Source organism: Delphinapterus leucas, chromosome 3 (assembly GCF_059928025.1).
Source record: "Delphinapterus leucas isolate spDelLeu-1000000601 "Yukka" chromosome 3, BTC_Dleu_Yukka2, whole genome shotgun sequence".
Taxonomy (NCBI): Eukaryota; Metazoa; Chordata; class Mammalia; order Artiodactyla; family Monodontidae; genus Delphinapterus; species Delphinapterus leucas.
This window is the reverse complement of record NC_143131.1, coordinates 22,353,285-22,425,373: the sequence shown is the minus strand read 5'-3', so window position 1 is coordinate 22,425,373 and position 72,089 is coordinate 22,353,285. Positions and strand designations below refer to the sequence as shown.

General features: G+C 35.5%; 1 pseudogene; it reads left to right on the top strand.

Annotated features, from left to right (window-relative positions):
- The first annotated feature begins 25,340 nt into the window (after positions 1 to 25,340).
- Positions 25,341 to 59,779, top strand: LOC111178593 (protein lin-28 homolog A pseudogene; annotated as a pseudogene).
- Positions 59,780 to 72,089: the final 12,310 nt, after the last annotated feature.

Below are 72,089 nucleotides of genomic sequence, written 5' to 3'. Positions count from 1 at the left end.
CAAGTTATTCTGATAATATTATCAGAATAAATCAAAAGCATGCATCCCCTGAGAGCATGCTATGAGAGCATAGCAACTTTGTAATATTTCCACAAAAGATGTATACTTTGAATCTAACCATGAGAAGACAAAAGCAAATTAAGGGATATCCCACAAAGTAACTGATTTGTAGTTATCAAAGTTTCAAGATCATGTAAGTAAAAGCAAAAGGGAGAGACTGTTCAATACTGAAAGAACATAAAGAGACATATAAACTTCATTTAGAACTGGATCATTTTGCTAAAAAGCACTATATCAGGACAGTGGTGAAACTTAAATAGGGCCCAAGTATTAGGTAGTAGTAATGAATCAGTGTTAATTTTCTGATATAGATGCTTGTATTGTGGTTATATAGGATAATATCCTTGTTTGTAGAAAATATAAACTAAAGTGTTTTGGGTGATGTGTCCTCATGTTGGTGAGACATTCTTAAGTGTCTCAGGGGAAAATGGTCTTTGTACTGTGCTTATATATTCCCTAAGTTAATGATTGTTTCAAATTTAAATAAAGATTTAAAATATTTTAAAAAGCCAAAAGATAACAAAAATCGATGAATTTGGTAAAAATTCTATGGTATGATTTCTTTACACTGGCTTCATTTCAAAGTGACTTCTGAAGGTCATTCAGAACAGAATGACCTCCATCTGTGAGGAGACAAAATGATGGACAGTTTCCCTCAGATGTTTGATACAGGGCAGTTGCGAATTGGGATGAGGGAATTTCTACTAATCTATAAAGAAGGACAAATGCCAGAGTTTGTTTTTTCCATCAAGAAACATAGAATCTGGAGAAGCAAGAAGAACTACAATCCTGCAGCCTGTGGAACAAAAACCACATTCACAGAAATATAGACAAGATGAAAAAGGCAAAGGGCTATATACCAGATGAAGGAACAAGATAAAACCCCAGAAAAGCAATTAAATGAAGTGGAGATAGGCAACATTCCAGAAAAAGAATTCAGAATAATGACAGTAAAGATGATCCAGGACCTCGGAAAAAGAAAGGAGGCAAAGATCGAGAAGATGCAAGAAATGTTTAACAAAGAACTAGAAGAATTAAAGAACAAACAGACACAGATGAACAATACAATAACTGAAATGAAAACTACACTAGAAGGAATCAATAGCAGAATAACTGAGGCAGAAGAACGGATAAGTGACCTGGAAGACAGAATGGTGGAATTCACTGCTGTGGAACAGACTAAAGAGAAAAGAATGCAAAGAAGTGAAGACAGCCTAAGAGACCTCTGGGACAACATTAAATGCAACAACATTCGCATAATAGGGGTCCCAGAAGGAGAAGAGAGAGAGAAAGGACCAGAGAAAATATTTGAAGAGATTATAGTTGAAAACTTCCCTAACATGGGAAAGGAAATAGCCACCCAAGTCTAGGAAGTGCAGCGACTCCCATACAGGATAAACCCAAGGAGAAACACACTGAGACACATAGTAATCAAATTGGCAAAAATTAAAGACAAAGAAAAATTATTGAAAGGAGCAAGGGAAAAACGACAAATAACATACAAGGGAACTCCCATAAGGTTAACAGCTGATTTCTCAGCAGAAACTCTACAAGCCAGAAGGGAGTGGCGTGGTATACTTAAAGTGATGAAAGGGAAGAACCTACAACCAATATTACTCTACCCAGCAAGGATCTCATTCAGATTCGATGGAGAAATCAAAAGCTTTACAGACAAGCAAAAGGTAAGAGAATTCAGCACCACCAAACCAGCTCTACAACAAATGCTAAAGGAACTTCTCTAAGTGGGAAACACAAGAGAAGAAAAGGACCTACAAAAACAAACCCAAAACAATTAAGAAAATGGTCATAGATACATACATATCTATAATTACCTTAAACGTCAATGGATTAAATGCTCCAACCAAAGACACAGGCTCACTGATTGGATACAAAAACAAGACCCATATATATGCTGTCTACAAGAGACCCACTTCAGACCTAGGGACACATACACAATGAAAGTGAGGGGATGGAAAAATATATTCCATGCAAATGGAAATCAAAAGAAAGCTGGAGTAGCAATACTCATATCAGATAAAATAGACTTTAAAATAAAGAATTTTACAAGAGACAAGGAAGGACACTACATAATGATCAAGGGATCAATCCAAGAAGAAGAGATAACAATTATAAATATATATGCACCCAATATAGGAGCACCTCAATACATAAGGCAACTGCTAACAGCTATAAAAGAGGAAATCGACAGTAACACAATAATAGTGGGGGATTTTAACACTTCACTTACACAAATGGACAGATCATCCAAAATGAAAATAAATAAGGAAACAGAAGCTTTAAATGACACAATAGACCAGATAGATTTAATAGATATTTATAGGACATTCCATCCAAAGACAGCAGATTACACTTTCTTCTCAAGTGCGCACAGAACATTCTCCAGGATAGATCACACCTTGGATCACAAATCAAGCCTCAGTAAATTTAAGAAAATTGAAATCATATCAAGCATCTTTTCTTACCACAGCACTATGAGATTAGAAATGAATTACAGGGAAAAAAACGTAAAAAACACAAACACATGGAGGCTAAACAATACGTTACTAAAGAACCAAGAGATCACTGAAGAAATCAAAGAGGAAATCAAAAAATACCTAGAGACAAATGACAATGAAAACACGACAGTCCAAAACCGATGGGATGCAGTAAAACCAGTTCTAAGAGGGAAGTTTGTAGCAATACAAGCCTACCTCAAGGAACAAGAAAAGTCTCAAATAAACAATCTAACCTTACACCTAAAGGAACTAGAGAAAGAAGAGCAAACAAAACCCAAGTTAGCAGAAGGAAAGAAATCATAAAGATCAGAGCAGAAATAACTGAAATAGAAACAAAGAAAACAATAGCAAAGATCAATAAAACTAAAACGTGGTTCTTTGAGAAGATAAACAAAATTGATAAACCATTAGCCAGAGTTATCAAGAAAAAGAGGGAGAGGACTCAAATTAATACAATTAGAAATGAAAAAGGAGAAGTTACAACACACACTGCAGAAATACACAGTATCCTAAAAGACTACTACAAACAACTCTATGCCAGTAAAATGGGCAACCTGGAAGAAATGGACAAATTCTTAGAAAGGTATAACCTTCCAAGACTGAACCAGGAAGAAATAGAAAATATGAAGAGACCAATTACAAGTAATGAAATTGAAACTGTGATTAAAAATCTTCCAACAAACAAAAGTCTAGGACCAGATGGCTTCACAGGTGAATTCTATCAAACATTTAGAGAACAGCTAACACCCATCCTTCTCAAACTCTTCCAAAAAATTGCAGAGGAAGGACCACCCCCAAACTCATTCTATGAGGCTACCATCAGCCTGATACCAAAACCAGACAAAGATACTACAAAAAAAGAAAATTACAGACCAATATCACTGATGAATATAGATGCAAAAATCCTCAACAAAATACTAGCAAACAGAATCCAACAACACATTAAAAGGGTCATACACCATGATCAAGTGGGAGTTTCCCCAGGATGCAAGGATTCTTCAATATATGCAAATCAATCAATGTGATACACCATATTAACGAATTGAAGAATAAAAACCAAATGATCATCTCAATAGATGCAGAAAAAGCTTTTGACAAAATTCAACACCCATTTATGATAAAAACTCTCCAGAAAGTGGGCATAGAGGGAACCTACCTGAACATAATAATGGCCATATATGGCAAACCCACAGCAAACATCATTCTCAATGGTGAAAAACTGAAACTATTTCCTCTAAGATCAGGAATAAGACAAGGATGTCAACTCTTACCACTATTATTCAACATAGTTTTGGAAGTCCTAGCCTCAGCAATTAGAGAAGAAAAAGAAATAAAAGCAATACAAATTGGAAAAAAAGAAGTAAAACTGTCACTGTTTGCCAATGACAAGATCCTATGCATAGAGAATCCTGAAGATGCCACCAGAAATCTATTAGAGCTAATCAATGAATCTGGTAAAGTTGCAGGATACAAAATTAAGGCACAGAAATCGCTTGCATTCCTATACACTAATGATGAAAAATCTGAAAGAGAAATTAAGGAAACACTCTTATTTACCATTGCAACAAAAAGAATAAAAAACCTAGGAATAAACCTACCTAGGGAGAAAAAAGACCTGTATGCAGAAAACTATAAGACACTGATGAAAGAAATTAAAGATGATACCAACAGATGGAGACATATACCATGTTCTTGGATTGGAAGAATCATTATTGTGAAAATGACTATACTACCCAAAGCAATCTACAGATTCAATGCAATCCCTATCAAATTACCACTGGCATTTTTTACAGAACTAGAACAAAAAATCTTAAAATTTGTATGGAGACAAAAAAGAACCCGGCTAGTCAAAGCAGTCTTGAGGGAAAAAAACAGAGGTGAAGGAATCAGACTCCCTGACTTCAGACTATGCTACAAAGCTGCAGTAATCAAGACAATATGGTACTGGCACAAAAACAGAAACATAGATCAATGGAACAAGATAGAAAGCCCAGAGGTAAACCCATGCACCTGTGGTCAACTAATCTTTGACAAAGGAGGCAAGGATATACAATGGAGAAAAGACAGCCTCTTCAATAAGTGGTGCTGGGAAAACTGGATAGCTACATGTAAAAGAATGAAATTAGAACACTCCTTAACACCATACACAAAAATAAACTCAAAATGGGTTAGAGACCTAAATGTAAGACCGGACACTATAAAACTCTTAGAGGAAAACATAGGAAGAACACACTTTGACATAAATCACAGCAAGATCTTTTTTGATCCACCTCCTAGAGTAATGGAAATAAAAACAAAAATAAACAAATGAGACCTAATGAAACTTCAAAGCTTTTGCACAGCAAAGGAAACCATAAACAAGACGAAAAGAAAACCCTCGGAATGGGAGAAAATATTTGCTAACAAATCAACAGACAAAGGATTAATCTCCAAAATATATAAACAGCTCATGCAGCTCGATATTAAAAAAAACAAACAACCCAATCCAGAAATGGACAGAAGACCCAGATAGACATTTCTCCAAAGAAGACATACTGATGGCCAAGAAACACATGAAAAGCTGCTCATCATCACTAATTATTAGAGAAATGCAAATCAAAACTACAATGAGGTATCACCTCACACCAGTTAGAATGGGCTTCATCAGAAAATCTACAAACAACAAATGCTGGAGAGGGTGTGGAGAAAAGGGAACCCTCTTGCACTGTTGGTGGGAATGTAAACTGATACAGCCACTATGGAGAACGGTATGGAGGTTCCCTAAAAAACTAAAAATAGAATTACCATATGATCCAGCAATGCCACTTCTGGGCATATACCCAGAGAAAACCACAATTCAAAAAGACACATGCACCCCAATATTCATTGAAGCACTATTTACAATAGCCAGGTCATGGAAGCAACCTAAATGCCCATTGACAGACAAATGGATAAAGAAGATGTGGTACATGTATACAATGGAATATTACTCAGCCATAAAAAGGAACGAAACTGGGTCATTTTTTGAGACGTAGATGGATCTAGAGACTGTCATACAGAGTGAAGTAAGTCAGAAAGAGAAAAACAAATATCGTATATTAACACATATACATGGAACCTAGAAAAATGGTATAGATGAACCGGTTTGCAGGGCAGAAATTGAGACACAGATGTAGAGAACAAATGTATGGACACCAAGGGGGTAAAGCCACAGGGGGCTTGGGGTGGTGGTGTGATGAATTGGGCGATTGGGACAACATGTATACACTGATGCGTATAAAATTGATGACTAATAAGAACGTGCTGTATATATAAAAAAAATTTGTGATCAAATGTATTCTATTGGAAAGAAGCAAAAATAGACCATATTGGGCTTCCCTGGTGGCGCAGTGGTTGGGAGTCCGCCTGCCGATGCAGGGGACACGGGTTCGTGCCCCGGTCTGGGAAGATCCCACATGCTGAGGAACGGCTGGGCCCGTGAGCCATGGCTGCTGGGCCTGCGCGTCCGGAGCCTTTGCCCCGCAACAGGAGAGGCCACAGCAGTGAGAGGCCCGCATACCGCAAAAAAAAAAAAAAAAAAAATAGACCATATTTACTGTCTAAATTATATAATAATTTAATGATATTTAGCATCTATTGCCGATGTAAAAAAAAAAAGAGAAACATAGAATCTGGTTTCACCACCCTATACTTTCTACTACTTATAATTTCCCAAATCTTTCAGTATTCTCTGTGATTTTTTTATGCACATCTGAAATCATAAAACTGATATAATGAATTTATACACTGTAATTTTAAGGGAATGTTCTGTGTGCTTGAAACCTTTAAAAAGTGACAGTTTTAAATGCAAGTTTATATTGCTACTGAAAGATGGTCTATAAATTAAAGCTATTATAATTAAGATTAAGTTCTTATATTCATATTTTCATATATCAGTGTGAATAATAGTACTTAACATTTTGACATCTGATTTTATTATTCTCTCGTTCAATATGTAATGATTTCAATGTATTTGAAAGCAATTTTATTATTTTTGAAGAGCAATTTTTTCACTTGAAAATGGAAGTGAAGTGAAAAATATGATCCAAAGTGAAGAAATTTGCTTAACATTTTGTGATTAAAGCAAGCATTTATTCCTTTATAGTATATGTTCTTAAAATTTTGTCATAAAAATCATTTAAAACCTAAATATAAGGAAAAACCAGTGATTAATACCTTTTATTGTATTTAAACTTGTATTTAAAAAATCTTTCTGAAAAAGAATAAGGAGCAGGAAAATAGAGCAAAATTGAATAACTGGATATGCAGCATATAAATGTAACTGGAGTAGGAAAAAACAGTTGTCAATTTTGTCTCTGAAAAAGATTTGGATTTCAGCCCCCTCTTCGTATCCCCACTATCAGCATGGCTTACTTGGACATGGATGACCACAATCTTAGCTAAGCCTTTCGACATTCTAATTTGGGGCATACGTTGCATAAGAGATATGATGCCCTCTCTATATCACCACACGTATACTTGCCAATATAATCATTGCTGAAGTTATTTATGGAGGTTCCCAAAAGAGTCAGACTTCTAGGAGAATTGAGTTAAAGCTATTAGTGTAGTGGTTCTCAACATTCACTGTGCCTCTAAATTACAGGGCAGTGTTTTTAAAATAACAATGTTTGGGGTCCACTTGTACAGATTCAGTTTTATGTGGTCCAAGATAGGACCTGAGCATTAGAATTTTTTTTTTTTTTAAAGAGGCCTCCAGATAATGCTTAAGTTGACAGGCTTGACCAACAGTGATCTAGAAAAAGCAGCAATCTTTCATTAAAGGCCTTCAGAGAAAGATGAAGATCAATGTTTTTTAGAGCATCTTATAGAAATTTGGTTTCAACAGTAGGACTTTGAACATTATATTAGGTAGAAGATCAGGAAAGGAAGAAGCAAGTAAACCCTACACCAATTCAATCCAAGCAGCTATATTTAATTGTGTGCTTTTTTCTTCCTTGAAAATAATTCTACTATTAAATATATTTTTAAAACACTAATTTAATTCTACCCCAAGAGAGTCCCAGAGATGTGAAACATCTTGCCAAGATCACACAGATAATTTAAAGTACTCAGAACAGGTTCTGCTGGGAGTTAGTCATGCAGTTATTTTTTTATACTTTTATTTTTTCCTCTCAAGTAAGTTAATTATAATGATGTTGACTGTTGCTGATTTTTAAAAACTAAGTTTTAATAAAATCAGAAATAAATATTTGAGGAACAATTGTTTTAGGATTCTCTAAAAACCAAAGAACAGGTATCTCTTGCTTTTCGAAAATTCTCTTTATACCATGTCACTTTTATGAAAGACTTAAATTATTACCTGTTTTTGCTAACCAAAAGAAATCCGAAGAGGATTTTTGATTTTATGAAAAAAGAAAAAAAAGTGTTCAATGTTTGTTTTTCAGTGGGCCTCTGTAATAGAGGCAGTGTGCACCCTGGGGAGAATGGCATCGCAAAGCTCCTTCCCCAGGAGTTACACTTAGCATCTCAGCATCAAGCCACCATAGCTTTGAACTCTGTCTGTGATCATGTGTGCTTTATCTCAATTTATTTTGTATATCCATTAATAAGATATGTCCTAATGTAACTGCTTCTTCACTGTAGCCCATTTTGGCTAAAGAAAGGTTTCATAGGACTGCTCTACTTTCAGAAAATGGGGGGAACCTGGTGTTTGAAAAATGCACCTTGCAAGTCAAATGTTATTAATTAAATATAAACTCCGCCTAGTGTCAACTTGCTGAAACTGCTGTCATATGATACATTGATTTTACAAAGACTGATATCACATGCAGTTATCTTTAAAATTTTTAGTTAGACCTTGTCAAAGATATAGATGAAATCACAAAAGTTAGATACTTTATTTCTCCAATCACATAGGTATGCAGAGCTAGAGCCACACACAGATATGTAAAAACTATATTTATACTTGCTAATAGAAAAACAGTATGGTCCATATTATTAATCTCAGAACCTCCATGAATCAACAACCCACAAAATAATTTACTGTAACATAGGCACTAGGTTTATCTGTAGGTAGCCTGTTCAAAATATTGAGTTATTGGGAAAGAGAGATTCATCCAACTTTTCGCTACATAATGCACTGAATTTTTAAACTTAGTATTCTCAGGGCCATACTCCATATGTTGATTTTTAAATACAAAAATAATAATTATTCAAATATGATTAGTGACTCTGTATGAGTCATTTAAATTTATGTATTAAAAGTAATATATTTGAGATATCATTGTAAAAAAGCAATAAGTATATGTAAACACAAAGTGTTACATATATGTGGGTGGTATAGATTGAGAAAATCATGACCTGAAACCTTTCTCCTGTAGTGAGTTATTTGAGGCTTGGTAGCCATGAGAGAAAAAACACTGCTGCATTTGAAGACTGGAAACCTTCCACCTATGCAAAGCTTGAATTTGAAATAGAGCAAAGAATTCTAGTTAATAATACAGATTTTGCAGCCAGATATCTAGATGTACATCCTGGATCAGCAACTTCCTCATTAAGCTACTTAAATACTCTGTCTTATTTCATAGTCTTTAATTATGTTTTAATCTTTAAACCAAGCACAATAATATCTAACTAAGAGACTGGGGAGGATTAAATGACTTACTATGTATAAAGGGATGCAAAACAGTGTCGGGAAAATAGCAGTTTTTTTATATTTTATTAATTAATTTTTATTGAAGTAAAACACATGAAAAGTATAAAAGACATTAGGTGTAGAATTCAGTAAATAGTAAGAGTATTAATATTTAACCATCACCCAGGTCAAGAAATAGATCAATGCCAACAACACTGAAGACTCGCTTTTCTCCCTCCCATTATCTACCTTGTCCTCCCATCCCCAAAGAAACTGTCATCTGACTTCTAATACTGTAGATGTTTTGCCTGTTCTTTTTTAATATATATGTGAAAATATTCAGTATGCATCCCATAGTATCTGATTTCTTTGCCTTAATGTATTTTTGAGAACCATCTGATTCTGTGCAACTTACATTCCCATTTTTACTTTTGTATGGTATTTCTTTATATGAATATAACACATTAACTGTGTAAAACTACAGGTGAAATATACTGTTTTACTCTCTTAATGATGTTTGTTCATGAGCAGAATAAATTAATTTTATGTAATATTATTTACCATCATTTTCTTTATAGTTTCTGCCTTTTTGTCTCACTTAAGTCATATTTCCCTAAGTCAGAATTATGAAATTATTTCCCTGAATTATTTTCTTGAAGCTTTTTGTTTACTTTCACATTCAGATCTACAATTCACTTAAAAATAATTTTATTTGTTAAGCAGGAGATAATTTTTCTGTATTTCTTTATAGATATATAAATATCCAGTTGACAGAACATCATTCTTTGAAAAGATTGTCTTTTCCATACTGTTCTACAATGACACGTGTGATATAAACAAAATGTTCATACATGCATCAATCTATTTCTGGACTTTTATCTCTGTTGCATAGGTGGGTCTATTTGTCTCTTCTTGCACCAATACCTCATAATCTTATTTGCTGTAATTTTGTAGGATATCTTGCAATTTTGTAAAGGAAGTCCTCTGACTTTGTTGGACTTCTATATTGTCTTGGATGATCATATTCTTTTACGTTGCCATGCATATTGTGAAATCACCAAGTCCACTTCTGGAAAAAAAAAAAAAGCTTCTGGGATTTATTTGGGACTTTTTAAATTTCTAGCCTAATCTGGGTAACATTCTCATCATTATAATACTGAGTTCTGATTCATATACTCTGTAAACCCTTTAACATTTTATTTCTTTTTAATATCTCATAACATTTCAAAATGTTCTTTGTAAAGATCCTGCACATCTTCTGTTAGATTGTTTCCATGTCTTTCTTCAAGTTTTATAGAGAAATAATTGATATACTTCACTGTGTAAGTTTAAGGTATACAGCAAAATGGTTTGATTTGCATATATTGTGAATTGATTACCACATTAGGTTCAGCTAACATCCATCTTCTCATACAAATACAATAAAAAAAAGAAGAAAAGGAAAAAAAAATTTCTTCTTGTGATAGAACTCTTAGGATTTACTCTCTTAATTTTCCTACATATCTTATAGCAGTATTAGCTATAGTCACCAAGCTGTATATTACATTCCTAGTACTTACTTATAAGTGGAGACTGTACCTTTTGACTATCTTTCTCCAATTCCCCCTCCCTTCACCTTCTGCCTCTGGTAACCACAAGTCTGACCTCTTTTTCTATGAGTTTTTATTTTATTTTTTTAAATTCTACATATAAGTGAGCTCATACTGTATTTGCCTTTCTCTATCTAACATATTTAACTTAACATGATGCCTTCAAGATGTCCCCCACTTTTATGGCTGAATCATATTCCAGCGTGTGTGTGTGTGTGTGTGTGTGTGTGTGTGTATGTGTATACAACTTCTTTGTCCATTCATCTATTGATGGACACTCAGACTCATGTTGTTTTCAAATCTTGGACATTGTAAGTATTGCTGATATGAACATGGGGTTACAGATATCTTTTCAAATCAGTGTTTGCTTCTTTTGGATATATTCCCAGAAGTGGAATTGTTGGATCATACTGTAGTTCTATTTTTAATTTTTTGAGGATACTCCATATGTTTTACATAGTGGCTGTACAAATTCACAATCCCTCAAACAGTCCACAAGGGTTCCCTTTTCTCCTCATCCATGCCAGCATTTATTTCTTTGATGATGGTCATGCTAATGCGTTTGAGGTAGCATCTCATTGTGGGTTTAATTTGCATTTCCCTAATGACTAGTGATTTTGAGCATCTTTTCATTAACCTATTGACCTTTTATATGTCTTCTTTAGAGAAATGTCTATTCAGATTCTTAGGCCATTTTTTAATTGAGTTATTTGGGGTTTGGAGGTGGGGGTTGTTTGTATGTTTATTATTGAATTACATGAGTTCTTTATATACTTTGGATATTAGCCCCTTATCAGATATATGGTTTGCAAATATTTTCCCCATTTTATAGGGTGTCTCTTCCCTTTGTTGATGGTTTCTTTTGCTGTACAATAGCTTTTTAGTTTGATGTAGTCCTGCTTGTTTACTTTTTATTTTGTTGCTTGTGCTTTAGATGTAATATCCAAAAAATAATTATGAAGACCCATGGCAAGGAGACTATTCCTATGTTTTCTTCTAGGAGTTTCACAGTTTCAAGTCTTACACTTAAATTTTTGATCTATTTTGAGTTAATTTTTGTGAGTGGTGTAAGAAATGGGTCCAGTTTCTTTATATTACATGTGAATATCCAATTATCACAGCACCATTTATCAAACAGACCATCTTTTCTCTAGTGAGTATTCTTGGCTCCCTTGACAAATATTAGTTGACTCTTTATGCTTGTTTACGTCCAGGCTCTCAGTTCTGTTCCATTGGTGTATTTGTCTGTTTTTATGCCAGTGCCATACTCTTTTGATTATTGTAGTTTTATAATATAGCTTGAAATCAGGAATTGTGATGCCCTGTGCTTTGTCCTTCTTTCTCAGGATTTCTTTGGCTATTCAGTGGTCTTTGGTAGTTCCATGTAAACTTTAGAAGTGTTTTTCTATTTCTGTAAAAAAAAAATGCCATTGGAATCTTGATAGGGACTGCATTAAATCTATAGATGGCTTTTGACAGTATTGACATTTTAACAATATTAATTCTTCCTATCCATGAATACAACATAACTTATCTTTATTTGTATCTTCTTTGATTTCTTTTTTCAATGTTTTGTAGTTTTTAAAGTGATCTTTCACCGTCTTAGTCAAACTTATTCCTAAGTATTTTTCACACTACTGTAAATGGGATCAATTTCTTTATTTCTTTTTCAGGAAATCCATTGTTAGTGTATGGAAAGACAGATTTTTATATGTTAGTGTTGAATCCTGGATCTTTACTAAATTCATTTATTAGAGCTAACAGTTCTTTGGTTGAATATTTAGGATTTTCTATATATAAAATCATGTCATCTGCAAATAGAGAAAATTTTACTTCTCCCTTTCCAATTCTGATAGTTTTAATTTCTTTTTCTTGCCTGGTTGCTCTAGCTAGGACTTCCAGTACTATGTTGAATAAGAGTAGTGAGAGTGGGCACTCTTGTCTTATTCCTGATCTTAGAGTAAAAGCTTGCAATTTTTCACCATTTAGTATGATGTTAGCTGTGAACTTGCCATATGTAGCCTATTAATTAAGATATACTTCTTCAATGGCTAATTTGTTAAGAGTTTTTAAAATCTAAGAATGTTGAATTTTGTCAAATGATTTTTCTGCATCTGTTGAGATGATCATGTGATTATTTTTTTCATTTTAGTAATGGGATGTACCAATTTATCGATTTGTGTATTTTAAACCATCTTTGCATCTCAGGAATAAACCTCACTTGTTTGTGGTGAATGAGCCTTTCAATGTTCTGCTGAATTTTGTTTGCTAATATTTTATTGAGAATCTTTGCATCTATATTCATCTGGGATATTGGCCTATAGTTTTTTTTTCTAGTAGTGTCCTTTTTTGGTTTTGATGTCAGGATGATGCTGGCCTCATAAAATGAATTTGGAATTGTTCTTTCCTATTCAATTTTTTGGAAGAGTTTGAAAAGGATTGGTGTTAATTTTTGAAGTGTTTGGTAGAATTCAGCAGTGAACTCATCTAGTCTTGAACTTTTCTTTGTTGGGAGATTTTTGATTACTGATTCAATCTCCTTAGTAGATATTAGTCTATTTAGATTTTTTATTTCTTCTTGATTCAGTCATGGTATGTTGGATGTTTCTGGGAATTTTTTTCATTTCTTTTAGGATGCTCACTTTGTTGACATACAGTTGTACATAGTAGCCTCTTAATATTCCTTGAATTTCTGTGGTATCCATTATAATGTTTCCTTTTTTATTTATAATTTTGTTGGTTTGGGTTCTTTCTCTTTTTTCCTTGGTTGATATAAATAGGGTTTGTCAATTTTGTTTATCTTTTCAAAGAACCAATTCTTAGTTTGGCTAGTGTTTTCTATTATTTTTATGTTCTCTATTTTATTTATTTCTGCTCTGTTTTTTTTTTTTTCTTCTACTAACTTTGGGCTTAGTTTGTTTATCTGGGATCTTTCTTGCTTCTTAATGTGGATGTTTATTGCTATGAACTTCCCTCTTAGAACAGCTTTTGCTATATTCTGTAAGTTCTGGTATGTTTTATTTCCATTTTCATTTGTCTCAAGAAACTTTTTAATTTACCCTTTAGTATCTTCTTTGATCCATTGTTGTTCACTAGAATGTTGTTTAATTTCTATGTGTTCATGAATTTTTCAGTTTTCCTCTTGTTGTTGATTTCTAGTTTCATGTCATTGTCGGCAGAGAAGATAGTTGGGATGATTTCAATCTTCTTGAGTTGGCTAAGTTTGTGGTCTAACTATGGTCTATACTAGAATATGCTCTATGCATGTTCTGCTGTTATTGGATTCTGTATATGTCTGTTAGGCTACTGTACATAGGGCTATTGAATGGCTTACACAGTTTCCTGAGTTCTCTAGCTAGGTCCCCTGTTCAGACAGGCTTAAGGCTACCCAGAAATTAGTGGGGCTACAAATGAGTGCAGCAGAAGCAGCTCCAAAGCCATTAAAGCTCTTTATCATCTTAACTCAAGATGACCCACTCCCCAAGTTCTCTGGCTGAATAAGCCACTGGCTTTGCTTTGCAAACTATCAGCTCTGCCTGCCTTTCCACTTGAGTGCCACTGGGCCACACATGTACCAGGAGTTGTCACCAGTTCTTCTGGTCAGATAGGGCCAGAAGACACTTTTCACAGTGAGTGGAGCTGTGTCTCAGCTCCTAGTGGAGCTATGTCTCAGCTCCCTTGCCTAGGCAGGAGGGTGAAGGTCCACTCCATGTTACTATCAATTTCCCAAAAAATTCTTTCTAGTTGGGAGAGGTCCAGAGCTATCCTTAGCCTTGGCTATGAATTAACTCCCTTGCCTAGGCATAGCACAGGAATACTCCAGTCCTGATACTGAATTTGCTCTGGGGATGATCAACTCTGCCTGCCCTTCTCATGGCTTGAGCACCATTGGGCTGCACAGCTTCCAGGAGTAGTCATCAGCTCCCCTAATTAGATGGGGTGGGAAGACACTCTCTACAGTGAGTGTGGCTGTGACTCAGCTTCTTGCCTGGGTATAGACATCCCAGTCTCTAGGATCAGCAAAGCTCCTTGTTTGAAGATGTGAACAGGCAGATCTTCATCCTGTCAAGTTTCCTGGTCAAAGTGTACCCCTGACTTGGTTCTGCAGATGAACAAAGCCACTGGTTGGGATTACTTACTACTTGGGCACTGCAGGTATGAACTTTGTCAACCAAGGTCTGTGTGCTGGTTGTTGCAAGCCCCTCCCCCCTTTCTCCATCACAGTCAGATTCCCAGTAATTGCAACCCACAGGTTCCCCTGCCATCCTTGTGGTATGAGACCAGAGCAGGGGCTCCCACAAAGCAACCCCAAAGCTAGGAAGTGTTGGTTGTTCCTCCTGGGTTCTCTTTTCCCACTGGAGGTACTGGAGGCTCAGGGGAGGTCAGGCCATGTGATGCTGCTGCACTGGCTTCAGGGAGGGACAGTGTGGTCAGTGTGTAGTTACTTCACTTATCCTTCCACTGCAATCTGTCTTGATCTCTGTAGGGAAGGGGTGGTGCTCCATCCTCACCCCTGTGTTCTAGGATTCTCTCAGTGGTGTCTTGTTTCTTTAACAGTTGTTAGCTGTTCTTCTGAGGAAGAAAGAAGTCAAGCACAACCCATTTCATCATTTTGGTGATGTCACTCGCCCCAATATTATTGACAATAAAGAGTGTTATTTTTGACAGTTTTATTTTCTAATATTTTGTTTCCACTATATGGAAAAACAATGCTGATTTTTGTATATTGACTTGGAATTCAGGAACTTTATTGAAATCATGTATTTACTGTTGATTTTTATAATTTAATTGTAGATTATTTTGATTCTATGGTCACAACTTTTGAAAATAATGATACTTCTATGTAGTTATATGTCTTTGTCAATCCTTTGATTTCTTTTTTTTTCTTATTGCAAAGACTAAGACTGTGTGTACAGTGTTTAATGCTGATAAAATTTGTAGATTGTTGAACCCTTATTTGTGCCTGATCTTAAAGGAAAATTTTCAAACTGCTGATAAAATTATGTAATATAGGTCAGTAACTGATACCTTATTACCAGATTAAAAAATATTTCTTTGGGTCTGAATATCCTAAGATTTTTTTTGAAACACAAACAGATGTTAAAAATTATCAATTTTGTCTGCATATATTGATATAATAACATTTATTTTTAATAATATTAATAGGGTGAATACATTGTTTCTTTGTGGTAAGTGCAACTTGTATTTTGAAATTAAAGTAAAATTGGCCATGACTTAGTCACCATTCTGTGTATCATCTGATTAGGTTTGATAATATTTTCTCAGGGATATTTCATCTATTTATCTTTAAGAATTAAAATGCCCTTCACAGGTTGTTGAATCAAGTTTACATTGGCCTTATAAAATGAGATTAATAATATGATTCAGCTAAAAATATTTTCTATTTATATTTGAGTGCTCTCATCTATGGTTTATCTGGTAGTGCTTTGTTTAATTTCAAACATTTGTAGATTTATTCTTAGTTAACTTTTTGCTATTTATTTCTAGCTTAGTTCCACTATGTATAGAGATCACAACTGTATGTTTTAAAACATTTATAATTAGATAATATCTACTATATGGCTGAAGAAAAGTCAGTTAGAGTAACTATTCTGAGTACATTTGTGTACTTTTTAATTGTGGAGTGCGTTATTCAATATATGTCAATCTAGGTCATTTGAGTCATCCATCTTTTTATAATTTGTTAATATACTTGCTTTGTGAGTTTTTAAGAGAGGCATGGTAAAAAATCTAACTTTTTTATATGCTTAAATATTTATCTTTTAGTTATTTCAAACATATATATAAATATTTACTATATATATATTAGGACCATGAGCATGCAAAGCTGTTGTATTTCCTAGTGGAATAAACTTTTTTTTCTTTTTTGGAATAAACTTTTGATCATTAAGACACAGCCCATTTTTCCCTCTAGTTAAATTTCTCATTAACATCTTCTTGATCAGGTATTTCAAGAGTTAAACCATCTTTGATTAATGTCCATCAGCTATATTTCTCCATTCTATTAATTTCTCATTTTTCTTATCTTTTAGTAAAGTTGGTCTCTTATAAATTACATATGGTTGGGTCATGTTTTATATTCCCTCAGGAAATCTTTGTCAATTTAATTGGAGAATTTATTTCATTGAATAGGATGTAATGACTTATGTATCTGAGTAATACTATCTTTTATTTGCCCCACTTGTACCATATTTCTTTTTAATCTTCTTTCTTTTGGATTTTTAAAAATTGCATTTCAGTTCTATATGATTTTGTAGTTATACATTCTTTTACTTTTCTTAATGAGGTTAATTATAGATTATAACATGCATCTATGAGTTTTTTTAACTTCCTGAAAAATTGAAAGATATTAGAACATCTTAACTGTTTTCCATTCCCTCATTGAATATGCTATTATTGTTTCCTGTTACACCTATCTATATATATGCATATGTTTATATGTGCATGCATCTCTGTATATTTGTGTAATGTTATGTAAGTATAATTAAACTCCATAAAGTTTTGACAGTAGTATTCATTTAGAAGTGCCACATCTTAGAGTTTCTATTCCTCTTTATTCCTTCCTGTGTCTCAAAATTTCAATGTTAAATTATTTTTCTTCTGCCTAAAAGTCAACCTTTAAAAATAGTAGTATGAGGGCTTTCCTGGTGGCGCAGTGGTTGGGGGTCTGCCTGCCAATGCAGGGGGCGCAGGTTCATGCTCTGGTCCGGGAGGATCCCACGTGCCCTGGAGTGGCTGGGCCCGTGAGCCATGGCTGCTGGGCCTGTGCATCCGGAGCCTGTGCTTCGCGGCGAGAGAGGCCATAGCAGTGAGAGGGCCGCATACTGGAAAAAAAAAAATATATATATATATATATATATATATATACATATACATATATATATATATATATATATAGTAGTATGAGACTAAAGATGACAAATGTTCTTTTCTGTCTATTTCTTTATTTAAAAAAATCTTTTTAAATATCTTTATTGGAGTATAATTGCTTTACAGTGTTGTGTTAGTTTCTGCTGTATAACAGAGTGAATCAGCTATATGTATGCATATATCACCATATCCCCTTCCTCTTACATCTCCCTCCCACCCTCCCTAACCCACCCCTCAGGTGGTCACAAAGCACCGAGCTGATCTCCCTGTGCTATGAAGCTGCTTCACACTAGCTATATATTTTACATTTGGCAGCGTATATATGTCCACACTGCTCTCTCACTTCATCTCAGCTTACCCTTCCCCCTCCCCATGTCCTCAAAACCATTCTCTATGTCTGCATCTTTATTCCTGTCCTTCCTCTAGGTTCTTCAGAACTTTTTTTTTTTTTTAGATTCCATATATATGTTTTAGCATACGGTATCTATTTTTCTCTTTCTGACTTACTTCACTCTGTATGACAGAATCTAGGTGCATCCACCTCACTACAAATAACTCAATTTCGTTTCTTTTTATTGCCGAGTAATATTCCATTGTTATATATGTACCATACCTTCTTTATCCATTCATGTGTCAATGGGCACTTAGGTTGCTTCCATGTCCTGGCTATTGTAAATAGTGCTGCAACAGGGAGATCAGCTCGGTGCTTTGTGACCGCCTGGAGGGGTGGGATAGGGAGGGTGGGAGGGAGGGAGATGCAAAAGGGAAGAGATATGGGAACATATGTATATGTGTAACTGATTCACTTTGTTATAAAGCAGAAACTAACACACCATTGTAAAACAATTATACTCTAATAAAGATGTAAAAAAAATAAAATAAAAAAATAAATAGTGCTGCAATGAATACTGTGGTACACGTCTGTTTTTGATTTATGGTGTTCTCAGGGTATATGCCCAGTAGAGGGGTTGCTGGGTCATATGATAGTTCTATTTTTAGTTTTTTAAGGAACCTCCATGCTATTCTCCATAGTGGCTGTATCAATTTACATTCTCCCCAACAGTGCAAGAGGGTTCCCTTTTCTCCACACCCTCTCCAGCATTTATTGTTTGTAGATTTCTTGATGATGGCCATTCTGACTGGTGTGAGGTGATACCTCATTGTGGTTTTGATGTGCATTTCTCTAATGATTAGTGTTGTTGAGCATCCTTTCATGTGTTTGCTGGCAATCTGTATATCTTCTCTGGAGAAATGTCTGTTTAGATCCTTTGCCCATTTTTGGATTGGGTTGTTTGTTTTTTTGATATTGAGCTGCATGAGCTGCTTGTATATTATGGAGATTAATCTTTTGTCATCTGCTTCGTTTGCAAATATTTTCTCCCATTCTGAGGGTTGTCTTTTCGTCTTGTTTATGGTTTCCTTTGCTGTGCAAAAGCTTTTAAGTTTCATTAGGTCCCATTTTTTTATATTTCTTTTTATTTCCAGTTCTCTAGGAAGTGGGTCAAAAAGGATATTGCTGTGATTTCTGTCATAGAGTGTTCTGCCTATGTTTTCCTCTAAGAGTTTGATAGTGTCTGGCCTTCCATTTAGGTCTTTAATCCATTTTGAGTTTATTTTTGTGTATGGTGTTAGGGAGTGTTCTAATTTCATTCTTTTACATGTAGTTGTCCAGTTTTTCCAGCATCACTTATTGAAGAGGCTGTCTTTTCTCCATTCTATATTCTTGCCTCCTTTATCAAAGATAAGGTGTCCATATGTGCGTGTCTTTATCTCTGGGCTTTCTATCCTGTTACATTAATCTCTATTTCTGCTTTTGTGTCACTACCATACTGCCTTGATTACTGTAGCTTTGTAGTATAGTCTGAATTCAGGGAGCCTGATTCCTCCAGCTCTGTTCAGCCAGTCTATGTCTTTTTGTTGGAGCATTTAATCCATTTATATTTAAGGTAATTATAGATATGTATGTTCCTATTGCCATTTTCTTAATTGTTTTTGCAGGTCTTTCCCTTCTCTTGTGTTTCCGCCTAGAGAAGTTACCTTAACGTTTGTTGTAAAGCTGGTTTGGTGGTGCTGAATTCTCTTACCTCTTGCTTGTCTGTAAAAGTTTTAATTTCTCCATTGAAAATGAATGAGATCCTTGCTGGGTAGAGTAATCTTGGTTGTAGGTTTTTCCCTTTCAGCATTTTACATATGTCCTGCCACTCCCTTCTGGCTTGCAGAGTTTCTGCTGAAAGATCAGCTGTTAACCTCATGTGGATTCCTTTGTATGTTATTTGTTGTTTTTCCCTTGCTGCTTTTAATATTTGTTCTTTGTATTTAATTTTTGATAGTTTGTGTCTTGCCACGTTTCTCTTTGGATTTATCCTGTATGTGACTCTCTGAGCTTCCTGTACTTGACTATTTCCTTACCCATGTTAAGGGAAGTTTTCAACTATAATCTCTTCAAACATTTTCTCAGACCCTTTCTTTTTCTTTTCTTCTCCTGGGACACCTATAATTCGAATGTTGGTGCATTTAATATTGTTCCAGAGGACTCTGAGACTATCCTCAGTTCTTTTCATTCTTTTTTCTTTATTCTGCTCTGGGGTAGTTATTTCCACTATTTTATCTTCCAGATCACTTATCCGTTCTTCTGCCTCAGTTATTCTGCTATTGATTCCTTCTAGAGAATTTTTAATTTCATTTATTGTGTTGTTCATCATTGTTTGTTTGCTCTTTAGTTCTTCTAGTCCTTGTTACATGTTTCTTGTATTTTATCCATTCTATTTCCAAGATTTTGGATCATCTTTACTATCATTACTGTGAATTCTTTTTCAGGTAGGTTGCCTATTTCTTCTTCATTTGTTTGGTCTTGTGGGTTTTTACCTTGCTCCTTCATCTGCTGCATATTTCTCTGTCTTCTCATTTTGTTTAACTTACTGTGCTTGGGGTCTCCTTTTCACAGGCTGCAAGTTCGTAGTCCCCATTGTTTTTGGCATCTGTAACCAGTGGGTGAGGTTGGTTTAGTGGCTTGTGTAGGCTTCCTGGTGGAGGCGACTGGTGCCTGTGTTCTGGTGGGTGTGGCCGGATCTTGCCTTTCTGGTGGGGAGGGCCACGTCCTGTGGTGTGTTTTGGTGTGTCTGTGAAGTTAGTATGATTTTAGGCAGCCTCTCTGCTAATGGGTGGTGTTGTGTTCCTGTCTTACTAGTTGTTTGACATGGGGCATGCAGCAGTGGAGCTTGCTGGCTGTTGGGTAGGCCTAGGTCTTAGAGTTGAGGTGAGGATCTCTGGGCGAACTCTCGCTGATTGATATTAAATGGGGCCAGAATGTCTCTGGTGGTGGTCCAATGTCCTGAACTTCACTCTCCCACCTCAGAGGCTTAGGGCTAACACCAGGCCAGAGCACCAAGACCCTGTCAGCCACATGGCTCAGGGTCGTGAAATAAAAGATTCATTTTTTAAAAATTTAATGCTATGTGAGTCTGGAATTTTGGAGAAGTTTGTTTTGAAATATGTTTTCTTTGGGAGGATAAAATTATATGGTTATATACAGTTTTCAATTTATGTTATTCATTCATAAGTCATTAATATTTTTTAAAACAAAAGCAAAATCAATCCTGCATTATTATTCACTATTTGATATTTTAAAGATAAAAAGTTTTATTTATGAAAGAGTTTTGCAAACTGTTATGAAAGTTGGAATGATTGGGCATTTGAAACCAAGAATATTTAAGAATTAAGTTAAAATAAGCCCAAGAGAATGCCATCAAAAGTCCAATATTATTACAATAGTTGTAAAGGTAATACAGGTCTGCTATTAATTTTACTGGTATTCGTTATGTAGCATCTGAAAAAGTAATTTTTCTGTAAAATTTTACTCTTTTTACATTAAATTAACTTGAAGCTAAAAATATATTTCTACATTTAAATATGGGATTTTACACTTCATTTTTTAAGTAATCATATAAAAGTCCTGAAAAAAACACTTATTCTAATTTTAAAAGGTGTACACCTACATATATTCCTGAACATTCTTTTTTTTTTTTTTTTTTTTTGCGGTACGTGGACCTCTCACTGTTGTGGCCTCTCCCTTTGTGGAGCACAGGCTCCGGATGTGCAGGCTCAGTGGCCATGGCTCACGGACCCAGCCGCTCCGCGGCATGTGGGATCTTCCCAGACTGGGGCAGGAACCCATGTCCCCTGCATTGGTAGGCGGACTCTCAGCCACTGTGCCACCAGGGAAGCCCCCTGAACATTCTTATAATGATAAAATCTTGATTGTCATAGGAAAGTCTAAGCATATTTTAATAGTCCATGGAAGTTATCAGATGTGTAAGTACATGTTATCAAGTAATATTTGATATGTAGGATACAAAAAATGTTGCTGGAAACTTTTTCACTCTGATTTTTAAAAAATCCTATTTTAGCCTAGCTAGTACAACAGTGACATTTCACTTTACACCTTTCCCCTTAATACAAGGTATGTCTTGCCTTCTCTGTTTATAATATTTATAAATATTTTCTTTCTAGCACTATTTTAGAAAATAAATTTAACTGCCAGCTTGGTAATACATTATTTATTAATACTTTTTTCTTTTAGAATAGTTTTAGGTTCACAGCAAAATTTAAGGGAAGGTAGAGAGATTTCTCACATACCCCCTAACCCAACACATGCATACTCTTCCCCATTATCAGCATCACTCATCAGAGTTGTAGATATGTTACAATTGGTAAAGCTACATTGATACATCATAATCTGGCAAAACCATAGTCAACCTTAGGGCTCACTCTAGTTGCTGTACAATTCTTTGGGTTTGGACAAACATATAATGACATAGATCCATCATTATGGTATCACACAGAGTATTTTCACTGCCCTAAAAATCCTCTGTGCTTTGCCTATTCATCTCTCCCTCTACCCAGTCCCTAGCAAACACTGATCTTTTTTACATTCTCCATAGTTTTGCCTTTTCCAGAATGTCATATTGTTGTAATCATACAATATGTAGCTTTTCAGACTGGCTTCCTACACTTATGAATATTATGTATATTATATGGTATTATAATATATAATAGTATATATTATGTAATATATAATCATATTATAGATAATTATGTTGTATATACAATATTATATATCAGTAATATACATAGGCATAAGTAATATGCATTTAAGATTCTTCCTGTCTTTTTATGGTTTGATAGCTCACTTCTTTTTAGCATTGAATAATATTCTATTGTCTGAGTGTACCACTGTTTTTTTATCCATTCATCTACTGAAGGACATCTTGATTGCATCCAAGTTTTTGGCAATTATGAATAAAGTTGGGTTAAACATCCTTGTGTAGGTTTTTGTGTGAAAATACATTTTCAACTCTTTGGGTAAATACCAACGAGTACAATTGCTGGATCATATGGTAAGAGTATGTTAGTTTTGTAAGAATCTAGCACACTGTCTTCCAAAATGGCTGTATTATTTTGCATTTCCACCAGCAATGAATGAGAGTTCCTGTTGCTCCACATCTTCACTATAATTTGGTGTTGTCAGTGTTCTGGATTTTGGCCATTCTAATAGGTGTGTAATGATATCTCATTGCTGTTTTAATTTTCATTTTTCTTGATGACATATGATGTGGAGCATATTTGCTTATGCTTATTTTCAGTGAGGTGTCTGTTAATGTCTTTGACTCATTTTTGGTCCTATGGTTTATTTTCTTATTATTGAGTTTTAAGAGTTCTTTGTATATTCTAGATAACAGTTCTTTACCAGATGTATTTTTTGCAAATATTGTCTCCCAGTCTGTAGCTAGTGTCTCATTCTCTTGACATTGTCTTTTGCAGAGTAGAAGTTTTTAATTTAGTGGAATCCAGCTTATCAATTATTTCTTTTATGGATTATTCCCTTTGGTGTTGTATCTAAAATGTCATTGTCAAATCCAAGGTCATCTAGGCTTCTTTCTATGTTACCTTCTCCAGCTTTTATAGTTTTGCCATTACAGGGCAGTCTGTGATCATTTAGAGTTAATTTTTGTGAAGGGCACTAATATAAATTGTATTGTGTTTTCAATTTTAGATTCCACTTGTTTATTGCTGCTTTTTAGGAAAGCAATGAACTTTGTATATTAACTTTGTATCCTACAAACTTGCTACACTTGCCTACTTCCAGGAGATGTTTTTGTCTATTTTCTCAGATTTTTCTACACAGACAAGCATGTCAGTGATTTGTTCAGTGGAGTGAGTGATTCAGTGATATCTGATGAAATCTCACAGCTGCACCTTTCTCTAGAAAATGTACTAACTCTTACTAATTTGCAACTACATAAAGGGGAGCTGTTTTGTCCAAAAGATTATGCTGATGTGTGTGTGTGTGTGTGTGTGTGTGTGTGTGTCTTACCAAGGCATCCAGAGTACTTGCCACTTCCTCTGATCAGGTTTAATTAATATTATATCATAAATATAGAGGATCAATGTGATGTTCTGCAGAATATCTAAGTGTTGTAAGTATGGTATAAGATAAACCGTAAATATACTAAGGGGCCTACCACAGATGTGATATTTCGGGAGTTTTAGTATTTTTGTGGCATGCTGGGATATCCCTTGCAAAGTTAAAGACAAGATAGGACAATCAGTACTTCCTACCACTTTAAAAGAAACACAACACATGGTAGACTTCCTTGAGGTTTGCAGGCAGTATATTTAATGCTTGCAAGAAAACTCTGAAACTAAGATCTATTTATCAGGTTACATGAAGGGTTGCTTATTTTGAATATGGTTCTGAGCATGAAAGACCTCTGCTGCAAGTCGACACTACAGCACAAGCAGCCTTGCCACTCAGGCCATGTGAATAAACTGATCCCAAGGTGTGAGAGGTATATGTGGTAAGAAGTGAGGCTGGTGAAACCAATGACAAGGCCTAAGAAAGAGATTCACACACTGATCCTTAGAGTTCTGGCACAAAGACCTGCCATCTCCAGAAGATAATTATGCACCATTTGAAAAGTATCTCCTTGCAAGAAACTTTACATCAATATACCAAGCAGTCAGGATTGACCACTAAGTTTAAGTTCAGGTGAGCCCAGAAGGCTATAGACTAGAAGTGGTCAATCTAGAACTGGGTTCAAGAGGTCCAGAGGGCACATGTAAACTGCACAAAAGATGATCAAACTCCCATGTTATTTTCCAATATTGTGCTGATAATTTTTTGTCAAATGACATCTATGACCTTACTGGGATTTCCTATACCTAGCTGATGGAGAGTAGAAAAGCCCAAAGTTAATGCAAGGATAAATTAGCTTAGTATGGGTGTGCATGTCATGGTCTGCTTATGTTCTATAGTACTAAGCAAGCTTGGCCCTGAAAGACAGTGGTGGAGGGTGTATTCTCAGTAGGCAGAGTTTGGGCAGTGTTACTGATCATCCACTTTGTATAGAAAGAGAATTGTCCTGAGGAAAGTATATACAAGAGGCATGTGGATGGACCTATAAGACACAAAATATACTGTGTGAATATTTGCATCAAGAGATTTTGCAACAATTCCCTTCAGAGAGCATCAACTTCAGAAGAGGCATTAAACCACCAAGTGCAAAAGACACCTTATTAAATTAAGTGTCATTAAATGTCAGCCAGTCTTCCTCACTGGGCATCCCAGTGCTTATGCCATAGATCATGAATGGAACAGCCATGGTAGTATAGATGGAGGTCCAGCAGCTCGCAATCTTAAACCAGCTTGATGTCGTTCTTGCTGGTGCTGAGCATCTGACCTGTCAGTACCAGAGAACAATGCTGAGTCCACAGTACAGCACAATCCCTCAAGTAGGAGGACCAGTTATTTGGTGGCAATTTGGTTACAATGAGCTCCTTAGAATCTGGAAAGGCCAATGACTTATCCTGAATTGTCACTCACTCTAGAAATAGTTTTGCTTTCCATTTGTGCTGTGGTTCAGCCAGCTCCACTACTTAAATACATACTAATGTGGGATCTCCTATAAAATATCCTCAAACTAAAGATTCTTAACAGCAAAAGTACTGCAGCAGCGTGCACATGACCATGGTTCAGCCACAAACTTCACTGTCCTGAAGCTGTTTGTCTGATAAAGCAGGTTCACAGCCTCTTGAAGAAACAGCTGAAATGCCAACTTGAAGACAAATCTCTGAAAGGATGAGATGCTGTCATTCAGAATGTGGAATAATCATTAAAGCAATGGCTGTGATACAGTGTGTTGTTTCCAATAGATGGAGTACCTGGGTCTGGAAATGAAAGAATGGAAGTAGCAGTGGTTTCACTCACCAGCATTCCAGTGACTAATTTGTGCTTCCTGTCTCCTCTAGACTCTTTGAGTGTAGAGTAGGTCACTTCCACAAGGAAATACACTAAGATTTTAACTAGGCTTAAAGCTATAACTGCTGCCTGGTGTCTTTGGGCTCTTTATAGAAGTTGATCAGCTGGTTCAGAAGGAAGCTACTATACTACCAAAGGTAATTAACTGTGACCATCATGAGGGCTGCTGTTTCCATAACAAGGGCAGGGCAAAAGGTACACGGCAGTCAGGAGATCCTGTGGGTATTTCTTGGTACTTCTCTGCTTAACTTTAATTGTAAATGGGTCAGTAAATAGACACACCTGATAAATACACAGTAACCAAGGCTCAGAATCCTTAGGGATCAGAATTTCCACGATGCAACCACAAAGACCAGTAGAAGTACTAGTTAAATATAAGAGGGGTCTTGATTGGGTAGCAGAAAAACTAGATGATACGTATCAATTACAGCCTTAGACCAACTGCAGCAGCATGTGCTGCAGTTCATTGCAATAACTTTTCTATTGTAAAACTTCTCTTAAGTTGTGACCAACCTCTAGCCTGGATGAAATGAACTAAACGTGAGAAGGAAGCAGATTTGAGCAGTACAATGCATTGACCATGGTGGAGACTAATGATGTTGCCTTTAGATCCCTTTTATTAGGACAGTGTATCCTAGCTGTTTTAAGGGTTGTCTCTTACTGGTTCATAGCTTCCTTCCTTTCAAAGGTTTACTGTTGTCCAAATAAAATAGGTTATGCTCGCTGCAGGGGGCAACTACAGTCAATGATTGGCTGACAGGGGTACTTAACGCCCTCCTCTTGCCTCAAGCTGAGGCCAGTTTGTTGGACTCTTCATGCTCTGGGACATCTCATGAAATCAGACTGAAGCTACTCCCCTGCTATGATCTCATCCAACTTTTGCCCTCTTCTGCTTATTTCACTCACTTTCTCCTGAGATGAAGAGAGAATTCCTTCAAAAAAACCATGTGCAACTAAAACCCTGTATCAGCCTCTGTTTCCAGGAAAGCCAAATTAAGACACTTTGTGACCATGAGATTTTAAATTAAAAGTACGAATTTTCAGCTTTCTCAGTTGCAATCTATTAAAGGCACAGTTGACCCTTGAACAATGTGGGGGTTAAGGGTCCTAACCCCGGCGAAGTTGAAAATCTGAGTATAACTTTACAGTAGGCCCTCTGTATCTGTGGTTCTGCATCTGCAGGTTCAACTAGCCCTGGGTCTTGTAGTACTGTAGTACATATATACTGAAAACAATCCACATATAAGTGACTCCACGCAGCTCAAACCTGTGCTGTTCAAGGGTAAACTGTATATGTTCCTGCCATTGCTCTGTAGGTAGCAGTTTCTACAAAATCAGCCACTCTGTAATTCCTAATACCCTGCCTTCGGTCAGCTGAGTAGTTGAATGTTGCAATAATGGTGTCTTCTATATGTTATTGTATCACACAGTACAATTTTCAAATGCTGAGAAGAGAGTTAATTTGCTTGGCTCTGATATGGAATATATATTCTGGCCTTTTTCTAACTGTATCTTGTACCACTGGTTCAGGCGTTTATAGAATAGGGTTCTTGTACACCTGATCTCATGTCACTTCTGTAGACCACAGTCCAGGCTCCCAGGACTTTGGACTTCTTACCACAAAACTGAGCTCATCTCTAGGTCTGGCATTGGCTTTGTCCCAAAATGTGTTGCCTTGAGGGCAGATCATGGTACTGGTGAGTTAATTCCTAGGCCTGAGAGAAAGTTATGCAGCTGCTCCTTTGGAAAGTGCTAAAATGTGAGGTGCGGATGTCCACAAAGGCAAGTGCAAAGCCCCTTGTCATATATGGTACAGACCCAGAGGCACTGAGGCTCAGGGTGCTGGCTCTCCTCATATCATGATGTTCCAGGACAGAATTCTTGAAAGTGAGGATTGGAAACTCACACCTGACCTTTCAATGACTGTAAAGATATGTTTTCAAGGTAGGAGAATTGAACATTATTTATTAATGGCTTTAGCTTGTTTAGATATTTTAATTATTTAATCAAATATATATGGATCTTATACTCTTGCAAATGTTAGGTTGGACTTAGTATTGCAATCATTAGTTTAGACCATAATTTCTATATTTGAACCCAGGTAACATACTTGTATAATGAACATTACAATATGTTCAAGCATTCCACATGCACGACTTTTCCCTTTGTTCATCTTCTTTATCTACACATTTTTTATACTTACATGCCTGAATTGTGAAATGCACATTAACTCATCTCTTTTACAAATACATTTCATTTTATTCAATACTATCCCCACTACTAACCTCATTATGTCTATTTGTATTATTTCTCTGTTTTTGACATAGTTTGTAACACCTCTCCATTTTGTATCATATGAGAACCTCATTAATATTCCATTTACTTGCTCTTCTAAAATTCTTAATTAAAATGCTAAACAGGATATTAAATCAGATGGAGGCAAAGAATGACCTCTGTGACAGACCAGAAGACAACTTCCTCAATGTAATATTGCTATTTATCATGTTTCTTGATATATTACTTCAGATAGTTTTCTGTGACTGTGAAATCAATTTAATATTTTCTTAAAATACAGTTTTGCTTTAAAACTTTACTTATGGATCTCAAGGTCATCATTATAACCTGCAAGAAATAGACTTCTTCCATTTTATAAAAATCATTAAATAAATGTTGTATGATGAATACTTGTCTTAATCAGGATTCAATTTAAGAAGTGTTTTGTTTTTCAAAACACTATCATGAGCCATAATTAATGTAGAAAACATAGACTTCTGGTTTAGTATATTTAAAAAATGGGATTTTTGCAGGAAAATATGAAAACCTTGTAGGAATTTGTTCAACACATGTCTATTATGTTCATTCTTTCCTTCTAAGCTCACTGTATTAGGGCACTGAGGCTTTTACTTAACAACCAGAGACTTACTTAACATTTTTAAAAATGGCTGAATAAAACTCACTCACTAACTCAGAAGAAACTTGGAAGATTCTGACACTCATTCAATATAATGTGGAAATCATCATTTCAAAACAGTGGAAAAATTTGAATTGTCTCATGTGTTCATATACGAATTTACTTGAACCACTCACTCCACTGAACAAAACGTACGTTGAAGGCATATTGTCCTCCTTATTTAAAAAATATCTCAACTAAGTATTCTATTTTTTTTTAACACCACAAGAGGAGTGGTTTAGGGATGCCACATTTTCTGGTTGTTAGTTTTTCTTTAAATATAATTTGGGGTCATAGGGTACCTAACAACCATTTTTTTACACATTCCAATGTATATTACTACTTTAATACCCCTAAAATATATCAGTTAAACATCCTAAAGTGTACAAAATACATTTAAAGGGACAGGGATCAGAATAAAAATGTTAAAAGGCACCCCATAATAATCAACATCTTGAAACATTTACTTAAAATTATTTAATTAAACATTTGCAAAGTATAATTATATAATTAAAATGAATGCAATTAAAGTAAGTTTTAAGTAAACCATAAAACCTATAAAATTTGAATAATTATAAAACATAGAACACGTATTTTGGAGATTATAGGAGATTATGAATAATTGGAGATTATGAATACACATCTTTTCAAAAGCTTATGCCTAGTATTATGGAACACCATTACCATTCCCCATTTAAACCTATGATACATGAAGCTTTTAAAAGTGAATAATGGACACAATAGTGAATAATAAAGGACAATGTTCCTGCCCTCATAGGCCAAAATGGGCAAAATTTTACAAACTAATGAATATTATGAGAATTCCAGAGAGTGAGAGTATTGGAAATATAAGCAGTATAATTGGAGAGGATGTGATTGAGGGACTGAGGGAGTTTGTTTATTTAAGAGGATTAGGAAAACAGATACTTCATCATGATTTTCACCAAACTTCTGGAATTTAATGAGTTGTATGTGTATATCTTACAATTAATGAATCCACTATCTTATGAGAAACTTCAAGTTGGGCCCCCAGAACAGAGGAAGAGCCTCCAGAACTCTATGGTGATTTATGCAGAAATGTTTCAGCACTTGTCAGAGAACAGAACTAATTTGAGTTATTTTAGTAATTTAAGTTGTGAAAGCTTATTTTACACAATGAAAAGTAGGTAGTATGATACTGACTATGATGATAATTAAGTCTACGTTGAAGTATAGGTTAAGATACTATCTTCTCTGTGTCTATCCTTATATGCAAGGTAATATTGTATACATATTTATAACATTTCCTTCTCTGTGTTTAACTATTATAAACATAAATAACTTTTTCAATTTCATCTTAACTCTATTAAATGTCTTCATTCAGTGAATAGTATATATAAAAATATATGTGTGAAAAGAAATAAATTGAAAATAGGTATCATAATAAAAACAAGCAGAATTGCAATAATATACGATATAGTATAAAAGTATCCCTCAGCATCTTCTCTTTATTTTTGATATATCTATCTTTTGTCACAAAAATAAGAAATTATGTAATAATGATTTGCATTTTGTATATCAAAATTGGAGCCTTAAAAAAAGGTAGATATCTACATTTCAAACTTATTGGGTCCAAAATATTTTGTCAACCCCATTAAACTCCTTAAATCAGGTGCCTAATTAAAGTCACAGACATTCTGTCCAGGGCTTCAGAGTGTGCCAGTTATTCTTCCAAATAGATGCCAGTTGTTGAACTATAGATTTGTGCTGTGGAAAATTGTTATGTTAGTGGTAGTCATATATTCATTGACTTTATGTCTAAATGGAAAAACTGAAGGCTATTATACATATTAAAGTAGGGTGGAAGAAACTATAGAACTTGACCATTCTCTTTTAAAACGAATATTTACTTCATCTTTTTATTGTGTGACTATAGCACCCATAGACTGTATCTGGCATCTAAATGTCAATTTAACCTTCAGGCTTTGCAAATTTCATCCACATTAAACTATATATTGTAAGTGCAGAATGTCACAGAGTCTAAGTGCATGCTCTAGATCTTTACTTATAATCACTCTGCTGTTAGAAAAAAATAGTTAATATTACAATGTTTATATTCTGGACACCTAGGGCATAAATAAATTTTATTTCTTAGATGAGTCACTTAAGAAATGAGCTTGTTCAGGAAATACTGGTTTCAAGTCTATGAAAAAGGAAAAAGTAATGTTTGGAAGGGAATCAGGGTATGGAAAGATCAAAATGAAAGTTCACCCTAAATGATGCATCTTTTCATTCAAGTAAATGTCAACTATCAGTTTCAGAGCACTGTCCTGATTTTTAAGAATAAAGCCACGAATACAGTGGAGAATATGATGAAAATAAAGATCATAAAACTTTGGGAATTAATAAAATTCTTCATTGAAGAAAAGAGGGTGATTTCTTTTAGCACACAGGACGTAGGGGTCATTTTCAGAGGCTGTCTTTGGAAAGGTAGCCCTTTAAGTGGCATTTCATTCTGTAATATTAAAAAGCAGTTTTTATAGACCAGTTTTTCTTTTATCTGAAGTCAAGTGGAATGTAGAAATAGTTCTACAAAATATTCAGAGAAGAAATATTCTTTTACCTCTTTACCTTTGGGGTAGGCACCCAAAGAGTTTTATTGATCTAAAACCTAGGAGCAATTTGATGGTCCCTAATCAGAGAAGTACAACTGGAACAACTGAACAATAAAAAAAGGTTACTAAGCTACCCTTTACTCTGAAATCATATGGCAGGTTTCCTGCAGGTAATCCGTATTATAAACCATCAGCGTCAGATAGTAAGTTGTACAGGCACTGGGTGTGTAGAAATCTTGCCTGACATGTTTGGATTTTATTTCTGATGCTTCCAGAAATGACATTTTACATCATTTGCAATCCTCATGGAACCATTGATGTTTTAGATAATTTTGATCTAATAAAAATGTTTTGTAATTCATTTGGTTCATTTTAATTATTGGATAATCTTTTTTTTTTACTTTATTATTTTAATCAAATTAATGGCAAAACAAAGCAAACTTGAAGACTGAAATGCAGTTTGTAATCAAGGGTTATCACAGAAAACACATAAGCTTTATATAAGAAAAATTACTTTTATTAGAACACATTTGCTTTTGGAGTAAACACAGTTTAAAAATCTAAAAATAACATTACATTATGTTTCAACTTAATTTAACATAAAATTTAATATAATTTTAAAAGAGGATGGACTAGTTTATAATTATTACATTTTAACAACATGATCCTACTTGGACCCAAATGTATACAATTCCTGATTAATGCTATCAATTTAGGATATTGATGGGTGTTCGTATTAATATCCCAACTCCAAATGGTTTGAACAGTAAGACATTCATTAGTCTACTTCAAAATCTGAAGGTATGACTAAAGGTAGGTTAATTAAGAGACATAAAAAAAGACATCCATCCACTACACAGGATTTTTTTCATCCTCTACTCTGCCTTCCTCAGCAGTTTGACTTTTGTGCGAAGGTAGAAATTTTCCTCAGAGATCCCCCTGCAGATTCCACCTTGTGTCCCTTGACCAGAATGGCATTATTATATGTCCACTTTTAAATGAACTACTAGCACCCAGAAAGGAATGACCATGATTATTTTTACCTAATGAAAATTAATCACTACCCTTGGGGAGGATGGGGGGAAAGGGTGTGGACAAAGGAAGGGGACCTCCATAGAAGAAAGGAAACAAGTACTAAGCGATAACGAAGTGTATTTTTCACACCAGTGATACTGGGAACAGTTGGTTTATTAGAAGAAACTTTGTGAATCAGTAAACTGATTTGACCCCTCCTGCAAACCAAAAGGAAGGAAGAGAGAGAGAATTATTCAAAATGAGGAGATTACATGTATTTTCTCCAGAAAAGATAGCCTAGATTGATTTTTAAAAGCTAGCTGGTCCCAGAAAGTAGGGCAGGATTTGAAGATATTTTTAATAATATTCTGTCTGTCATGAATTTGAAAAAAACAGTACTAAAATATATTTGAGTGATTTGAGCAGTGCTGACATGCCTCCTACTTTTTACTTTAAATGATGACTATCTTTTTTAACCTTTGATTTTAAGTCTTTAAGAGAAACATTTTATATTTACATGGCATATTCAATTTAGGGTTCAAGAAACAGTCCATAAATTGATTTACTAACTATAGACCATGTTCTGCACTTAATTATTCACCATTATATTCCTCTTTGGAGTCTTAGGACAAAAAAATGTAGTTTCTCCCAATACTGAAATAAATTGTCATGTCTGCTGGGCTATTTGGACGCTATTCAATTGTATAAATTAACACTCAGTAACAGCTTAGAATTGCTCGCAAACATTTTAACTATAGAAACACATAAAAACTCCCTTGCTGATATCTAACTAGGGAGAAGTAAGAGAGGAGAGGAAAGGAGAAGACAGGAGGAGAAGAGAAGTGAGGGGAGGAAAGGGAAAGGGAGGGCAGAAGAAGAAAAGAAATCAAGAAGTGTCTTAAGAAAAGTGAATAAGAAGTATTTTAATCTATTTTTAAAAGTTCAATGCACTTAAATTAACTGCTTTACTTAGAAAAAAATCAAGTATGCCACTTTTCTTGTGAATTAAGCTAATTACAGAGCCCCAAAATGTATTTAAAAGGAACTGTCAATTTTGGATTAGAAACACATAATATTCATTATTATAATACTACATCCCTCATCTTTATTCAAGTAATTTCCTGTACTTTTTAATGTGAGCAATAAATTCTAATACAATGGAGCCTCTGAGATTAAAATAAGATCCTATAGTGTTTGAATCAATCAGAAACAAAATCAAATATTACCTCAGATTTAACACAGTTGTGATTTTAAGAAGAGGCAGTGAAAGACTCAGTTCTTAGTAGGCAGAACTTAGTTTGAATGTGCTGCTTGTTCTGCTAAAAAAAATTTTGGTTTTGATGTTGTTTAACAAATCTAAATTTCATTCATTTAGCTGAAGAGTAACAATAGTAAAGCATATCTTTGTTAAATCATCTAGATGTACATATATATGTATTGTACACGAGAGAATGTGAGACTGAATATGTGTGTGTTTCTTGTACAGAGGTTTGTATATATACAAATAAACATAAAAATTTAATTCAAAATATGTTATTTTAAAACTGAAATCAGTGTGATTTATATTCATCGGTACCTTGATATTTCAGTCTATTTTCAGTAGTACCTAATAATTTTATAAAGCCTTTTACAGAATATAAAAAATGAATTCAAAATTTATTTTAAGCTTAACTAATATTATCTGAAATTTTCTATATACATACCAAAAAAACCCAAAATACAAAAAACTAGTACTCAAGAAGAACAAACTGGAAACAAGCAGTTTAAAATGATAAACTATTTTACATAGTTCCAGTTTGCATGGGAAAAAAAATCAATTATTTTTAACTTCAATTTCTAACATGGTTAAGATACATTTAGGAAAATCTAAGAAGCTAGACATATAGTGACTTAATATTCATTTACATTCAATTATAGTATAAATTTGAAAATAACAAAATCAAAACTATGCTAGTATGTTTGCCATATGTGTGAGAATTTGTAAGTAATACTTCTGGATTTAGATAGCATTAGAATCGATTAAATACTAAATATAAATACCTGTGTTGGAAAAGTTTTTTTTTTAAATATTAGTTAAAATCTAGAGAACTTGCTTCATAATCATTGTAATTTATCCAGGTAACATGTACAAACAATATGGGCATACATTCTTTATTGATGATTTTAAATAACTCGATTTGAAATTCAGATAATTTAAGTGGAAAACAGCCATTGACTCAACATTCTTTTATTAAAATGGTGGACATAAAGACCAACCCCTGAACTGTCAGCTTCTTGTTGCCTGGTTGTTACACTACTATATGCAAAGGCCCCCCTCTGAATTGCATGTGTAGGTATCTGGTTTAAGCTTATTATTTATAAGTTTGGTAAACATATGCATAAGCTCTGAATTTATTTTTATACTATAGGGCAATTTGAAGCATCCGAGCCCTATAAGTATGTCCTATAAGTATAATAATTTGTGTATATTAATAAGCCCATGTACCTGAATAATACAATCTGAAACTTTGAATTAAAATCTTGTTTACCAGTAGAGAGGCAAATTCTAGCCTCATTTAGCCATTGGTTTACTAGACATGTGATTCCAAATCTTAAAACCAGAGAAAGCTGAGAAAACTGTATCGGCCTAGTGCCACATTTCAATGACTGAGTAATAAACTCACTTTGTTTACACTGATATGATGCACTTGAAAAACATGAACACATTTCATATAATCAATAAGTATACCATATGTTTTAGTGAAAAGTATCAATAGTTTTCCTGAGATTCAGTTATTCATTCATACAATACATACATAATCAATGCCATATTTGTCAGATATTGTGACATAACAATGAGATACATAGTAATTATTACAGTATTTATTTGCTGATTTTACAGAGTGAGATAGCATCTTGACCAGCTTCACAAAAATAGCATGTACCCAGAAGTGGAACACAGATTTTTTCCCATCATAGCCAGCAGGATACTTATGTTCCATTTCAGAAACACTGTCTTTAATGACGATTGAGGAAACATCACTATCATATCAGCACATTTTTAAATGCCCACAATATAAGTATGGAAATACCTTATTGTCTCTGTAATATAACCCTTTTTCAAATGCTTACAGTATTATTATCACGCTTATAGGAAACTGTAATCGTATGTTGCTTTTCACTGTAACTATTCTCTCATAAGTATATGTTTTATTTCACCAAAACTACAGGTTATAATACTGATAAAATAATGTGTTAATACAAAGTTAGAATTGAGAACTATTCTTTCAAAGACTCTGGTGGGCACTGATTTTTTTTAAAAGGAAATAATAATAAATCAAGAGGGCAGGAAGAAACTTTTAGAGGTGATAGATATGTTAACGGTATAGATTGTGTTGATGGTTTTATGGGTATATATACTTATCTCCAAACTCATCAAGCTGTGTAAACATTAAAAATGTACAACTTTTTGTAATTAATCATATCTCAATAAAGTGGTTAAAAAATTGTTCTTATTCTATTTATCACTTATGGACCTTTCTTCCATCTCTTGCATAGTAGAGGGATTAACAGTACCCAAAGAACTTAACAAAACTAATTTAGGAATAAGTAAAGTGCTACAGAACAATTATAAAAAAAACTGAAGAACTACTTAAGAAGATTTCCACAAAGAAAAAAACTAGGACAAGGTGAATATCTTCCCAGATTTCATCAAATTCTTAAGGAAAAATGATGCCCATTTTATATCATCTTATCTTTCACATAAATCATCCTTTTAAAAGACGTTATCATTGTTATTTGAAAAAAATAGTACAATGAAAATAAATTATATAGAACCATCTAACTTATGAAGATGAATTCAAAAGCATTAACCAGAATATTGGCAAAGCAAATCTAGCATTAATATAATTTATGAAGTAATAACCTCCATGGTACTAGTGATTTCCTAATTCTCATGATGAACTCAGAGAAGTTATTGTATTATTTCCTTCATAACCTATATTAATGATACATACATTATTTTATGTTTCAAATTTATATTTGATAATTTAATAAAGAAAAAATTTGAACATCCTGCTATGAGTAGCTATCATTTATAGTGCTTGATATGTACCCATTTTTTAGTAAAATAACGTTCAAAAAGATGATCCAAGAGATCAGTGTGTCTTCTAAACTATTAGACAATCTAAAAATCTTATATGATATCATCAAATCAAAACATAAAAAAAATTCAAATAACAGCCATAAACAACAACAAAGTGAAGAAAATACAGCAAATATGTTTTATCAAGGGCAATCATACCTGCTTTAGAGAGCTATTTTTCCACATAAAAAATTAATAAAAAATACCTAATGCACTTATGTATTCACTAAAACACAAGTTCCAAAATCACTTATTCCTAATGGTTGGAGGTAATTGGATTCTATTTCTTTTAAATATTAAGTGTAAACAGTGCTTTCCAAGAATTTTGGAGAAATTTAATATCCACTAGTTCACTAGGGTCACTGTTTAGACATGAATAACTGAAAGACCCACCCAGCAATGACTCATTATATGAAAAACGCCCAAACAAAGCACAAGCTTGGTTCAAGGAAGAGTGTCAAAGGGGCAGGTGTCAAAGGAATGATTCTAAGATGCTCAGAACCTAGTATTCAGATTGTCTTCCCTTAGTACACAGTCATTATCAGACCTATGCCTGTGTCTCTTGCTGGTAGAAAGATTTATGATAAAAAGTGAACAAAAGGTAAATTTAGCTCTTTGAATAAAATATTTTGGGGGCAGTGCTATCGAAGATAAAAAATATCTGTATTGTCAGCCAAAGCTGCAGCAGTGTCTGAAAACTGGATCCTCTACAATGAGCTGGAATTTTGGAGGGAATATAGAGGAATGGTGCCATTCTATAGCAAACATGACTTACACACGCTATTGCACTGAGAGCAGCAGTGGGTAGTGTGACAAGTCTGAAAGGGAGCAATATATTGAAGGTCAAACCATACCCAAATGGTGATTGATCTTTCTTCAAACTTGGTACCTTGTTTGTGGCTCTAATAGCTACTCAGTGTTTGGTAAAAGCTAACTACTTCTACATTCAAAATAATCTAAATGCATAATATTTTTATACACATATTATTATACTATAGGTATATTTTAGCCATCTATAATGGAAACTACAAGAAAATTACTTTTGACTTTACATTTTTACCTTTATTCTTTTTTTAAAAAAACAGGCTATGCCAGTCAAATATCAAATAAAAGTGATCTTAAAGTAATTTTGTAGTTTATGAATTTTAGAGTATATATGTATATGAGGTATAACTGAATAGTACTTTCACAAATTATATCATTTGCAAGAGCAGTTCAGGTGCGTATGTGTTTAGTCTTATAGCTTCATTTTATAATTATTCTATATTTATTATGAATCATTTAGTAATGATATAACAGCTTTTTGACCAAGACATTACATATATAATTAATAGAGATATGGAAAAATGTCTATGCATACTTGGCTTATGTCATTTTTATTGTTGTTTTAATCTTTTATGTATAAAATTCTCTCAGTTAATATTCCTTTAAATTAGAGTTTTGAAAGTTTTTTTTATCTCAGAACCTTTTTATATTCTTAAAGAGAAAAAAATGATCCCAAAGATGTGATTTTTAATGTGAGATATATATATGTATATATATATATGATTTGTATTGTATTAGTAAATAAACGTGAGAAAGTTTTTAAATTTATGATTTAAAAACTGATCTATGAATCAGTTTTAGAATACCAAGAATAAACTCATTACATACTAATGAAACTGCAGTCCTTCTCGTGTGGGACTCAAACCCAGCCAAAACTCAGATTGTGACTCGGACCCACAGGCTGGAACTTAACCCACCCGCACCTCAGATTCGGACTTGAACCCATGATCCCTGACTAGAAGGGGACTTGAACCCGCTGTCTTTTGATTAAAACCGCTCACCTCATGTCAGGATTTACTGAAGCTCAGGTTCTTTTGTCTGGTTACCGAAAGAATTCAGTGGGAGGGAAAGCAGCAGGCAAAGGGCGAGTTTATTAGCATAGGATGCTTGTGAGAGATACATGCGGGCTGGCAAGGGAGTGCAGCAGCCTGGAGAACAAAGAGAGCTACATTTTTATAATCAAAGAAAAAGCGGGGAGGGGAGAAGACCACCTTCTTCCTCATTCTTGGGCAGACGTCAAGGCTTACATCATTAGTCTCTCCTTTGGCTCTATATGGTATAATGGAGACTGTCATGGTGCTTTTTAAATCATATGTATATTAGCAAAAGGGTGGTAACATATACCAAAATATGGTAATTTATCTCAGATTTTGGTATAATGTCCACTTTCACCTAGTTTCTTTCCCCTTTCACCTATATTTTTATCTTGTCTACATCAGAAGTGCTACTTTTCCAGGACTATTAACTCTTTGAATTCATGTAACAAGATTCAGACCCCATATGTATTGTCTTGTGTGTTAATTATCAGGACTTGTGACTTGAAGTGTATATGGAGCTTGGATGCACCTGGTCTTCTTCAAGGTAGTGTAGATTGTTGTTACATTACTAGATTCTTTTCTCAAGTGGGCATTAGCTTACAACAGTCTCCCAAACTCCCTTAAAATTCCCTTCTGTCCTTAATCCCCTAGTGGGATTTGTAAACTGACTATTTAATTTATCCTACTCTATCCCTATCACTAACACAATCAACACATTAAAAAATGATGTTCTCTAAAACAACAGTAAATTACTCAGAGGAATGATATTGTTTTATGTTTTTGCACCTATCTTTAAGTCTGCTTTAATAGAAGATAATTTGACTCCTGTATCTGTTTCTGCATTCAATTTGTTACAAAATGTTTTAGTCAAAGGATATAAAGGAAATCCAAAAACGGATGAAATCCAGGAAAGGATTAGCAATTAATTAGCTTCTGAGATCATTGTGCATATTCATCCTGATCCAAGCTAAAACAGTATAAGTGAAATATGAAACCATACCAATAAACTTGTCATACTCTACTGAAATCAATGTCTATGTTGTACTGTAAATGGACCTAATACACAAGTATAATTTTGTCCTTTGTTACTTTGGAAAATATTGCTTCAATAGTTATACAGGTCTTCTGAAAGTTGATATACATTTATTAATATTACCATTTATTTCATGGAAAATTCTTTCAGAGTTGAGGAGCCATAGCTGACAATTTCTAAAATTCTAATTTTTGCCCCAGAGCATTCATTTTGCTAATAGCAATGATCAGAAAAAGTTGTTTTCCTTAAAGTGAGTGGCTCACTTTGTCTTCCCTGTAAAGTGTTTGCAAAACACCCAGGTCTGAATTACCATGATTTCTGTTCAAGATTTTTTTTTTCGGTAAAAGTGGTTTCCCTTGAGGAAAAAGAGTATTTAGTTTAGCTCACAACTCAAATAATCACACATGTAGTTTTTGCTAGAGGCAAGAAGCAGATGCCCTTAAAGAGGACTTTCAGAGTTTCTCTGGTGAGGATAATGGCAGACTCCAGGAGAGCTCACACCAAGGAGTACTTCACAGACTTCTGCTGCCAGTGTCCTTGTGCTTGCAGTGAGCCACAGCCACTCCTTGCCTCTGCAGGAGACGCTCCAACACTAGTACCCATGTGGTTGACAGAGTCATTGTGCTCCAGCCGGGGTCAGGCCTAGGCCTCTTATGTGAGAGAGCTGAATTCAGGACATTGGTCCACCAGAGACCTCCCGGCCCCACGTAATATCAAATGGTGAAAGCTCTCCTAGATATCTCCATCTCACTGCTAGGACCCAGCTCCACTCAAAGACCAGCAAGCTACAACTAGCAAGAGAGGAACACAACCCCAGCCATTAGCAGAGAGGCTGTCTAGAAGCATAATAAGTTCACAGACACTGCGAAACACACCACCAGACATGGTCCTGCCCACCAGAAAGACAAGATGCAGCCTCATCCACAAGAACACAGACACCAGTCCCCTCCACCAGGAAGCCTACACAAGCCACTGACCCAGCCTTACCCACTGGGGACACACACCAAAAACAACAGGAAATACAAACCTGCAGCCTATGAAAAAAAAAAACGCAGTAAATTAACAAAATGAGAAGACAAAGAAATACACAGCAGATGAAGGAGCAAGAGAAAATCCACCAGACCAAATGAAGAGGAAACAGGCAGTCTACCTAAAAAAGAATTCACAGTAATGATAGTAAAGATGATCCAAAATCTTGGAAATAGAATGGAGAAAATACAAGAAACATTTAACAAGGACCTAGAAGAACTAAAGAGCAAACAAACAATAATGAACAACACAATAAAAGAAATTAAAAATTCTCTAGAAGGAATCAATAGCAGAATAACTGAGGCAGAAGAACAGATAAGTGACCTGGAAGATAAAATATTGGAAATAACTACCCCAGAGCAGAATAAAGAAAAAAGAATGAAAAGAACTGAGGACAGTCTCAGAGTCCTCTGGGACAACATTAAATGCACCAACATTCAAATTATAGGGGTCCCAGAAGAAGAAGAGAAAAAGAAAGGGTCTGAGAAAATTTTTGAAGAGATTAGAGTTGAAAACTTCCCTAATATGAAAAAGGAAATAGTCAATCAAGTCCAGGAAGCACACAGAGTCCCATACAGGAAAATCCCAAGGAGAAACACACCAACACCTATTGATCAAACTATCAAAAATTAAATACAAAGAAAAAATATTAAAAGCAGCAAGGGAAAAGCAGCAAATAACCTACAAGGGACTCCCCATAAGGTTAAGAGCTGATCTTTCAGGAGAAACTCTGCAAGCCAGAAGGGTGTGACAGGACATATTTAAAATGATGAAAGGGAAAAAACTACAACAAAGATTACTCTACCTAGCAAGGATCTCATTCAGATTTGACAAAGAAATAAAAGCCTTAACAGACAAGCAAAAGTTAAGAGAATTCAGTACCACCAAACCAGCTTTACAACAAATGCTAAAGGAACTTCTCTAGGCAGGAAGCACAAAAGAAGGAAAAGACCTACAAAAACAAGCCAAAAGCAATTAAGAAAATGGTAATAAGAATATACATATTGATAATTACCTTAAATGTAAATGGATTAAATGCTCCAACCAAAAGACATAGACTGGCTGAATGGATACGAAAACAAGACCTGTATATATGCTGTCTACAAGAGACCCACCTCAGACCTAGGGACACCTACAGACTGATAGAAAAAGATAATCCGTGGAAATAGAAATCAAAGAAAGCTGGAGTAGTAATTCTCATGTCATACAAAATAGACTTTAAAATAAAGGCTATTACAAGAGACAAAGAAGGACACTACATAATGATCAAGGGATCAATCCAAGAAAAAGATATATCAATTGTAAATGTTTATGTGCCCAACATAGGAGCACCTTTATACATAAGGCAAATGCTAACAGCCATAAAAGGGGAAATCGACAGTAACACAATAATAGTAGGGAACTTGACCACCCCACTTTCACCAAAGGACAGATCATCCAAAATGAAAATAATTAAGGAAACACAAACTTTAAATGACACATTAAAATGGTGGACTTAATTGATATTTATAGGACATGCCATCCAAAATCAACAGAATGCACTTTCTTCTCAAGGGCTCATGGAACATTCTCCATGATGGATCATACCTTGGGTCACAAATCAAGCCTCGGGAAATTTAAGAAAATTGAAATCATATCACATATCATTTCCAACTACAACGCTATGAGACTAGGTATCAACTACAGGAAAAAATCTGTAAAAACTACAAACACATGGGGGCTGAACAATATGCTACTAAATAACCAAGAGATCACCGAAGAGATCAAAGATGAAATAAAAAAAATACCTAGAAACAAATGACAGTGAAAACACAATGACCCAAAACCTGTAGGATGCAGTGAAAGCAGTTCAAGAGGGAAGTTTATAGTAATGCAATCCTACCTCAAGAAACAAGAAACAGCTCAAATAAACAACCTAACCTTACACCTAAAGCAATTAGAGAAAGAAAAACAAAAAACCCAAAGTTAGCAGAAGGAAAGAAATCATAAATATCAGATCAGAAATAAATGAAGAAATTAAGGAAATGATAGCAAAGATCAATAAAACTAAAAGCTAGTTTTTGAGAAGATAAACAAAATGCATAAACCGTTAGCCAGACTCATCAAGAAAAAAAGGGAGAAGACTCAAATAAATGGAAATTATAATGAAAAAAGAGAAGTAAAGAGTGACACTGCAGAAATACAAAGGATCATGAGAGATTACTACAAGCAACTATATGCCAGTAAAATGGACAACCTGAAAGAAATGGGCAAATTCTTAGAGAAGCACAACCTTGTAAGACTGAACCAGGAAGAAATCGAAACTAAAAAGAGACCAATTACAGGCACTGAAAAGGAAACTGTGATTAAAAATCTTTCTTGTTTGTTACAAAAGCCGAGGACCGGAAGGCTTCAGAGCCGAATACTATTAAACATTTAGAGAAGAGCTAACACCTATCCTTCTCAAACTCTTCCAAAATATAGCAGAGGGAAGAACACTTCCAAACTCATTCTACATGGCCAACATCACTCTGATAACAAAACCAGCCAAAGACGTCATAAAAAAGAAAACTACAGGCCAATATCACTGATGAACATAGATTCATAAATCCTCAACAAAATACTTGCAAACAGAATCCACCAGCACTTTAAAGGGATCATAGACCATGATCAAATGGAGTTTATTCCAGGAATGCAAGGATTCTTCAGTATACGCAAATCAATCAACATGATACACCTTATTAACAAAGTGAAGGAGAAAAACCATATGATCATCTCAATAGATGCAGAGAAATCTTTTGACAAAAGTCAACACCCATTTATGATAAAAACCCTGCAGAAAGTAGGCATAGAGGGAACTTATCTCAACATAACAAAGGCTGTATATGACAAATCCACAGCCAGCATTGTTCTCAATGGTGAAGATGTGAAACAATTTCCACTAAGATCAGGAACAAGACAAGCTTGCCCACTCTCACCACTATTATACAAAGTAGTTTTGGAAGTTTTAGCCACAGCAATCAGAGAAGAAAAATAAATAAAAGGAATACAAGTCAGAAGAAGTAAAACTGTCACTGTTTGCAGATGACATGATACTATACATAGAGAATCCTAAAGATGCTACCAGAATACTACTAGTGCTAATCAATGAATTTGGTAAAGTAGCAGGATACAAAATTAATGCACAGAAATCTCCTGCATTCCTATACACTAATGATGAAAGATCTGAAAGAGAAATTAAGGAAACACTCCCATTTACCACTGCAACAAAAAGAATAAAATACCTAGGAATAAACCTACCAAGGGAGACAAAGACCTGTATGCATAAAACTATAAGACACTGATGAAAGAAATTAAAGATGATACAAACAGATTGAGAGATATACCATGTTCTTGAATTGGAAGAATCAATATTGTGAAAATGACTATACTACCCAAAGCAATCTACAGATTCAGTCCAATCTCTATCAAACTACCAACGGCATTTTTCACAGAGCTAGAACAAAAAATTTCACAATTTGTATGGAAACACAAAAGACCCTGACTAGCCAAAGCAATCTTGAGAAAGAAAAATAGAGCTGGAGGAATAAGGCTCCCTGACTTCAGACTATACTACAAAGCTACAGTAATCAAGACAGCATGGTACTGGCACAAAAACTGAAAAATAGATCAATGGAACAGGTTAGAAAGCCCAAAGATAAACCCATGCACATATGATCACCTTATCTTTGATAAAGGAGGCAAGAACATACAATGGAAAAAAGACAGCCTCTTCGATAAGTGGTGCTAGGAAAACTGGACAGCTACATGTAAAAGAATGAAATTAGAACACTCCCTAGCACCATACAGAAAAATCAACTCAAAATAGATTAAAGACTTAAATGTAAGTCCAGACACTATAAAACTCTTAGAGGAAAACATAGGCATAGACATAAATCACAGCAAGATCCTTTTTGACCCACCTCCTAGAGAAATGGAAATAAAAACAAAAATAAACAAATGGGACCTAATGAAACTTAAAAGCTTTTGCACAGCAAAGGAAACCATAAACAAGGCAAAAAGACAACCCTCAGAATGGGAGAAAATATTTACAAATGAAGCAACTGACAAAGGATTAATCTCCAAAATATACAAGCAGCTCATACAGCTCTATATCATAAAAACAAACAACCCAATCCAAAAATGGACAGAAGACCTAAATAGACATTTCTCCAAAGGAGTTATACAGATTGCCAACAAACACATGAAAGGATACTCAACATCACTAATCATTAGAGAAATGTAAATCAAAACTACAATGAGGGGACTTCCTTGGTGGCACAGTGGTAGAGAGTCCACCTGCTGATGCAGGGGACACGGGTTCGTGCCCTGCTCCAGGAGGATCCCACATGCCGCGGAGCAGCTGGGCCCATGAGCCATGGCCGCTGAGCCTGTGTGTCTGGAGCCTGTGCTCCACAATGGGAGAGGCCACAACAGTGAGTGGCCCACGTACCACACACACACACACACACAAAAAAAAAAATCTACAATGAGGTATCACCACACACCAGTCAGGATGGCCATCATCAAAAAATTTACAAACAATAAATGCTGGCGAGGGTGTGGAGAAAAGGGAACACTCTTGCACTGTTGATGGGAATGTAAATTGATACAGCCACTATGGAGAGTAGTATGGAGGTTCCTCAATAAACTAAAAATAGAACTACCATAAGACCCAGCAATCCCACTACTGGGCATATACCCTGAGAAAACCATAATTCAAAAACAGTCATATACAACATTGTTCATTGCAGCTCTATTTACAATAACCAGGGCATGGAAGCAACCTAAATGTCCATCGACAGATGAATGGATAAAGAAGATGTGACACATATACACAATGGAATATTACCTAGTCATAAAAAGAAACAAAATTGAGTTTTTTGTAGTGAGGTGGATGGACCTAGAGTCTGTCATACAGAGTGAAGTATGTCAGAAAGAGAAAAACAAATACTGTATGCTAACATGTATATATGGAATCTCAAAAAAAAAAAAAAAGTTCTGAAGAACCTAGGAGCAGGATAGGAATAAAGGTGCAAACGTAGAGAATGGACTTGAGGACACAGGGAGGGGGAAGTGTAAGCTGGGACGAACTGAGAGAGTGGCATGCACATATATCCACTACCAAATGTAAAATAGCTAGCTAGTGGGAAGCAGCGACATAGCACAGGAAGATAAGCTCTGGGTGCTTTTTGTCCACCTACAGGGGTGGGGTAGGATTGTGGGAGGGAGACACAAGATGGAGGAGATATAGGGATATATGTATACATATAGCTGATTCACTTTGTTATACAGCAGGAAGTAACACACCATTGTAAAGCAATTATACTCCAATAAAGACGTTAAAAAAAAGAGGACTTTCATTCATTGTAGCATTATTCATGATAGACAAGATATGAAAAGCCAGATATTCATCAATAGACAAATGGATAAAGAAAATGTGGTATGCACATACAATAGAATATCATTCTGCCTTAAAAACGAAAAAAAAATCCTGGCTCTACCTGTAAAGCATTATGCTAAATGAATTAAGTCAGTCACAGAAGGACAAATACTGCGTTATTCCACTTACAGGAGTTATCTAAAATAGTCAAACTTGTAGAAGCAGAAAATAAATGATGGTTGCCAAGGCATGGGGAAGGGAAAATAAGAGTTACTGTCCAGTGGGTATAAAGTTACAGTTATACAAGATGGATAAGTTCTAGACATCTGGGGTACAACATAGTGCCTGCAATTAACAAATGGTGGAGTAGCTTGATCAAACACTTAAAAATTTGTTAAGAGGGTAGATTTCATGTTAAGTATTCTTAACATACACACGGAACATGAGGAAACTTTTGGAGGTGATGTGCATGTTTATTTCCTTAATCTTTGTGATACACACATACACGGTGTATGAATGTAATCAAATTCATCAAATTTTAGACACTAAATTTGTGCTCTTTTTTGTACATCATTTATACCTCAATATAGCTATATTAGAAAGCAATTTGGAAAGATGTGTACTCAGGGTCAAGATATAAGTTAAAAATTGTAAGATGCTTCAGGGACATTTCCATGTATCTTTTGTAAAGGTATAACAATATTTGACTTTTAAAGCACAAACCATGTCTATGTTTAATAGAAAGGACTCATTTTATCTTTCTTCAGCAACTTTATACATAGATGCTACAAATGTGAGTTGAGAAACCAAGTCGTCTAATCTCCCTTTCTAAGCCAAAGATCTATTCTTAACTGCAAGAAAATATATCCTAACTAAAATTCTAAAAAATAAGCTTCAGATACCTAAAAGTTTCCTCAATTTTTAAAAAATATTGCAAGGCAAGAAAACTATGTATTGTTTGTATTTCCACATAAATGCAGAAAAATTGGGGGTTTCCAAATAATGATGAATTATTGGAAAATAATATTACAGAGATCATGCTAGTTATAATTGCACATAGCTAGTAAGAGTATGGCATGAACTCTGAAAAAAAATAGAATTAATCTCTGAAAAAATATATATATATTTCTATCTATGTATCATCTATCTATCTATGTACTGTCTATTTCAGAATATTCTAGGAAACATAAGAATATACTGTACACAATTCCATTCACATCCATTAGTCATGAGAGCAATTACCCCATCAAAGTCATGTAGCATTTAGATAGCTCCACTCTACAATTATGAGAGAATATTGGTGAAAACAAAAAATAATGTTTTAGCGTTATTTTAGAAATACATTTGACCTCAGGTCTCTCTGAAAGAATTCTGCATCAGACTTGTGAACCACTAATTTATGGAAAGATTTCCATTCCCAGAACGTTTATATTTATTTTAATTTCTAGGAAATGGTTCACTTTGCCAGCTTCCTTTTCCCTTCTCTGATATGTATATGTGTGAATTGAATATAAGTAAAGAAAAAGATAAACATGTTGAACTCTTTCATACAAGAAAGTATGCAAGCATAACATATTTTCTAACTCAGGCACAAAATCACCGAGACTCTGGTTTTATATTTTTACTGATAATAAAATTACACTTTGAATATTTCAAGTATGATTATTTTCTTCTAAGTTTTCAATTCACTTTTCAAATTATTTTTAAGTATTTATTGTTTCTTTTCTGAAATTAGAGTATAAATTGTGTGTTCCATTCATTGTAGAAAAATTGAAAAATAGAGTGTAAAGAATATTAAAATTATCTGAAGACTTGGTATACTCAGTGAATCACACAGTTTTATGAATTCCCTTACCATTACAATAATATTATTTATTATTTATAGAACATACAAGAATAACCTCCATTTTAAAGTACTGTTATACTCTAGGGGTGTGTGTGTGTGTGTGTGTTTGTATAGGTTTGTGTGTATGAATGTCTGAGTATGTGGATATTCTCTTACATTTGTATTCAACAAAATGCTCTACAACTAGGTTCTCTATTATTTTCATTGATCTAATAGGTTTATTTTTTTGTTCTAGTACATCATTGCTTTACCTTTTATAAAGAAATAATGTATTTAAACATAAGATAGTAAAACTAGCCCGCATTTTTTCAAATATGTTTGACATCTAGTATTTCTTTTGGGTTTGTATTGAAATTTTGGAGTAACTTTATGTAATTGAAAAACAGGCTTATGGTGATAGAGTACATTTAAATAGAAATCTTACTCAGAATCATTTATAGTATTAATTTAGACAAGTATTCAATCGTATTGTGTATTATATTTTGATCAGTATTGAATATTTATAATGGAATTAACTTCTAGGAAACTTTTAGGAAATAACGTGTCATTTGGGTTATTTGGTGAAATGGAATATTCATTCTATTTTAGTTTCTATCTTGTTCTAAACACATATAATTTCTATCCTATTATCGTTGATATATATGAGAGTTACTGACTTCTATAATTTTATGTTGTAGCAGAGTAGTGTGTCCAACTCTTATTGTATATGTTCTAATGATACGTTAGCTTCCTATAATCTTTCCAAGTAGAAAGCCACATCCTCTCTTAATTAGAGCAACTAGCCAAAATCTATCAGTCTTTTCCATTGTTCTTCCTCTTCTTGCAGGACATCATTAAATAACTGTGGTGGGCATTCCCTTCTTATTTTCAAGTTTTTAGTAAACTGCTGCTAGTGATTTACCATTAAGTATGTTACTGCTTAATAGGTTGATTTAATCATCATGTTCAAGATTCTCTTTTATCTCAAATTATGGTATTTTCTTTTCTAAAATAACCCATTCCTTTATGTTTGAATATCTTTTCAGAAGTTCCCTGGTGATATGTATCATACAATTAATTTTCAGATAAAGTGAGATTAACCATAGTGTTGTATTTCCCAAAGGACAGCGTGTGAAGCCTGAACGTGGCTTAGATTTAACTTCTAGTATTACAGTGGGATCCTTTATTAAACTATAATTGTTGGGCAGGTTTAGATGCAGCCAATTAAGTTTGTACTTTTTAGCATTGTCCAGACATGCACTATTAAGATACTACTAAAATCACTATACTACTGCTTCATTTTCTAATTCTCTGAGTTGATAAAATACATGAGAAAATGCAATCCTTTGATACCCTGCTCCTAGGAATCTTCCTCTTTGTGCTGCTACCCCTTAATTTAATTAATATTTCTATAAATCTCACCATCCCTTACCTCTGCTTTGCATTCTTTTCCTTGGAAATTGCCATTTCTGAATAGGTTAATTTAAAATGATTTCAGTCACTATTCATTGTTTACTATTATTCAATAACTTTCAGGGGAGAAATAGCATCTGAGTGATTGAAAATCAACTTACATTGCAAAAAGATGGCCACTTAAATTTTTGGTTAGTATAATTTTATTCTTTTTGGTTAAAAGACTGAATGGTGAGGTGTAAATCATGACTCTTTCCCTTGTTTCAGTTAAATTCAATGTGTTCAAATTTGCGTGCCATGAAATAAAATATGGATAGTTTAATGTTTTCCTCTAGTCATCTCTATAGTAGATTGTTTACAAAAATGACTTTAATTATCCTACTCTCTGTAATCATGTTCTTGCAAATTGATTTTGCAATGCTTTTCATCGAGAAAAGGAGTCTCCTCCACTTTTTGAATCTAAGTTGACCTTATGATTTATTTTAGTTAGTATATTACAAAGTTTCAGGTTTCTAGTTCTAAGCCGTAGCCTTCAATATCTGAGTGCTTCAAGCCTCCCTTTTGGGTCTCTTCCTCTACTGTGGAACAAATGCTGGAGGAGAGCTCAGTTTTCCAGACATCCATTCTAGATCAGCAGTCGACAGAGCTGCCTACAGGTAGCCACAGACACATGAGGGATCAGAGCTGAAATCAGAAAAATCTACTCAATCTATCATTGTAATAATGAGTCTGACTCTGTTTGATATTTGGCTGCTGACAACTTTTGGGCCTTATCTCTTCCTCTTTCCCTTCTGTCTCAAATCTCAGAAAGCTGATAAGAATATCTGTGTACTCCCTCTTGTGGTGCTCACAGAATTTAAAACCATATAAGCCCTTTGCTGCACACAAGAAACACACCCTGGTGCCACTCCCTAACCACTGTGAAAACCCAAGCCAGTCTCCTTTCCATGCACTCTCCAGCCATTTTTAGGCCAGCTTGGAAACCTTTCCTGCCCTGCTCTTACCAAAATATCTCATTATATAAGTAATAAACTTTTTTATGTCCTCTTTTTCTGTGTGTGCGATCATCTGTCTTGACATTTGGGGGTGGGAGGAGCTGGCATATCCTGTTTCTGGAAAATGTCTAAAACAGCCATAGACTTATGAGTCATGTAATTAGTATTGTTTTAAGCCATTGAAGTTTACAGGTGTCATTATGATTTATATTTAAGAAAGATTATCTTTAGAAGCATATAGCATATTTTTGGTTTTGTTTTCAGAGTTGTGGTATATTTCTGTACATGAGCATGGATTATCTTTAAGAGTGTCTTATAAGTATTTTAAAATAACAATGAGGGACACTTCATGAATGACAATCAACCCAATGTCACTTTTAGTGAGAAATCTAAAATGAAAAACTAAGGAGCTCTATTATTTATCTCTTGTTACAATAGATATTTATTACTTCACAATTTTCTATGAATCAGAAGTCAGGCATTGGTTTATCTGGGTCTTTTGCTTAGGACCTCACAAGACTTCAATAAACATGTAGGATAGGGTTGAAGTCTCATTTGAATTCTGACTAGGGATGGATCCACTTTCAAACTCACTCAAATTTTTAGCAGAATTCAGTTCTTTGCATCTTTAGAATTGAGGACTCAATCATCTTTCTGTCTGTCAGGCAGTGACTTCCCTCAGTGACTAGAGGCCTCTCACAGTTACTTGCCAAGAGGGTTTCCAAAAATGGCTGTTTGCATGTTCAAACTCAGCAAGGAAGAGAGAAAGAAACTCCATCAAGATGGGTTCTCCAATTTTATGAAATGCAATCATTTAGTAGCAAAAACGTAATCATATATATCCTGACATGATTCTCATTTTCTGTTGATTAGAAGCAAGCCACGTGTTCTGCCGACATTCGAAAGAGATCACATAAAGGCATGAATATCAGAAAATAGGGATCATGAGGGTCATCCTGAGAGTCTGGCTGCAAAAGGACAAATTTTCTGCAAATCCATTTGTTCACTTAAGCTAATATATTATTTCTAGCACAAAGGGAATTATTGAAACTTGATTAGATAATAGATTTTTCAAATTATGTAATGGCTAGAATTATTTATTTTATTTTTTGTTTGTTTGTTTGATTATAGTACCATGGAAACTTCGACTACGATTAAAGTTTTGGTTAATGCTTACCTGATTTCAATTTCAGCTTTGAAACATGACCTCTTTTAACCATAAAAAATTATTTACTAATTCTAAATGTCTGTTTCTTTGGCTGAAAAATAGTGCTAACAATGATGCCTGCTTCATAGCATACCATGAAGCTATCTTAGCTTTATTTTCAAAACAAAGCAAATTTGCAAAAAATGTTTATTACTATTTTTACATACTCTTTTGACATTTAACCCTGTTTTGGCCATAATATTATGAAGTCATATATGAAAGTGAATTTGGGGGCAGCAATTGTTAGGAATAGTGACTCTGGAAACATACCTAGAAGCATGCAGATAAGATCACAGCCTGTGCTTTGTTTTATATATATATATATATATATATATACATATATATATATATAAAACCAGTGTTAATGTGATACTGAATAAGTAAGCTTTATAATACAGTATGTAAATTTATTAATAGATAATACAATAAAATGGTATTTAGGAAATCCACATTTTTACATTTGTACTAGTTCTAAGTGAAATAACTAATTAGGCTCTTTTCTTGTTCCTTTGAAGAAAATACCTTTAATCTAAACTCATTTGGTAAATAAAAATATCTGGTCTGAAGACCTGTAATTAATATTATATAACTTGTGTGCATTAAAGATCCAGTTTTTATTTATTACTCTTGATACAAGCTGTTTCTAAGTTTATTTAATGTGTTTATGCTTTCTTATGACTTTTAATTTGAATAAAATAGAACCATATGTTTTATTTTTACATTACTTTATATAACTAATAATGTTCTGGAAAATGTGCCTCTAATATATTAAATCAATATTTAGAGTGATTCAAATTAGATGACTGAAACATTTAACTATAATATTGAAAAATACAGTACATAGAATTTCTAAGTATTGTGAAAAGTTTGATAATTTTATGGTGAAAAGGAGAAATAAAGTCAGTCAGATATTAAGAAATAATAAGACAAAATTAGAAAGTTCTCTAAGACTAAAGAAAATAAAACATGACTGCAGTAAAGGCATTTTCAGGAAATAACTGAAGGGAATATAAACATACATTACAGAACTAGAACTAGATACTTGAGATGGAAAAATGTGAAAAATAAAAAATCTATTTGTTTTGAATTTGATAAGCACCACTTACCACACCTTCCTCTTCTTATCGTTTATGCTATATGATGGTTAATTTTATGTGCCAGCTTGACTAAGCTATAGCACCCAGTGACTTAATTAAACACTAAGTGTTGCTGTGAAGGCATTTTGCAGATGGGATTAACATCTACAAGTTGACTTTAAGCAAAGTAGATTACCTTTGATAATGTGAGTGAACCTCACCCAACCATATGAAAGCCTTAAGAGCAAAAACTGAGTTTTCCCCAAGAAATTCTTACTCATGACTATAATGTCAGCTCCTGCCAAGTTTCCAGCCTGCCAAGCTACCTAATTTTAGACTCAGGACTCCAACATCAATCCCTGCCTGAGTTTAGAGATTGCTGGCCTGATTTATGAATTTTGTACTTACCAGCCCTAACACACATGAGCCAATCCTTAAAAAAAGAAAAAAAAACCTCTTAATACATGCACATATAAATACATATATGTGTTTATATGTGTGCATAGATCTAGACATAGATTGACAGATATAGATATAGATATAGATACATATATAGATATATCATATTGGTTCTCTGGAGCACTCTGCTTAATACTGGCATCAATTCTAAACCAACTACTCATTTTTTCCAAAAAAACTCCAGACCTTTTTTATCTCCACTGACTTTTAGTTTTTATTACTACTTCTTGTTTGAGGTCCCACTCCATCTTTATAATTATTTATTTTCACTTGCTAATATGGATTGCCACCCCACTGTAATTTGGTGCTTTTTAGAAAACCTAGATTTCATAGCCTCACCTTTGGGCTAGAATCCATGGGAGAATCCTAAAGTCAAAACTTCCCAACTCTCTGATCATTCCTCAAATCAGAATATTCTAGTACTGCCCCCAAGCCAGTTTCTTTTGATCTATCCCATATTTATTTGATATCACCCTATATGCATCCTTCATAACATTTCCCAGAATTTGTAATTGTGAGTAATTGCATATTTTTAAAGTTTAATATTTTACTCCACTAACCAGGCAATAATATCCATGAGCTAAAGATTCTTTTATTTTTATAACTGTGTGCCCTGTTCCTGTAGGGTTTGGACATTAAGTTGATGAAAATATTTTTACTGAAAGAGCAACAAGAATGTGTTTCATTGATAGAGAAATGTTGTGATTTTTCCTTTCCCCTTCAGTAGAATCTTCCTTGATTAAAAACACTGCTGTACTGAAATGTTACATTTCCTGGGTGATTGAAAAGATGTAGGAAAGGGCAAATGTATTTTTAAAAAAAAAAGTGGTTTTGTTTTGCTTGCCTTAGCCAAGTCTCAGCAGTAGGTGTAGTTTGTTTGCATGATCCTTAATTAACATGACACCAGCTCTTGGGAGAAGGTCTTCCCCGCACCAAAGAGAAGAATAGCTCAAAAATATCAGCAAGGGAAACAGGAGGTGTTTACCCAGTGTTAGTTAGTGGTATGCATGTGTGACTGTAACTCCATTGGGCTCTCTGAGGCTGGTTGGATCTTGGTCAACATCCTATCTTTGTCTCTAATCTTCATTCCTTATCACCATGTGAAACCCCATTGCTTGCAGCTCCTTGGCCCAAACTAATGTCATGATTCATGTCTTTCTCTTCACAACTCCCAGTCCACAAATTCATCATCTTATCTCCAATGGGGCTGAAGGATTAGCTGATGACATTATTTTCTTTCAGAAAGAATATGTGTCATTTTTTTAATCACATGACATTTTATTTTTGATTTTCAAGAGTCTATTTTTCAATAATCAAGTTATTAGTATTTAAGGCTTTTACCTCTGCGTTCTCAGTAAGTCAACCATAATACACCTAGAGGCAATGTGGGTAGAATGGTATTTATATGAATGTTCAAAAAGAGTAACATAAACATGAACATTTCAGGATACAGTCCAGTTACAAATGGATGAATGAATACATGATTGGCTGGGTGGGTGGGATGACTGAGAAGATGATAATGAAACACAAGTGTCACACAAACACAGCATATGTTCAAAATACAATTTGATACTGAATAATCAATAGGCAATATGGAAATCAAAGTTTGTTTTTCTTATGTTGATAGTATTAAAACATTTTAACTCTCTGATGGATATTTGTTGAGAGTTTTAGGGAAATCGTGTTTTTCATCCGTTTCTCTACTGTTCTGCGATTTATTCAGATTTTGAAGTTTATCCATCTATTTCTGTTTACACTCTAAGAAAGATATTTCACTTGATTAAATAACTTGCTCAATGTTTTACAAAAAATAGGAGATAAATTTGGTCTGGGGGCACAGGGCCTTGACTCTGTTCTTCTTTTCTTTCCATTGTTCCAGGCTGTCACATTTATATATTTCTGAAGTAAAATTAACTAATCAGAAATAGTGGAAACTGTCAGTACTTTGGTTTTGAATCAAAGGCATAAATAGAGATACGGTCTGACACAATTTAAAATGTTTTATGGTTTTATTTTTTGATTCATTTCATAATATCTTCCCTAATGACATTTTGAATAACCTAAAATTTATCAAAATAATTATATTCCTAACCTATTTTACTTGATTATGTGACCAAACAGATTTGCAATACCTTTATTTATTACAGTTACAATTAAACAGCTTTCATTTATGAATGCATCAAAGTATACTTTCTTTAGTTATAAAGTACATGATTTCACAATTTACTGTAACCATTTGATATTTTTATAACAGAATTGGTGAGTAATGAAACACTTTAATAATTATAGAATTTACAGTGGTTAAACTGCACAATATACTTGCTACTATTTTGAAAAGACATCGGAATAATTTGCATAATTTACACTCATATGATTCACTTCTAAGTGTAGTGTGATGCACAGTACTAAGCTGATTAACCTTTCCTTGGTTTACTATCCAGAATGTGGTCAGAGTTTTAGTGAATTAATTTGACCACCATTATGTGTAATGGGCTGAAGTTACATTAATCTACTAAGTGATATACCCATCAAAGCTTATGAAGAACTAATTCATCTGAATAAGAACTAACAATATTGATTATATTTTCAACACAAGGAAAGAACACTATGCATGGTTTTGTAACTTAAAATTAAACTTTAGTCTATGTAAAAAGATACATATTTATTTTTTCAAAACACTAGTTTTTCATAGGGTGATGGTAGTTGAAGAAATGTGGTGGGTAGCATTTGTTAGGGAGAGTACATAATTATATTAACCCAAGTGTAACAAATGTCTAAAATGTACTATTATTAATTTTAATGCATAATAAAATATAAATTACAACTCCATGAAGAGAATTAAAATGGAAGATTATAAAAGATCATTATAGATTCAATTTGGTAACTCTTTCATATTCATTAATAATCCCCCAAGTGAGAAATCATCAGCACTGGGAATGTACCCTTAGCCAGAAAATCAGTTAAATTTTCTACCTTAGTTCTTAACTTTCTTTAATGTAAGTACAAACAAACACACACATGTACACATCCTATGCACATGCACACCATACATACACAAACACCCCATATAATTTACTTAACATGAATAATGCTTTAAAAGAATATATAAATTAAATATAAAATTATTTCTGATACTCTTACTAGAATCAATATGCATTTTTTAATTCAATGGTTATTTAAATAATTTTTAGAACTTTTAAATCTATGACGTGTTATGGACTGAATGTTGTATCCCCTCAAAAATTTTCTGTTGAAATTCTAATCTCTAATGTGATGATGTTAGGAGGTGGAGCCTTTGGGAAATGATTGTCTTGAGGGTAGAATCCTCATGAATGGGATTAATGACTTTATGTCCTTTCTGCCATATGAGGACACAGCAAGAAAACAGTTTTCTACGAACCAGGAAGGGGGCCCTCACCAGACATCAAGTCAGCAGGTGCCTTGTTCTTGCCCTTCTCAACCTCCAGAACTATATGAAATAAATGTTCTTTAAGTCACACAGTCTATGGCGGTTTATTATAGAAACATGAATGGACTAAAATAGCATATATTTGAAAAATATGATCAGTGAGAAATGTATGGTTTAAGTTTGAATGAGTTTGATTATTATGAAAAGATATTTGTTATAATGCCACTTGAATGCAGAGTATACAGTTTTGATACAGTTGCTTAGAGTCAAATATTAAGGCATTAAACATTGAGGCATGTCCCTCAATTTATGCCAAAAAAATTCAGTTTTAAAACACTAATATTGAAAAAATCCGAAGACATATTGAAACATAAAATCCTAGGAAAGAATGAAGCTTGACAGATTTACTGCAGAGAAATTGAAAGGTTCTATGTCACAAAGACCATGCATAAAGCTAAAAGCAAATAATAAAATCAGGAAGATACTTGATTGTTTATATTTTCACATAATCTTTATTAAATTATAAAAAAGTAAATATGAATTTGGAATTGAATAACAGTCTCCATACACTTCAAATATGATAATTTGCCAGCTTCCTCTTACTTTCCCACCAAGAAAATCTACTTTCAGGGCCTGAGATTTATTTTCCTGCCTCCTCTCTCTCTTTTTCTCTCTCCTTCACTCTTCACAAACATATATATATATTTTTTACAAATATATAATTATATGTATAAAGTATTACCCTTCCAACTTGTTTCTTTGTCCCACTGGGAAAAAATATCTTAGACATTTATTTGTGTCCACAGATACGGATAAAAACTGCTATTTATGGCTGCATAATTCTCCATATATCCTAACATATGTGGAACAAATTATTATGTATGGCTGTATAGTCATCCATTCACTGTAATTTAGTCAAATTTTGCCCTGTTGATGGACATCCACATTTTTTCTAGGTTGAATGTAAGTTTATGACTTCTGAGCTCTGTGAGGCCCATCCTAGAATTGTCCGGTTTCCTGAAAGGAGAGCTCCTTTTGTAAAGGGTCTGTGGCTCATTTGCATACTGAAGCTTTGGCCCGGGGTTCTGTGACACTGTTGGTTTTGTCCTGCTTCTGCCACATCTCTGCCTCAGATCCCCAGACCATGCGACAGCTCTGCCTCCCGAAGCAGAGTTATCTCCCTCGACTTCAGCCCATCATTCCCTAAATCATTTCTTGTTTTTGTGCTATACAACTTCTGCAACTTTTGCTATGTTCTTTGTATTGTAGAATACCTGTATTGTGCTGACCGTTAACGTGCTCTACTTTCCCTGACTCTTTGAAATTCTGATCCCTCATTACCAGTAAAATAAACTACAGTAAGAACTGAACGCAAAGACTGCAGGATTAGTTTTTCCATCATGAAACTCTCTACTACCATCACCAACTCCCCCTGCTGTGTACATAAAAAGACAGTGTTATGCGATGCACACACACAAGACCTACATGCACAGAATATCTATAACAAGCTAAGGAGAAATGATCTAGTAGGAATGGGGTAGAGGGAGGATAGGAAACCTATAATAAAGCTATATATGGAGAAGAACACTGTAGTAACTCAGAATATATAGTACAAAGTAATTAGCAAGCAGCAACATTCTCCAAAGATACTTTATTCACAGATTTGAAAGAATGGAAAAATGAATCAATTGTCTATATCAGAAGTAATTACATGGGTGAGCCCTCCCACCTCTGTTGTGCTGGGGAAGATGTAGCAGCCTCTTCTCCAAGCCACCCCTTTGCCTCCCAACTTCTCTGGGGCCCTCGACCGCCCGACCAGGGGCCCCAGGGCCGCGGGCTCAGCCGAAGACCACGGGCTCTGTGTCAAACCAGCAGTTTGGGGGTTTGCTGCGCCAACGCACCTGAGGAGGCGCCGGAGGAGCCGCAGCTGCTGCACGGTGCCCGCACCTCTAAGTGGTTCACTGTGTGCATGGGGCTCGGCTTCCTGTCCATGACCTCCCGTGCTGGGGTCGCGCTCAACACCCCGCCCCCTGGCCCGTGGATGACTTTGTGCACCAGAGTAAGCTGCACATGGAGGGCTTCCGGAGCCTAAAGGAGGGTGAGGCCATGGAGTTCACCTTTAAGAGGTGTGACAAGGGCCTGGAATCTCTCCGAATCACTGGCCCTGGTCGGGTATTCTGTATTGGGAGCGAGAGGCGGCCCAAAGGGAAGAGCATACAGAAAAGGAGATCAAAGGGAGACAGGTGCTACAACTGTGTAGGTCTAGACCATCATGCCAAGGGATGCAGACAGCCACCCCATCCCAAGAAGTGCCACTTCTGCTAGAGCATCAACCATATGGTGGCCTCGTGGCCACTGAAGGTCCAGCTGGCTCCCAGTTCACAGGGAAAGCCAGCCTACTTTCGGGAGGAGGAAGAAGAGATCCATAGCCCTGCCATGCTCCCAGAGGCACAGAGTTGAGCCACAGTGGGTGGGGGCTATCCTTTTGTGATCAGGAAGTTTTGAGGAGCAGGCATCAATCGGCAGAGTGGAGACATGGGGACAGCGTGGGTAGGGGGCAGCTGGCACTGCCATATATCTCAGGCCGGGGTCCACAACATCCCCCTCTTCCCCCCTGGTGGGGGGAGGGGGGAGGCAAAGGAACTCCAATCATGCTCTATCCAAATGCACATGAGGGCTCTGGGGGGGTAACCCTACCTACATGCTTTATCTGAGTCTCCACCCACAGAATCTTCAGCTTTTGAAAGTGGCCTGGATAGGGAAGTTGTTTTACTCTTAAAGAAGGATTTGGAAGAATATTTCCCAGCCAGAGTGAAAAGATTAAGCATGAGACCAGATTGATGGGCCCAACCCACAAGCCGTTACATTCTGTGGGAGCGAATATCTCAGGCGTAAGGCAGGATTTTCCACCTGTTGTCTCCTCATAACCCCCTCTTGGGATAAAGTGCTGAGAACTGTCCCAAGCTGTGGGTTGTAATGATAGGCAAAAGGGGTGGTTATGGGAACAACTGTAGATCTGCTGCTTCTAAGCTCATTCCCACCGCATTCTGCGCCAATACAATTTTATTCATTTGCTTCCTTGGATGACTATACCTTGGGTCCCACTTTCTCTAGGATGCCAACTGCACTAGCTGTGTGCGAATGACATATCTTGTGCACTTTAACTTTTTTCTGTAATATAAGTATTCTGGCTTTGTATTTTTGTGTATTTTAATCTAAGGCCCTCATTCCTGCTCTGTGTTCTCAGGTACGTGAGCAATCTCAGGGATAAGTCGGCAGCAGCTCCGTGTCTGCACAGCAGGAATACCTTTTGTTTCTATGTCACCAGAGAGAACAGCTATTTGGAGCATAAAGCCTAATTGAGCTACCTCATTTTTGCCAATTAGAGCTGGCTTTTCTGCCATAGTGTTCTCTTGAAACTCTACCATCTTCAATGTTTCATGGGAGACTAGATTTAGCTGGGTTGCCCCATGACTTGGTCTCCTTCTACTGAAAGATTGGAAATTGGTCTGATCAGGAAAAGGTGGTGCAGAGAGGTTAGGAGAGGCTGGGCCAGGTAAAAGGTGCAGAGAGGGGCAGCCTAAATTAGGCAAAGGTCATCTGTACATGTGATAAAGGATTCCTTTTCCAGACCTCTAATCCCAGGACACAGGACTTGCTTTACATACCAGATGCATCCGTCACCAGATTGGGCTAGGCCTACCATGCACAACAGGGTGTATGTGTGTGTTTTTGTAAAAAATGTGACTTGGTAAGGATAGGTTTTAAGAACGATGCCTCTGTACCCATCTTGAGCTGCCCAGGGATGTATATATGAAGCAAGGACAAGATCCTTAGCTTTTAACAATTCTGGGCTTTTCCTCCTTGGCTTGCACAGAGACCATCAGCCATGGCTTCTTTGTGGTTCCCAGAGCCAGTGTCCTGCCCTGCTGCAGCAATGATTAGTGTCATGGATTAGCTAAAGGAGAAAAGGGGGTTTCGTTTACATGCTGTGAGCTCACAGCAAAACTACCTCACTTTGTTGTAACAGGGCAAATGCAGTAGAACGCATTGGGTGATGTGTGTCTGATCCTGGGTTCTTGTCTCCCCAATTTGCTGCCCCCCTCTAGTTATTATATTTGTCTGGGCTTTGTAGGACTTCACAAGTAGCTGATTTGGTGATTGCTAGGTGGCTTAGTTTGTGTAAATATAATGTGTTGGTCTTCTCCATGTTCTTTTGGGGTTTTATTGTTTACAAACTTCTTTTTATATTGAGAAAAATAGCCAAGGTATCTTTGACTAAAGGTTCTGTACCAGGCAAAAAGATCTGAAACATAGGCTCGGGGGCCCCTCACCTTGAAGTGAGGGGTCTTAAACCACACTTTTGTGTTTCCCTTCCCCTATTTCCTATTTCAAACAAGATCTTATGTCCTAAAAACTAGATTCCTACTCCTTTGTCTTTCCCCCTTCATGCTCCCCCAAAATAGTCCATACACCTCTGTTTAATTTGTGGGGTGTCTGTGATTAAATGATTTGTGCAAAAATCCTGAAGAAGCTAAGAACTCTCCATCCCTTGTTCCCAGTCTCCTAAGTCATGACCATTCCTTGATGTGATTCATGTCAAACAGACTGTTGCCTTTGGATGAATTAAAACCTAGTTTAATCTCTAATCCTAAGTTGGAGAGAAGCAATGAGGGGGCCTTCCATGTAGAAAGTGGGGTTGGGAGACCACAAAAGGAAAGATGAATGTATATCCAAGTCACTCAGGAACTTTTATGAAGGTGCAAGAAACGTCAAAGTGGCCATGAGATTGTTTAATAGGAGATGGATGAACGTAACTCCATGTTTACTGCTAGAAACCAAAGCTTTCTGTGAAATCTTGAATTTACGTGGAGGAAGGGAGAGTAGAAAAACATGTACCTGTCTGCTCTTTCCCTCATCGCTTCCCCTCATTCCTGAACTGCAGGTGAATGAGCCTCTTTGGGCTTTGGCGACCCCATCTAGGCAGTGTTTATTTGACAGTAAATTTTGCTGTGCCAGGTACTTCCTTTCCCATTTACTATCATTTTATAACACACATGCTGACTCTTTTCCCTTCTCCTTCTTTTCCTTGGGAAAATACAATGAATAAAGACTTATGGTACTGAAAAAAAAGAAGAAGCAGTTACATGACATTATATGAATATGCAAGTCACCAGAGGAATGATGTTCGTCATGGCTTGATTGATATAAAATTATAGAATAAAAAACATTTTATTCTTTTTACTCTCAGGTGAAAAGCTTAGCTTACCTTCAAAGCTTAAAGGGCATAAATCTTTTGATATGATTGGAAACAAAAGCACTAATGAATATATTAGCTCCTTTACTGTTTATAACTGTTATAGCAACATTACCTGTTCAGTTCTCACTACCACTTCTCCTCAGATACTTTGTACATATCTCAGAAGCAACCAAGATGAGCAAAGAAAGTGTGGAATTTTAATAAAAGCTATACTTCTAAGTTCCTAGGAATAGACTTTTAATTTTAGTTCTCCTAAAGAAATTTCTACTTTTTTGCAAAGATTCATATATGCTGCAGTGAATCTATCCTAAAGTAAAGACTACATAGGGTATTTGACTACCACAGATACAGCTGAAGATAACTAGAAAAAGGTAGTATTTTTTTATGCCTACTTTCTTACCAATTCTCTTACTATTAAGCATCATCACAGCTTTTCTTAATCATGTCTCCCAAGAAACTATTAAACAAACACAAGAGCTCACTCTTATTTCACCTGTCTTGATTCTTGATTCTTGATCGCAAGGTAGTTTCCCAAATGAATGCCTGAGTGCTGAGGGCCCAGTGTGTGTTGCCAGCCTCACTGAATGAATTTAAGAAGAGAGAATCCAAAGGAAGAAATGCCAGGAAAAGCTCTAGCTGCTCTACTGGACAAGCAGAGGCTCCCTGAGGTTTTCAGTTTCCCATGCAGAACTCAGCTGACAGCAGATCACTGTAGGGAGGAAACCCATGAGAGACCGTTGCCTGATCAGTTCAAGGATTTGAAGACTATCAGGTAATACAGCCTAATGAAAAGAAAAAATGCACAGAGAGGGCTTCCCTGGTGGCGCAGTGGTTGAGAGTCCGCCTGCCGATGCAGGGGCACGCGGGTTCGTGTCCCGGTCTGGGAAGATCCCACATGCCGCGGAGCGGCTGGGCCCATGAGCCATGGACGCTGAGCCTGCGCATCCAGAGCCTGTGCTCCGCAACGGGAGAGCCCACAACAGTGAGAGGCCCGCGTACCGCAAAAAAACAAAAACAAAACAAAACAAAAATATGCACAGGGAAAGCAAAAAAAGTTGATTTGAAAGTCAATGCAGAGAATTCTGTACGAATTGCTGAAGAAAGAAGGAAGCATGTGTCTCTAAAGGGTACAGTGGCATGGCTGCAGCGGTCTGTACAGGTTATTAGATAAACAAATGTTTGTGTCAAACAGGGCACTGAGTGCCGGGTTGCAACTTAAAGTGTCAGAAATGGCATCACCTGTAACAACTGCATTGGAAAGGAATGCATAAATAAGAAAATGTAATTCTATAGGCACTTAAAATTGTCTGAACACATTATACATTTAATTTTACTTTTCTCTAAGAGAGCAAAAATACCATAACTCGATTCAGATATTCCAGGTTATGTTCAGAATTATGAAAGAGAATTGAGTGCACAGAGATCATCTTCAAAGTCAGTCAACAGAGGACCACGTTTCCCCGAAGTTTTTACGCTGGCCTGAGCTCACAGCCAGTAAACTCCATAATCCTTGTAAATGCCAATACTAATTAAAATTTTACATACATTAAATCAGCTAATCATACAAAAGACCTTTTACTTTTACTATAACTATTTTAAGATGAGATAACAGAAGCCCAAAGAATGCAACACCAGTGGTTGCATGGTAAGAATTAGAGGTGAAATTCAAACTCAAGTTTCAGCGTGTATACCCTTCACCATGACACAGTGCCATTGCCTTGAATGCTGAATGGCAATATAAGACAGGATAAGTAGAAAATAGTTGCAAGCATCCCTCTCCCATACACATTTTCATGATTCTTGAGAATGTAAATATGCAATCACATTTTAATAGCATTATTTTAGCATTTTAATGTGTGTTTGTAAAACATTTACAAATAAATATAAATTACACTTATGTCCATAATTCAGGGATAAATGCATTAATTTCCAATCTGTTATATTTTTTTCAGACTTTTCTCTCACTATTCCTTCTTCTCTGTGAGTTGGGAAAATCATTTTATTACTTCAGAAAAACAATGATCAGAAGTGGTCCCTTTGTTATACAAATTCAAAGCAAATATATATTCATTGTTTCAGAGTAGGAATATAAGTCATGTTTAACCTGAATATAGCTATTAGTATTATGGTTTGGTAGTAGTAATATTTGTCAGATTTTGTTCTAAAACTGAGAATGACATTTTATTTTTATTTCAAAAATTCTGTTTTGTTGGGTGGGTGTTAGGAGACCAAAAAAAAAAGCAGACAAATGTTTAGATAGAATATAAATCTCTACAGTTTTGTGCTAAATACTTTTTCTTGTTTACTAGAAAATGAAGTTTTTCTTTTCTTTTTTTTTTAAGGGTTTGGGTTTTTTAAGTTTTTTGTTTGGTTTTTTTTGTTGTTGTTTTTTTTTTAGTATTCTTGTTGGTTGATTGACACTACAGGAAAAGATTGAAAAGGAAAAGCAGAAAAATTTTTTATGAATTTAGTAAGCAATGAAAATATTGCTTAGAAACCTAAGTGACAATTTGTGGCAGGAAGCTGTGGAAAGATCCAGTTTACCAGCTCTACATGCAATCCAGCACCATTTTCTCACATTGGAGAGTTCGGATGCAGCATCCTTGTCATAGAACTGGGATTTCACAAGGGACATCATTAGTACTGGCTTCTCAGAGGGTCCTTCTGGAAGTCTCTGAGGCATAGTCATCAGCTATGGAAGGAGTTGGAGAAAATTATTGTGGCAGAAACCGCAGAGTTACTGCAGTGGACAAGCTGTGTGGCAAGCTCAAGTGGGCCTTCTCAAATGGGCAGCCAAAACAGGGAGGAAGGCTCCTCAAGGGTGGAGATTCCAGGCAACAGAAAGCACACCCTTGGGGATACAAGTCCTCTTATTTGAACATTAAGTGTGACTCATTTTGTAGACGTAGACCTGTGATGCCAGGGTGTGTGCATTGTGTGTATATGTGTGTGTGACTGTGTAACACTTTTTTTTAAATCATATTCTTCTGTAATATACTGTTCCATTACCTGCTTCTTTTTCCTTAGAAGTATAGTGTGAACATTTTCCCCAAACATTAACGCTTTGAAAATTAAAATGCAAAAAATAAGTTGATTCTTCCCTTCTCCCTCCATCTAAAGTTCCATTACCATTTTCTTCCATTTCAAAAGAACGTTGGATGGAAATTTCAGTTTCCCCTTCTTATAAGATGTATGGTACTAACATGTATATTTTGAAATTCACTGATCTTATCTAAAATAGCAGGCAATTACCTCCCTGCCTCTTCTCAGGGCATGTCTCTCCTATCTGTGGAAAGGGCAAGATAAGTGTCAGCTCATAGCAACTTAATATTACAACCTGGTATTTTTTTTTCCACTTAAAAGAGATTAATTTATTGAATTGTTTCTTAAAATGTAATTGCATACATGGATGTTCCAGGGAATAATAGAAGTCATAGCTTAAAGTTGGTGTGTTTCCTTGAGTCATCCATTGTAATTTTGGTTGGTAATAAGAAGGTAGAGAAAAGAAACAGGTACTTACAAATTTTCTGAGCCGTGTCTGTGTTTTTTGCTCACTTGGTGTTCTTGAATATTTTTTATCTGAATTCTAGGAGGGGATGCCAGAAAGGCTGTGGTGGAAACACACAGGCTGGCTCACAACATATTGGGGGGTGGGAGGATGGATGAGGCTAGGAGCTAGCCAGAGAAGTAGTTCAATAAGTGACCCTAAAGTTCCTTGAACTTGTATAGTAATTGTGGTTTATGGTCTGTTTTATCTTCTTTTGAGCCTTCAATCAATTTTCTTTAAAAATTAAATCTTATCCTTTACTGGTCTGTGGAGTAATGAGAGAAAAGATGAGTTCTACACTTAGGATGTATTAATAAGAGAAATTAAGAAAGAAAATGCCTAAGATATATTACTTAAATTATTTTTAGATATTCCCTTTTTAGTAGATCATTCTCCCCAATTTTTATTTATGTCAGCTTGTTATTTTAAATAACTCACTCTCATTTGTTAGGAAACAATAAATGCAATGGCAATTTTTTAAAAAATAATTTTAAAGAATAAAGTTATTTATGTAATATGGACTTGGCAATATTAAGAAATACACTACATAATAGTCACTTCTCAAATGTAGGAAATAATGAACTAAGAATAATTTGGGTACTATCCAATAAACTAAAATTTTAAAGATATATTTTTTTCAATGCAGGTGTTTGGAAATTTATAGAGCTGGAACTTTTTCAATTACCGATAAGCACAGCACATCAATGCAAGTTGCAGTTAGGCAATCCTGTGCATTTTAGAAAAGGTCAAGCTGTGCAGAGGAAATGAGTGCAGTTCATATGCGTGAGAACTGAGAAAGTACAAGCTGTGACAATGAATTCCAAATCTTAACTAATTACTGGTGGTTTCTCCATATAAAATGATACTGAATGTTCAAGCATGCTTAAGAGGAGACTTTCTACCTTAGTTGGAGTTTTAAGGAAAATGATGTTATTTTTTTAAGAAGTAATTTATACTTTGTAATATCTCTTTTCTAATAATCATGCCTTATGATTCTAATATACTGTGAGACAAATAGGTCATTATTCCTATTTGACTGAAGAGAAAAACAAAACTCAAAGAGAATTGGCAGCTTGTCAAGGTCACACAGGTTGTACATGACATAATGCATGAAAACTTGTCCTTCGTTTCTTGGAAATATTTACAAAACATGATCTGTTTTAAAGTCAGCATGGAATTTTGTTGGGGTCTCATCAACACATTCATGTAAATTCTTATACAGAGCTTCACAAATTTAGATAAGCTACAGAATGCTTCAGAATTATATTCAGATTGTTGCTTTACAGGGTTAATGTTTTTAAAAAATCAAGTCAGTATTAAACAAGTATATTCTTATTTTCAGTAATTCCTAATCATCCTAAAACTCTTTTATCAGAATTCATGTGTGATTGACTCAGAGCCATAGAATTTTTTAAAAAACATGCAGACAGCCATTTCCACTAGTTAGAAGGATAACAGAGCTTGGTGTCCACCCCAAACCTACCCCTTCGGGCAGAGAAAAAAGAACATGAAAGAAAAATCTCTGGGAAAAAAAAAGAGAGAGAGAGAGAGAGCAAAGAAAAATAAGTTTGACTCCTCTCACTTATTTAGAATGGAAAGCAAAGAATAAGGAAGGTGCAGAGTTAATTTCAGAGTCATCACCTCCACTACCACCTTCAACTCTCAGAGTCAATTTCCAGATGATTATGGAGAATTAATTACCTGAAAGAAGTTGTACAAGCATGACCTAGAAACTTAGAATTTCCCCACCAGGGACCTAAAGAGAATTAAGCCTTAATGTCTTAAGGTGTTCATTATGTATAACGAAAACTTCCTATGCATCTAGTATATGGTACTAGTACCATCCATGGGACACCTGAGGGACAGTCACTCAAACAATGTCCACTGTTCTGTAGTTCAGATGGGGAAGGCTAGTGTCAAAAGGCTTGCCATCAGACTGAGAGCCTTCTGTCAGAGAAGGAATATGCTTATTTGGATGATAAAATGCTGTTTTTGTCTCAGAGTCCACTCTGGGTGACCAGAGTTCCAAGGCTCTGAAAAAGAGACATAGGGTTGTTGTTACAAGCTCTAGACATTAAATGCCTAAGGTCTGAAAGAGAAGCCTGCAAAACTTAGAACACTTGAAGACTGATGGCCGTGCAGGACAGGTGTTCAGTGACAGAATATGACAGAACTTGACAGCGTTTCCCTGGTGGCTATGTGGGACAAGCCAGCGTAGCAGCAGATTCAATGAGGACAAACGGCAGTGTGCAGATGTAGGTGGCATGGACACCTCAACCAGGAGATAGTGTGGGTTTTGAGCAACAAGATTTCGTTATTGTTGTTTCTCTCTGTTTGTTGTTGTTGCAGCTGCTGCTGCTGTTGCCACATCTTCAGTTAGAGCGAAATCTGTCCTAAAATCAAAACTAGTTATAAACAGACATAGAAGCTCAAGTTTGCATAGAGGTTCAGTTCTCTCTCTGTAAAGGATATAAGTCATTCCATCATTATCAAGAGACTGTTCATCTTCTGGTTGAATACTGACATCTCTTAATCCTAAATACATATTTTGCACTTTAATCATTTAAACCTTTTAAGTATTCTCCTTTGTACTTGCCCAAATGATCCTGATTTATCCCAAGTTGCAGGAACTATAACAAAATAGAGATATTTAGTATAACAACAAAAATTACTGACTAAAATTCTGATACCCTAATCTTGCCTACACAAATCGTTTCTACATTATTAGTATATATCTTCCATAATTTTTGTTTAAAGTTAACAACATAGTTAATGTTGATAACTCATATTTAGGACCTTGCTTCTAGACACTATTTGCCAGATTTTTGCTTGTTTTTCTTCTTCATTGCATCTTTTTCTGTTAATTTTAATTTAAGAAATGCTGAGTATGTCAGGAAGCTATCAAATTCATTTTGAATTTAAATGCTCTTCCGTGAATGACAAGAATGTCTTCCATTCTGCGGTTATTTAAGTTCTCAAAAGAATGCTTTCTACTGTAAACTTATGAAAATTGCAAGTACTAAGTCAATGATGGTTTTCTACAGATGTCATCTGATGTATTTTTCTGAATATTTTACTCCAAAAGAGAGCTATCTTTTACCCCTCATTATTTAATGGTTATAGTGCTTCTTAGATATCTGCTGTGCTTATCATAAATTATATAAGATAAAATAATTCTGTAATTGTAATGTTTGACTGATTCATAACATAATATTTTAATAATAGCTCAGTGATATCCTCTTCTATCTATGTGCATTATAGAACAATACTAATGATTAACTTTTATTTCAAATCAGCATCAAAGCATCTAAAGAAAAAAAAGAGACCAGGAAATGTTGTTACTGGAACATCAACGTCACACTTGTACCACATTAGCCAGTTCTGAAAGCTCTGTGATGTAGACAAAGGTTATAGACTAATAGATAATATTTATGGAACAATATTTTCTCAAACTAAATTTTTGTGCTGCTTAGTGCTAATGGTTTTTATCTGTGAGTGCTGCTCAGACCACAGGACAATGATCTACAAGTGGCTCCTTAGTGATGTCAGAGGAAAAGGTGATAATTTAACTTTGCACATGTATATCTCACATAATTGGAATAAAATTTTATTGATTCTCTTGGACATTTTATAATGTTCTTCAAAATACACCTTGAAAGTATGTGCATTTCCTAAAGGAAGAACATTAGCCAATTGATCTCAGTCAACCTTGAATAAACAAAGTGTAAATTGTCACGTCATTTCTCCATTATCTTTCATTTTTATTACAGTATGCTCTATTATGGTTTGTGTTGCTTTTTATGTATTAAATCTTTATTTTTTTCAGTGCTATTACTGCCTCGTGGTTTGTCTTCTATTCATAGAAACTAGATAATTTATTAATAAATGTTCATTTAAATTTAATCTTTTGATTAAAATGGTAATATTAATATTGCCCTCAGAATGCCATAAATATAAATTATGAATAGATCTTAAGTTGGGAATGGATAATGTGAATATTTATAAATAATTGTGCAAGTGCAACTTCTTTGTAAAACAAGAAAAAGCAGAAAATGAGCACCTCAAAATTACAGTTTATTTTTCCTCTGATATATTTATTCTAGTGACCATGACCCTATATATTGTAAAATGTTGTCAAAAATCATCAAAATTGGGCTTCCCTGGTGGCACAGTGGTTGAGAGTCCACCTGCCAATGCAGGGGACACGGGTTCATGCCCTGGTCCGGGAAGATCCCACATGCCACGGAGTGGCTAGGCCCGTGAGCCATGGCCACTGAACCTGCGCGTCCGGAGCCTGTGCTCCACAATGGGAGAGGCCATAACAGTGAGAGGCCTGCATACAGCAAAAAAAAAAAAAAAAAAAAAATCATCAAAATCATCAGGAATCCATCAAATTTCCAAAGTAATTTTCAAAGTACAGTGAATTCTTTTTTGATATAATTAAAAATATTTTTTGGCAGTAAGAAACAAACTTTCTTTTTAATAAGAATAAAGAGCTAAAAATTAAATGAGATCAGACCTTCAAGAAGGTGGAGGATTAAGGCATGGAGATCACCTTCCTCCCCATAAATACATCAAATATACATCTATATGTGGAACAACTCCTACAGAACACCTGCTGAATGCTGGCAGAAGACCTCAGACTTCCCAAAATGTAAGAAAATCCCCACATACCTGGGTAGGGCAAAAGAAAAAAGGAAAAACAGAGATAAAAGAATAGGGAGTGGACCCGCACCTCTGGGACGAAGCTGTGAAGAGGAAAAGTTTCCACAACCTAGGGAGTTCCTTCACTGATGGGGATGGGGTGTGTGTGGGGGGAAGCTTCAGAGCCACAAAAGAAAGCACAGGGGTGCAGAGGGCAAAGCTGAGAGATTCCCGCACAGAGAATTGGTGCCGACCAGCACTCACCAGCCCGAGAGCCTTGTCTACTCACCCGCCGGGGTGGGCGGGGTCTGGGAGCTGAGGCTCAGGCTTCAGAGGTCAGACCCCAGGGAGAGGACTGGGGTTGTCTGCGTGAACACAGCCTGAAGGGGGCTAATGTACCATAGCTAGCCGGGATAAAGTCCGGGAAAAAGTCTGGACCTACCAGGGAGGCAAGAGACCTTTGTTTTGGGGTGCTTGAGGAGAGGGGATTCCCTCCCAGTGTGCCCACAGCAGGCAGAGCACCACGTAAGCGAGCTCCAGAGATGGGTGTGAACCGTGGCTATCAGCTCAGACCCCAGAGACAGACATGAACCACTACCATTGCTGCCACTGCCACCAAGAATCCTGTGTGCAAGCACAGGTCACTATCCACACCCACCCCAGGAACCTGTGCAGCCCACCACAGCCAGGGTCCCATGATCCAGGGACAAGTTCCCCAGGAGAACACATGGCACACTTCAGGCTGTTGCAATGTCATGCCAAACTCTGCCCCTGCAGGCTTGCCTCAAATTCCACTTACAACAACCATACCCCTTCCTCCCCCTGGCCTGAGAGCAAGAGAGCCCTAATCAGTTGCTGTTTTAACCCCCTCCTGTCAGGGGAGGGGAACAGACTCTGACCAGAACAGACCAGAAGGTGGCCTACACACAGAAGCGGGGCCAAAACCAAAGCTGAACCCCAGGAGATGTGTGAAAAAAGAAGAGAAAGGGGAATTTCTCCATGCAGCCTCAGGAGCAGCAGATTAAATCCCCATAATCAACCTGTTAAACCCTGCATCTGAAGAATACCTGAATAGACAATGAATGTTCCCAAAATTGAGGTGGTGGACTTTGGGAGCAACTGAAGACTTGGGGTTTGCTTTCTGTGTCTAATCTGATTCTGGTTTTATGTTTATCTTAGTTTAGTATTTAGTACTTATTATCTTTGATGAATTTGTTTATTGGTTTTGTTGCTTGCTTCCTTTTTTATATATATATATATTTTTTTTTTCTCCTTTTCTATTTTTGGAGTGTGTATCTATATGCTTCTTTGTGAGATTTTGTCTGTATAGATTTGCTTTTACCGTTTGTCCTAGGGATCTGTCTGTTCATTTTTTTGTTTTTGTTTTCGTTTTTCTCTCTTCCTTTTCTTCTGAGCCGTGTGTCTGACAGGGTCTTTGTGCTACAGCTATGTGTACGGCCTGAGACTCCAAGGTGGGAGGGCTGAGTCCAGGACATTGGACCACCAGAAATCTCCTGGCCCCATGTAATATCAATCAGTGAGAGCTCTCCCAGATATTTTCATCTCAAGCCAAAGATCCAGCTCCACCCAATGGCCAGCAGGCTCCAGTACTTGATGCCCCATGCCAAACAACTAAAAAGCCAGGAACACAACCCCACCCATTAGCAGAGAGGCTGCCTAAAGTCATACTGAGTTCAAAGACCCTCCAAACACACCACCGGATGCAGCCCTGCCCACCAAAAGGATAAAATACAGTCCCACCAACCAGAACAAAGGCACCATCCCCTCCACAAGGAACCCTACACAAGCCACTGAACCAACCTCACCCACTGGGGAGAGACACCAAAAATAATGGGAACTACAAATCTGCAGGCTGCTAAAGGAGAATCCAAACACAGAAAGATAAGCAAAATGAGAAGAAAGAGAAATATTCAGCAGATGAAGGAGCAAGGTAAAAACCCATGAGACCAAACAAATGAAGAGGAAATAGGTAGTCTACCTGAAAAAGAATTCAGAGTAATGATAGTAAAGATGATCCAAAATCTAGGAAATATGTTGGAGAAAATATTAGAAATGTTTAACAAGGACCTAGAAGAAATAAAGAGCAAAGAAACAACGATGAACAACACCATAAATGAAATTAAAAATACTCTGGAAGGAATCAATAGCAGAATAACTGAAGCAGAAGAACGGATAAGTGACCTGGAAGATAAAATAGTGGAAATAACTGCCTCACAGCACAATAAAGATAAAAGAATGAAA